Source organism: Acartia tonsa, chromosome 1, assembly GCF_053477335.1.
Source record: "Acartia tonsa isolate MP-2025a chromosome 1, ASM5347733v1, whole genome shotgun sequence".
NCBI lineage: Eukaryota > Metazoa > Arthropoda > Copepoda > Calanoida > Acartiidae > Acartia > Acartia tonsa.
Genome location: NC_137260.1, coordinates 61593300 through 61665058, shown reverse-complemented (window position 1 = coordinate 61665058; position 71759 = coordinate 61593300). Strand labels below are relative to the sequence as shown.

The 71759-nt window shown below is 32.6% G+C and overlaps 2 protein-coding genes and 1 long non-coding RNA gene across 4 annotated transcripts; all 3 read right to left on the bottom strand.

The window, feature by feature from the left end:
• Positions 1 to 17266: 17266 nt before the first annotated feature.
• Positions 17267 to 20537, bottom strand: LOC145325881 (uncharacterized). Its single transcript, XR_013881650.1, has 2 exons — positions 20457 to 20537; positions 17267 to 18555 (listed from the first exon to the last, which is right to left on the bottom strand). It is a non-coding gene; the product is annotated as an uncharacterized LOC145325881 (long non-coding RNA).
• A 10421-nt stretch (positions 20538 to 30958) lies between these two features.
• On the bottom strand, positions 30959 to 31962 carry LOC145315155 (uncharacterized). Its single transcript, XM_080155229.1, has 2 exons — positions 31460 to 31962; positions 30959 to 31137 (listed from the first exon to the last, which is right to left on the bottom strand). The coding sequence occupies exons 1-2, from the start codon at positions 31904 to 31906 to the stop codon at positions 31096 to 31098; spliced, it is 489 nt and encodes a 162-aa protein (XP_080011355.1). The 5' UTR covers positions 31907 to 31962; the 3' UTR covers positions 30959 to 31095.
• Positions 31963 to 32224: 262 nt separating this feature from the next.
• On the bottom strand, positions 32225 to 58307 carry LOC145314982 (uncharacterized). 2 transcript variants are annotated; one of them, XM_080155082.1, is made up of 9 exons: positions 57894 to 58307; positions 55747 to 55912; positions 47403 to 47462; positions 47068 to 47110; positions 46626 to 46703; positions 37722 to 37817; positions 37046 to 37308; positions 33909 to 34348; positions 32225 to 32412 (listed from the first exon to the last, which is right to left on the bottom strand). In XM_080155082.1, exons 1-9 carry the CDS (start codon positions 57949 to 57951, stop codon positions 32294 to 32296), a joined length of 1323 nt encoding a protein of 440 aa, XP_080011208.1. In that variant the 5' UTR covers positions 57952 to 58307; the 3' UTR covers positions 32225 to 32293. The 2 variants fall into 2 exon arrangements, with proteins under 2 accessions (XP_080011208.1, XP_080011255.1); XM_080155129.1 differs by lacking the exon at positions 57894 to 58307 and adding an exon at positions 57530 to 57590.
• Positions 58308 to 71759: the final 13452 nt, after the last annotated feature.

Below are 71759 nucleotides of genomic sequence, written 5' to 3'. Positions count from 1 at the left end.
GTGTCTACATATAGCCCAGAATTTTTATAACCTAACAAATTACTTTTAGATAAGTTAGAAAAAAAAAGGTGCACTAAAATCAGTCAGATTAGTTTTCAAAAAAAAAAAAAAAAAAAAGAGAATAAGTATTGCTTAATTTAAAGTTGATAGGCTCCTTTGAAGTTTGATTGACAACCTCCACATTCTAGGTTGGCCACCTAGTGTAGGATCTCACACTTCCTCAGAGTAAACTTGCACTTGAATATTGTAATACTACTAATTATAATTAGATTACATCCGGTCAGATAATTTTGAAAACAATCTTTACATATATAAATATAGGAATATCTAAATTGTATATCCCACTACAGTTATAAGAATTGAAGTCATAAGTGAAGCCCCAATTTTGCGCAAATTACGTTATAGGATTGGAAGGAAACCCCTAATACAACTATAAGTAAGAGGTGGCGAGATCTTTGACATTCAGGCAAAATTGTTGCAATATTATTAGAATATAGACGATCCTTTGGGAGTGAACCTTAGTAAGTTATATTCATAATAGCCTTACAGGAATAAGTAGATCGTAAGCTATAAACACATATCCTTGGAGTGAAGTAAGAGTTCAACAAGGATTATAAATTGCTGTTTCTTTTCTCGACAACCATAATTTGCTGGGAAAGTCGACTCCTGAGCAAACTAAAAGTTAATTTGTGATAGTATATAAGCATACCCAAATTAACTCCGCTGCAAACATTACTTAACTTAATAACCAATTTGAATAGCTATCTAGCTCAAATTGACTCCATAAATAAAACTGTATAAAAGTTAAGTAGGAGTGTTTCTACAGTTGAGCCAAATTAAGGATAAGGGTGCATTAGCGCACATCTTTAGAATATCAATCAAAAGCTCACACGTACATATATACGACGTAGAAACAACTATAGGTGAAGCATATATCATACCCATCTATAGCTAAACACAATTTAAAACAAAGAATTGTTAACTTAAACAAATTCTTGATTGTTTTAAACTATAACCATTATTTGTACTCCTCCCGAACTTCCGCTATTTTTATCATAAAAATAGTACAACATTCCACTGGCATCTAAAAGAACTTATAATTAGTTCTAAGACTTTACAACTATTATCATGTCATCTGCCCGCAAGCAAGGCCAGCAGGATGATGAAGCTGGTAAGGAAACCACTCCTTGTCGGGGACGCTCGACAACACCTGGTATGAACACCCCTTCAGCTAATACAGACATTAGAGACTCCGATGCTTATGAGGAAATACAAATATCCAATTTAGAAGAGTCAGAACAAATTGACAAAAGGAATATGAGCCCTGAGGTGAATGCGATATCTCTGACCTCACTAGCAACACAAGCTAACTTATCAGACTCATGGAAAACTGTTTCCCACAGGCGGACAAAAGTAGCAGAACCAGCAGAAGAACTTCTACTCTCACAGAAACTGAACACAATACAACTTGGTAGACCCAACAAGAGTGGTTCACTCGAAGTTGGAAGGCATCTCTGCACAAACTGTACAACGAGTATAGAACACAAGAGAATCCACACCACCAACACTCCGAAATCTAAAGAGAGAAGAGCTAACTACAGAGACAGACAAATTGCCAAAGTAGAGGCCATCTCAAATTATCATAGAAGAAAATCCACCGTTAAAGAAATGGCTACAAAGTCACCCAATCCCAAACCTCATCACAGGGATAACAGGGACAGGCATTCTCAGAGGAATACCAAACGGGATTATCAGGCTTCTTATAGGTTATCACCTGGACGCTACTGTGTAGCATGTGGACAATATTCTCATGATATATCTGATGGATGTAGATTACTATGTGATGATACAGGGCGATTATACCCAACTGTAATGACATCAGCTTTCTGTACAAACTGTTATAAGACATATGGTAAAGAGTTATACCATTCTCGACACTTATGTCCTGGAAGGCCAGCCATGATGGAATTATACCATAGTGGTAAGGTGAGACCTAGTGGTGTCTTCAGGCAAACATATGAAGACTGGGCTAAAGCCAATGCTGAGGAATCATCTAGAGATTGTAACCTCAGTGGAATCACAGCTGACACAGCAGACATAGATCTCAATGAACCTAAAGATCAAGTAGGAGATAATACTACACCAGCAAAAGAGGAAGAAAGAAAATTGTACCTCCATTGCTCTGGTTGTATGCCAGAAGAAATAGATTGTAAATATGACTATGATGTACGCATGACAGCTTTACTTGATTCAGCAACAGATAAAAACATCATATCAGCCCGGTACTATAGCAAGTTGTTCGGTATAGTAATGAACGATGATGAAAATCAGCTGGAAGAAAGTCATGATCTACCAGTTACACATGTAGATCACAAGATCCCCGAACCCAGAGAAGTAACCCTCATGATTCGCCCCACATCATTCTCAAGCCGTCACTACCCAATTCCCTTCTCAATTGTATCTGAAAACCATGAGGATGTCGCACCTATGATAATTGGACTAAATGGTATTAGAAGCCTACAGCTAACATGGACGCCTGTCACAGACAAATACCGGTTAGCACCGTGTTTGTATTCCATTCTTCACCCTGAAGGACCGCTGAGCAGTATCTTCTGTTCTGAACTTGAGCTCCAGCTCTGTACAGGAGTAGTTAAAAAGATCAAAGCTAAAGAAACCCAAGTGATAGTAATGAATATCAACCACTTTTTCAACCTAGCGCCTGGAACACAAGTAATCCTCAGCGACGATCATATTTCAAACGAAAATGCAGGAATCAAAATCTTACCTGGACAAACACAACTCATTATCAATGATGATGGACAACTCAGTGGCAGAGCTTTAATAATCAACAACTCCGATCACACTATCACTAACACAGTTATCACTGGTTACATAGAGTCCAGCGACCAATCTATTGTCAGAGAGGTAGTCGTTGATTTTGACTTCTCAGGATCATTCATATATGGACTACCTATGCTACCAGAAGTAGACGAATCTGATGACGAATTGGATCAACTTGCCATAGCACGAAACACGCCAGCTATTAATTAGATCACTCTAGTTACTAGTAGCCAACCCAATGACACTCTTATACCAATCTGAAACACAAAATCAATTATTACATTGATTAACTTATTAAGCTGATATATACACTTTAATTCATACAGCTGTCAAACAGGGCACTCACATATCATGAGTGATCTTAATCTGATTATCATCTTAATGCTAAATAAAACTCCAGTCTCATCTACTCCTGAATACAGTAAATTCATTTCATTGAACATATAGATGATGATGTAGAAATTAGGTTAAGGTGTATGGCCAAGATTGAAAATTTCACACAATACTTTTTAAAAAAAAAAAAAAGAGAGAGAGAAACTTGAATAATAATATAGCTGATATTTTATGGCATAATTCTAAAATTTTCATACATTCACGTGTAGACAAAAGAAAAAAATCCTGAACAATCAACAGTGCCAAAATACCACTGGGACTTTGTCTAAAAGACTATTATTACTTGTGAAGCAAACTTTACACTAAAACTCACCCTAAGACAGACAAGACAAAATTGTATAACAAAAACATATATTAAGGACATGACCTAGACAGTACACTCCACCCCAGGAGCCCAGTATACTTAGGGAGTATCATTAAATTGATTGAACTATTTTAAAAACGAAGTCAGAATTACTGAACGTATATTTTGAATATTCTGAAGAAAGTTGTGGAGAATACGCACATAAAAGAAAATTTAGTTTGAGAAAATTTCACTTACCTTGAAAAGCTGTAACTTTTCCTTGGTTCTAGATTTACATGTCTATTGCAGTATAAATTGAAAACAAGCATAGCAGTTTTCAAAAGATATATGGATTTACAGTTTTACAAAAAAAAACTTTTTACGCGCATATTTACAACAATAGGCATAAATGAACCAATAGCACATTCGAGCTCACTTATACCTTCGGGTTGGATGAACTTTTGTCTCAATCCCAGCACAACGGTGAAACTTAGAGGACACTATGAAAGTTTGGCAATTGGACCAATTTTGGTAGAATTAACTAGCACATTGACATGTAAAATAACCCTATCAAATAAAGTTAGTACCACTTCTAGCTTTTATGTAATAGTCTTATTATATACTGCATTATTAGAACTCACAAACCACTTTTACCACCTGATCTAATCTTTATATAAGCATACAATACTATATCACCCCTGGTGATAAGATACCAAACTTATCATTGCATTTGCAAGCAAGGAAAAACCGTATTGAATCGCTTGAACTTTGATTATCTTGAAACCCTATGAATCATAATTCCCCAGTAACCTTGCAGTTAACATTAAGTCTAAGAAATACATCTCAGATACTTAACCCATCAGCCTTTAATAATGCCTGAAACATGTACCCAAAACCATACTGTGGCAAAAGTGCATCTAATTTGTATATAATAGTGATAAAGACAAAATTGATTAAGGTCTGTACGAACAAAACTATACTTTTTTATGAAAGCACAATAACAGTATATATTGTGATATGCCACAATTTCACCCATCAATGATTTTATTTAAAGATCTAGTAATTAAGCAAAAACCATTGCCTACCCTTAAAGGAAATTTCAGTCAAAACAAAATTAAGTTTTTCTTGCATATTGTACTCAGACTTCTTTAAAACTTTAAAACTTAAAGCGAAAAATCCTTCAGAACTATAATAAACCAATGCATTTTGTCAACAAATGAATAACAGGTATTTTACAATTCTAACCAAAGTAGATTTGAGCTGTTATAACAACAACACAACTAATAATAATGCCATAAAATATTTAAGTTATAAACCATATGAACCAATTATAGCTCATACTATAAGAAGGGAACACTTTTGCTCTTCTTTCCATACGCAATATTATATGCTGTACGCAATTTTTGATAAAACAGGGATATTTAAAAGTTTAAATAATAAAACTCCCCTATATCTATCTTAAACGAAGCCAAAACATGTTTTAATTGCTAAATTAAAGATAAAATTACAACTAAAAATCACATAAAAAAAAAAAAAAATATATATATAAAGGTAAACTTACAGAAAATTCATGGAATTAACTAAATACCTTCCACGTGAGACCAATCATAATATCACACATACCCTCTCACATATTAACAAATTGCAAGTGTTCAAAATAAACATGGTTGAAAGGAGATCTGATATAAATACAGACAAGTTAAATACCCTTTCAAAATTAAAGAGTTTCAAACCAATTGGCTAATATTTTAACACTTTCATAGAGAATACAAAAGAGTAATTATAAAGTCTTACAATAAAGTCATGGACTAAAAGATAACTAACTAAGCAAGACGCTTCCGCTTACAAGTTTAGCCAAAGCAAAATCTGCAACAAAAAAAAATAAAAATATGTGCACAAGTCATTCCTTTATGCACAAATAAGTTACATAATGACTATCATCATAACAAAACGCAAACATAATTAATGCAAAGCCTATAATTCTGCACACGTACAGAATTCATATATATATAACATTAAACATAAATTATAATATCAAATTTCAAGAGATATAAATCAAAACCAATAACAATCACTTGCATTTCCGTTTACCCTGTAAACTCGAGAACAATATAATAGCATGTTATTCTAATCTGATAACAGAGATATCATAATTTATGTAGAATTTTCCCACTCAAGGTTATATATCCAGTGGTAAAATTTACGTCTTCTCTCTTGACAGGGGGAGACCAACCATATACAATACATGTCGACTAAATAAGTCGATCCCTTCAAAAATATTTATACACAAAAATATATAATAAAAGGAAAATTGTATATGTATAAGTTTTGAATCTGTATAATCTAAACAGAGTCAAACGAGTAATACAAACTGTACAATTATACGCATGTCACTGCGTAACCCAATATATACAAAATTGAGTTAAAAGTTAAAATATCTAATACTTTTGTGTAAATCACGCAAGCATAAAAACATTATTAGACAACCTATATATAAATGCCTTGAATTGAGATGAACTTGATTAGTTATTAAGCTTATAACCAATCTACATACAAAAAAAATTATGTCAAAAACTTTAATTATAGTTAGAAACCGGAAACGCCCACTCAGGATCTAGCAGTAGCGAAAGTGGGATAATAAATAGATTTTGGAAAAATAAGTCAGTTTATCATAGAACTCCAAGCAGTGAAGACCTTAACTATTAGTGTAAGTGTACCAGTCAGAAAAATAGCTTTTGATTGTGGATATAAGCATCTAGTAAATAAACTTAACTGTTTAACAATGTATTCTAAGATAATATTAATAATACTAAGTATGTACTACTATAGTACAACAGCAGACACAATGACAGACTTGATACCCACTCACTATCAAAGTGGAGAATATATAGGCTACACAGCTGTAGCAATTCGATCCATTCAAGTTGATATATCTGTAGACAATACAGCGCCTGAAATAGCAATCTATGATGGCCTGAAGAATCAAGTAGACATTAGCTACGATGGACGCACATTCACTTCAGCACAAACTAAACTTATAGGCAAGTTATATACCAAAAAGATTAAGGACTTGCTTAATGACGTAATAAAACTTATTCGCGACATCAAGGAAGCTATTGAAACAATAACTCCTTTAATAAGTTCTAACCGCATTGAAGTGACTAATAACGTAAATAAGCTTTCTTATAAGCTAGATCATGATAAGTTTGACTTTACACAGTTATTGCTTGCGGAGATAGTACCACAAATTGTAAGTGGTATAATCCTTCATGCCAAAGCAGCTAACTTTGTGCAAACAGCAGAATACTCTTATGTTGATAGCTTGAGCAATTTAGCCATCACGAACTTAGAAGATCTTAAAGCAGACTTGAACTTCAGACTTACTCTAATTCAAGATCTTGCAAAGACAGACATCACAGACTCTATTAAAACTTTTGTAAGGCAAGAACTTAACTTGGACTATACTCATAATCTTGGATTAGAAGTCCAAAGTCGTTTAAGTGGTGGCACCACATCATTCACCACTATCCTATCCATGGAATTAAGTTCTGAGCCAATAAAAATCTACAGATACGCACCAATTCCTTTTGATGAGTGCTATATCGATTCCATTTATTACTTGGATAAAACCAAAAGAGTTTACAGACAATCTTATTATAACGCTTATCTACCAGTTGAAGCTGACCAGTGCCTTAAAGGACTACTTAGCGTTAATGAAACCTTGATAACCAAGCACTGCCCTTTGGCAAAACAGACTTATCCCTACACTCATGTGCAAGATGGAATTGTCTTTACCAGCTTGAGCGAAAATACTAATCGCAGTTTAGAGAATGCATCAATAACTATTACATCCACTCCTTTTATCATAACAGGAGGATCATATAATCTCACATTAGGAGATACAATAGCACAGTTCGCATTAGGATATGACCGACAGACCACGGCACGAACTTTACCATTTGCGTCAGAAGCACTGTGCCCACCAAAACCTAAAGAACCATTGACCATTAGAACTATCTTCGCTCATATAGAAGAAATAGCTATATACGTATCAATAACAATTATCATGGTTATAATATTAGACAGGATCACTACATTCCTAGTCAGACTCTTGAAAAGAATATTAAGAGCATTTCAGAGGAGTTTGCGTATACGCGGTAGAACGCTTGTCCCTCAACGACCAGACGCACATCATCATAACTTAACGGTAATCTACGGCCGGAGAGGTCACCCCGCCGCGCATACCGCTAGTTATCGACCTAGAAACTCAAACAGAATAGTTAGATAAATATACAAGTTAACATGACTCCTATGACTTAACTTCTAAGGCATTCAGATGGAAAGACTAATGGACATTCCCAATGATATAAAAGACCTTGCCAAACGGAAAATATAATACTCTCGTAGTTACCTATACAATATTGTACTTGTATTCTTGTATGTTTCTTATAAAAATCTCCACGTTATTATTATATGAGTTATCTAAAAGGATAATGATAGAAACGGTAAGAAAATAAACCACATATATAGTAACTATGATACCAAAAGAACATAGTAGGTAATATTGTTACTCATTTTTATTGTTATAAAATAAGCAAGTTTTAAAACTAAGCTAAACGCTTCCTAAAGGTAACAATTTAATTTAATTATTATCACTATTAACGTGACAAACAAACAAGTAACGCTTATAGAGTAAGCTACGTAATTTTATATAATACTAAACCAGTAATTAACAAGTTATGTATGTTACTTAAAAATCTCTATATTTATTTTAACAAAAGTAGATAATCTTTAGAAAAGTATAAAAATTTGACAAATATTTCTCTTTGGTGAAAATTATAAAGTTAAGACAATTTCGAAAACAGAATATAAACTTTCATTTAACAAAAATCGCTGGAAAACAAAATTGCGATAATAAGAAAGATTTCTGACAAGTTTTAACAAATTTAGTTAATATTTTTTTTGGACTTAAGCTGTATATTGGCACATAAGAAAAATTCCGAGATCATAAAAAAATAATTGAGCAATAAATGCAAAACTTATATATATATATAGGCACACCGCCTATCAACGACTCTACTTGAATTAGGAAAATTCTATTTTAGTGGAAATAAAAATTTTTAGATTTAACTTTAATGACAGACCTAAGAAAATTTTACCCCAAAACTTAAGTTCTACGGTTATTGTAGTAAGAATTAAAGGGATGTAAAGTTCTATAGTTTTGAAGAGGAATGATATATTCTAAACCTTAATAAGTTAAATAATCTTCCTTAATGAAATTACCCGATTCATGAAACTACTTTAATTGCTCAAATATTAAAAATTTACAAACAGTCTTTATATATCTCTCTTACAAGTACTTGAATACGCATATTTGGGTAGCTTTGGCTAAATGTCAGTCCTTCAGTCTACTTAGATATTGGTTACAAAAATATATGCTATTTACAGGTCTTCTATATATATCACAGCACAATTAAAATTCACGATTAATGCACAGGGATGGATATAAATGAAAAGATCAGAGAAAAGGTACTGAGGCGCAAGTTCGATTAAATATCTATATACATAACCCTTAAAGCTAACAAGAATGAATAAATTGTGATATAAGGCTGAAATTAAAATTGTAAATAAAATATTGAGAAAAGAAATTTAGTTCGACTATGACGAAAGTAATTGAGATTACACGAAGTTTTAAATTAGGGGAAAGAAAATACAACCTTATACCAATATTCCCTTACATACTAGGTTCCTTACAAGCTAACATGTAATGGTATAACAAAATAACAATGGTGTAAATTATTTGGTCTTATACAGTATGAAAGTCATAACGTCTAATATTTTACTGAATAGTAATCACTATTTTGACTAGTTACATAGATTAAGAATTTTGTCACAGGTGTCTGAGCAGTCTTTGTCTAATAAAATTTACAATGTCTATGACCAAGCTAACATTCGCCACTTCAGCGCGTACGCTTAGGGCCAGCAGAACCCCGTCGCCGAGGGACACCTTCAGCATCGGACTCCTCTCTGCTGTTATCCGACGAACGCACAATTGAGGTCAGACTAGCAGTCTCTGAGGCAGTCTCTGGTGGAAGAGATGGGGTGGGAGTCTCGACTGTAAGACGCAGCCGCTCTAAACCTCCAACCACTCTCTCTGGCAATGGGAACCGAATCTCACTACCCATGGAACCGAATTGGCTGGATGGTATATCGATCTCGAACACGTTCACCAGAGGAAGGGTATTTTCCGCTTCCTAAAATAGGGAAGTAAATATTAGTGAAAATAGAAAATCTTAACAAATAATCAGGGAGAAATATAATAATGTCTACCCATATATACAATTGAGCAGCTTTAAAACTTTTAGAAAATTTTTATTAATCCTGCTAAAGTCATGATGCTAACCAAGGGAACGGAAAATAGCACTATGATTAAAATGACTTATTGTAAATACGCATAGCTAAAGTCACCAACTTCTTTACCTCACGACACGTAGTTTTGGCGACTAATAATATTAAACGAATGTAGCAAACTTACCGCTGAAAGGTCCGCTGCAGATGGGGAATCAATTCGACTCAAGCATAGGGATGAACTATAGCTGGATCCTTCTGCAGACCCTCCAGAATTGGGTGGGCTAAATCTTAGCATGTTTGTATAGTGTTCCTCCAGACTAACTGAGTTGGTCGCCTAAAATATAATAAATCTTATTAGTTTAATCGCAATATTAACAATGAGTCTAGGAAAATCAGGAAATGAGAATGCCTAAAATCCTGTAAAGCTATATGATTAGGTAGCAATTCAACCCACTTTATACTAGAATTAAAATCTTAGATCGTTTCAAAAATACATGCAACCATACATTTTAAGATTAATATTCTACAAATAAAAGAATCTTAGTTGCAAATACCTCTAGATACGTGTACAAATATACAGCCTCTTTCTGAAAATTAATAGAAAACTAAAGCATGGATACTTACATGTAAACGCTCTGTTTGATCCACAATCAACGGACGGAAGCCAGGACTTCCCGTCGAGGTTTCCAAGCCCACAGGCACACTTCTTCCAGTAATCCGATCCTCAGGGGCAGACAAACAGTGTACGGCAAACAGGCCAATTCTGGACCTCACTTCTGCTGGAGTCGATGGACTAGCAGAGGGAGCCTAAAACAAAAGGAAAACATTAAAGTCTTGATCTAACATTTAAACCCCAATGAGAAACGTACGGCACGAGCTAACTCTTAACTTTCCCAGAGGGAAATAATATTAGGTTGCTACTTAAGATTTTAGTAAATGTTAACTGGTATCTCAACTTAATTGCGGTAACCGAGCAGATTTCTCTGGCGACATAAAACGATGACAAACGGTGAGCGATATATATGGAAGAGCCGAAAGTCAACGTTGAGGAAGTGAGAATAGGACAGAACAACCATACACCAACATGATGCTTAATTATACAAACCGGGTGGCTAGAAAAAAAAATTATACAAAACAAAAAAAAAAGAAATATACAACAGAAGAAAACTCACCTGTGTATCCGACAGAATATCATCAATCTCAGAGGACGCGGCTTCATACATGGTGCCCGACGGCTCCGCAGTTGGCGACATAGCCCCAGCTCTAGTCCTGTTAGTCCTGTTACTGCAGTGGAGAAGCTCAATGGTCCTGACGCCTATGTTTCGGAGGCGCGTACATACATCTCTTATCCAGCGAGCCAGCGACCTGTCTGAGGTGTTGTCAACACGTGTGAGAGTCCCAAGCCCTACAGCGCCGAAGAAGACCACTATAAGAGCACATGAAAACAAGGCTAAACCCAACAACATGTTAATTAAGCCATCCATGTTGAAGGTGTCCAGACTCGTCTTCTGGTCTCTCCCCAACTCGGCAGACCCAGAATCACCTCCGGCAACATCGTCACCAATGTCACCGCAGGAGTTCTGCATCACCGAATTGAGGAGAGACCAGATGATTTGTATCGTTCTACTAAGCATCAGTGAGAGATGCTCGTTGCCGAACATCTCCCCTTGATCCCTTTCGGACTCTACAGTACTTGTGCCCCCATAGTCATCGACATCAGCAAGGCTTGGCATCCCAGACTGGTCGCTGTACACTGAACTCGAGTCGTCTAAGGAATTTTCAAGAAACGAGGAATTGGCGAGAGTGGCCGCAGCCGCCCTCATTGATTCCTCGAATCTTTCCTTAATATTCTGATGCGCGTCCAGGCTGTCAGGCACATACATTATGAGCGAATGTAAATTTAAAATAAGAGGACTAGTGATTCTGAAAGGCAATATAGTAAAGTTAATTTTATGAAAAAGACTGTACACACGAATTCTTTTGTATTTTAAGCAACTATGGTTGAACCTCCTAACCATTAAAACTTTGATTTATCATCTAAAAGTAAAATTCTTTAAATTAAAGAATATGTAATTAATTTTACATGATTCAATGCTTGAAAATAGCTATCGTTAAGCTATTCAAACATTAAAAACTTTATTTTATTAGATTCAATTAAGTTAAAGAATATGTAATTAATCTTACATGATTTAACGCTTAAAAATAGCTATCGTTAAGCTATTTAAACATTAAAACTTTGTTTTATTAGACTCAATTAAGTTAAAGAATATGTAATTAGTTTTACATGATTCAACGCTTAAAAATAGCTATCGCTGAGCTATCAAAAACATATTCATTATGATGTATCAAGCAGTTAAAACTTATGTACTAGCTAAAGCTGAATATCTTCAATGATGTTTTAAAAACACTTTAGATAAAGCTAGCTAAATATAATTTTTGTAAGCGACCATTTTTTTTATATAATATGGTTGAGTTATTCGTAACGTAAATAATCTATCAATTAACGTCATTATAATTGAATTACGTAAAAGAAAATCTTATTTTTAAACCTATAGTAAAATTGTTTTAGAAGATTTGAATCAAGACTCAAATAAGTTTTGATTATACAAAGGGAACGCTATAATCAAAAGTTAAAACGAGTGGAATGATGGAATATATCTGTGTCATTATAAGTTTTGTTTACGATGAACGAATTTAACTTTTGCAGACGGAAAACGTAAACAAAACAAGGTACGTCAATTTACTTGCTGACTCAGATACGTCCTATCAAAACTACAAATATTATATAGAACAAAATTGTCATATATTGAAGATGTACCCATACTGCTTCAAACCCACCTTCGTTTAAAATACAGTGATAAAGGTCTTATCGACGAAGAAAAATAAGATTCTTAGGTCTTAAATAATAACTAACGAATGCAATAATGGGCACATCAACAATCTATAACATAAAAACATTCATATAAAACAAACAGGTTACTATATTTTATCACTTTTATATAAATTCTCTTGGAATTTAGCGGTAAAATTGAACACTCGAACGCAAGCTCCGCTCGCAAGGACAATTATTATATAAATGAGCATAATTACTGGGCCGCCAGCTTTTTATAACCTCGCTCAAAGCCAACCCCTATCACTTTTGACCGCCCAAACATAAACAAAGGGTTGACAACTTATTGTTACGTAAAATTTAATTACGGACGTCGAACGATATATTTTATAGATATTAAGTTTAAAAGGTACACTTGATAGCGACGTAATGTAAGATATTAGTCTTTAAAATGATTAAAATTATTCATGTTAAAAATAACATAAATACAGCTAATACCAACAATGGTATAAACCATATGTACATATACAAAATATACAAACAAAGGGTTACCAACTTTTGTTAGTAAAATCTTATATTTTTACATATATACGAGTAATGTAACCAAAGAAAATAATACGATATGTAAATACTAATTGTACTTATACATTTTTATATATAATATTGTTTATATTCAGGAAACAGTTATATTTAACAGAAATAGAGATAACTAACCAATCCATTATAGGTCTATCTGTAACGAAAGAATTTCTAGAATATCCCAGGGATAAAAGGATTAATAAAAGATTATTAAAACTTCTTTTGTTTAGATTACCATAGCCAGGATACCCCAAGGAACCGGTTGGAGCACGCGCACTAACTCTTTTTAGGATCTACCATGGACCAGCCTGGAGATAACCTAGATGATCATGGAGTATTGGAGCCCTACCACCACCCTACCTTGGACGGATTGCGGTTGTGTTCCTGTCAACACCTTGACACAATAGACGAGAACAACAACATCATCACCACACCTGAGTACGATGGATTCTCAGAGAACCTGTCCATCACCATCAGGAATTTCTTGTTAAATACAGCCCTGACTACCAGAGAAGATAGTAGAGTGGAGACCGATAGTAACACCAGCTCCAGCAGCACACTGTCCCTCTCTACCGATGACCTCAACCAACTCTACTATGACCTGGAAAATCACTCAATCACCTTGGACGAGAATGGAAACGAGGTAGCACAAGTGGACGCCCTTGGCTACATATCTACCTCACCCCCAACCTCAACCTACACTTCGAACGAGAGCACTTCACCACCTAGTTCATCATCAGAAGAAGCTGAACTATCCAGAACTACCAACGCAAAAACATTTATTGATGTGACAAAGTTAGATAAAACTAAACCCCTCAAGAAAAGAATGTATTCTATTTGGGAGGTTTATCATCTTGTATACCCAGCTATGAAGATACGCAAATCATACTTTCTTAATGGAAAGCGTATTTAACTTAGCTTGGAATACATTTATAGTTTATTATATATGCCTATATACTGGGACTACTAAATTTTTTCTTTTTCTCTTTTTTCTTTTTTAACAACTTACCCCCATTGGAGATGCGATCCTCAATTTTCAAATTCTTTGAACGTACATATGAGACTTTTACAGAAATGCTTCGCATCCACAACTATCTATCTATGCTTGATATAAAATCAACACTATATAGATCATATTATGAACCTTTGATTGACACGTGCCCTGCAATTAACTAGTAGCACTCAGGGGCAAGACACAATTACTTTAGCTAGGCCCAAGGCATTATTTGTATCAATTTATGCATTCATAGGCCTGTTTCTACCTATATGACACCATATATGGGTAACGAAAGCCTATTCATGGTAATCTATATGTGATTTGCTAATAGTATATGTTTATTAAAGATATTATGTTTATAGTTAATGTAATCATATAAACAACCAGTACATATATGTATGCCTACAACTATGCCTGATTTACGTCACATATTAACACACAGATATTTAATTGCACAGACAAACACTAAAATCCTGGTCCAGAGCTAATGTTATAGCATGTACCTCTTGAATTTATTCAGTTATTTACTAACTCTCCTACCATCAACTTCTCTTTCTGGCTTTGAAAAGGTAATGACTTAGTTGTTTGGCATGCATTGTAGTTTAAATTTAGGCCCCTTAGTACTTAGCATGAATTGAGCTCAGGCCTTATGTTAGAACTCTAACACTTAGCACAATTCACTGCTTGGGACTTAGGGCACGTTTCTGTCCTACTCTACTTATAATTTTAACACTTATCCTGTAAATATTTTCATACTTAACTTATGCACTTGTGATATAAATACACTTTATAAAAACATTTTCCTTCCTTAATACTTAATATACTTATATGATTCTGATCGAATATCAAAACCAACCATTTATTCTTAGGTTAAAGCAACATAATACTTCGCGTGGGTCTTTTGTTGAGCTTCCACCAGCTCAACCAAATTCGTATTATACTTGTGGGAATAGAAGGTCAAGCATTCTAAATAAGCGAACCGACGATGAGAATGTCTATGTGTATTGCATTAAAATTAGGTTTTAGCAGTACTCATAGAAGAGCGGTCTCCATACCTAAATATGGACAAACGCCCCATTCGCACACACATTAGAAGTTAACAGAGGCAAAATTTAAGTTATTTCCGAGTTAAAGCAAAAGAAATTACACCATTTCTTCAAATACAAGCCTATTTATTGAAGTTTACTTTTATCTACTCTAAATGTCCCGATTTTTTTCAAAAGATCCCACTGTGTATATATCCATAAAGTTTTTAGCAAACGAATGAGAGAACGTGTTTATAAAACTTTGTTACCTTTATAATTTACAATTAAATAGTAAAATAAAACATGAAAGTAAGTACATTTTAGATCCTATTATAGGAAAGCTACGCGTGTAACATTATGCCCTTTTGATCACCATTAAAAGTCAAGATAATAGGAAACATCGTATCATGCAAAAGGACGTACTGACAGAAGGACGGACAAAAAAAATCATATAAAAAGAAGATTTCCATTTATACATCTATAATACAAAGTAGAACGATGTCTGTTTGTCTGTCTGTTTGTTTGTCTGTCTGTTTGTTTGTAGCGAAGGATCTCGCTAACCGCTGAATTGATCGGGTTCTCCTTTACAGGGTAGCTTCTTTTAGGTCCCGGGAAGGTTTATAACTATTTTCTTGGGGGGTGGGACACCCCTCACCCCCCCCCCCAAAAAAAAATAATAAATACCCCCCCCCCCTTTTTAATTTTCTTTTTAAAATCTAAAACACAAAAAATTAGGTTGATCAAACCTCTTAGGGCAAAGCCCCTAGAGGCTAGGGGCGAAGCCGCTAGTATATATATATACAGAATCAAAACAAAACATATAGTACAAAAAAAGTTTTTATAAAGTTTATTGAAAGTAACAAAATATATTATAAGCATTAATTATTTAAACATAAACAAGGATGACAACATGTAGAACAGATTATCTGTTAAAGAAAAGAAAGAAAATATACAAAACACTAAAAATCGCGAAACCTTAAAAATAAGGTTTATGTCTTTAAAATTGTAAAAAGAAAACCTGCCTAAAAACAGAGAGAATACCATAGATCTTTTTATATCGAATAATGGTGTATGAGAAGTTTCAGTTGTGTAACTTTTGTAAAAGTAAAAAGGAAAAGCGACTAAAAAGCTGCTTAAAAGCAGTCCGACCCAGGGAGGAAGGGAGGGGACAATGGGCAATTAATTCAATTTTATAGTGTGACACTTTAAGGTTGAAAAACCAGATAATTCCAGATAAAACGAGTATTTCTGATAGTGCAACTTTTATTGGAAATTTATTAATTTTTTAATTAATTTTAATTCAAAATGCACCATCCCCCAAATTCTACTTTACTAATAGCCTCTGATTATCAAGATAAAGAACTTGGTAGCAATTCATTTACTAAAGAATATTGGTTTTAGAATTTAGCGTAGAAAAATAGCATAAAACTATCTTAAGATTTTAATGATAAAAACAGTCTAAAAGGATTTCAGGACCTTTATGCATCTTCCCTAAAATGTAGAACTTAATCGGATCGGTAACCAAATTCTTAAGCTATAAATAAACAAAACTTACTACTTTTTATTGGATATTAGCGCATCTTACTATATGTGTATGAGCATGTTATAAATGGACGTACGGATTTTCTAGTAACAATTGAGTTTTTATGGTTTCTAAATCGTAATCTATAATACAAAGTAGAACGATGTCTGTCCGTCTGTCTGTCCGTCTGAAGCTTAAGATCTCAGTAACCACTGAGCCGATTGGGCTCTACTCTTCAGGGAATATACTTACTGGTCCTGTGATGGTTTTAAGCTATTTTCTTGGGAAGTGGGACACCCCCAACCCCCCCAAAAAATGAAAAATACCCCCCCCAAAAAAAAAAAAAATTTTAAATCTAAAATATGAAAAATTAGGTTGATTAAACCTCTTGGGGCAAAGCCCCTAGAGGATAGGGGCGAAGCCGCTAGTAAATAATAAACAAGAATCAGTTAAAACAATTGTATTAAAAATTATTAAAATAACAACAAAATCTACTTAAATAATACATATATGTATATATCATATCACAATAGAATTGTTAGGTAACTATAAAACAATTGAATCAAAAATGATTTATGGGTATAGTCCCATTCGTGGCAACACCCCTTAAGGGGCGATTCGTCGTATTTTCAAAATTGCTTGGGGCTGGAAATAGGAGAAAAGCTACTGTGAAAATACAAAGAAACTCCCCTTAAGGGGTGTTGTCACGAAAAGGGCTACCCTGATATAATTACAACAAAATAATAAATAAAAATAAAATCAATTAGATTAACTTTTTAAAATCTAAAAAAATTGTCAGTTTAAGACGTACCTACACAGTTACACACACTAGGTATAAACAAAATAACTTGATTAAAAATGTTTATGAATAAAAAAGGTTGCAGAATAGAATGTCTCAAGGATATTTTTAGTTTTGTATTTAGATTTATGGTTCTAATTCTTAATTATATTTGGTCTAGTTACAAAAAATTTACTTTTTATTGATAAAGTATTAATAAAACATATTTTGGAAAGTATCAGATAAAACAAATTGATAAAAGTAAAATAAACATCTAAATGACCCCCTTTTAAATAAAATTAAACAAGGATGACAACATCCATAAAAGCGAAGCTCTGAAATGGAAGGACAAACGAATATTAACACTTGTAGATTGTCAGAACTGAATTAGCAGAATATTAATGCTTCAGTACAAACAATATTGTAAGTAAATTTGTTGCAAAACTGCATAAATAGATAATACTGTTTAAGGACATACTTAAATTTTTAGGACTTGTTTATAGAGATGCTTTGCTTATAACATTGTATAATAGGAATCAGTTTTCAAAAAATCTGAAGAATCGGATAATTTGTTATAAAAAAGTTAAAAATTGACATGTTTCAAATGGATGTACGGACATTCTGGTATTGATTGTAGGGTTGCTACGCTTTCTAAATTGTACCTAACTATTACAGGAATCATCATGCAAAGTTTGGAATCGATAGGACAATTCTAACCTGTTTAAATTAACGAAAAGAGCTAACTCTCTGTGACTGAGGTACGGACGGACCGACCGTAATCATAGAAAAGCTTCGCTTAAAAAGAAAAAAAAATTATGTAAATGTCAAACTACGGACCACCCCTACACGCTGCAGATACCCTCCGTGATGTAACTTAAATTCTTTCTTGCATGTTCGCACCATATCAATAACATCTTCTTTCAGGAAAGCTAATTTTCTCTTTGTTAGTCATGCATCTGAAATAAATATTTTTTTTAGTATTTATAGGCTTAACTGAAAGGCAAAAATATTAATTCGGAACTAATATAAATACCAATGAAATTATTACCTACTGCTACCTAGTTAAACAAGGATCGCAGGGGCGTCCAAGCTTTTTTTTGGGGGGGGGGTAAAATGGCGCGCGAAGCGCGCCGAAATTTTTTTTTAAATCGTTGGGGGTGCCTACGACACCCCCAAGGTAGGGGTAATTTTTTTTTGGGGGGGGTATTGTTCACAAAATTTTGGGGGTGCCTACGGCACCCCCAAAATCGTTTGGGGGTGCCAAATGGCCCATTACCCCCCCCCTTGGACGCCTATGCAAGGATGACAACATCCATAAAAGCGAAGCACTGAAACGGTAGGACAAACGGACATTAACACTTGTATAGTGTCTGAACTGAATAATCAGAATATAGACGTATAAGATACAAGGCAAAATTGTAAGTAAATTTGTTGATAAACTGCTTGATACACCATAATGTTTATGGACATACTTACACTTTTAGGACTTGATTATAGAGTTGCTTCGCTTATAATATTGTTCTTTGTTGTACCAGGAATCAATATACCAAAAATCAGATCAAACGGATAATTAGATCACATAAAAATTTGTGGTTAAAAAAGTAGAAAAATCAACATGTTTAAAATGGACGTACGGACATTCTGGTAATGATTATAGAGTTGCTACGCTTTCTAAATCGTACCTTACTACTACAGGAATCATCATGCAAAGTTTGAAATCGATAGGACAATTCTAACATGCCTAAATTAACGAATAAAAGCTATCTATCTCGGACGGACAGACGTACGGACCGACCCTAATTATAGAAAGCTTCGCTTTTAAAAACCATAACTGGACATTACTTTTGGATATAGTCCCTTTCGTAACATCGCACCATATGGGGTGATTCTTCGTATTTTTCACAGTAGCTTTTTTCCTATTTATAGCCCCTGCGGGAGGCTCTAACCCAACGGGCCATTACCTAACCCTGTGGGGCAATCATCTAACCCAATATAACCTAACCTAACCTAGCCTAACCTAAAATAACCTATAAAAAGCCATTTTAAAATACGAAGAATAGCCCCATATGGGGCGATGTTACGTAAGGGACTATTCACTATTCCCTTACTTTTCTCAAAATTAGGTACCTAATAAGAATGAAATGATAACCGAAAAACAATCTTCTAACTGTTAATAATTAGTGGCAAAGGTACAGTATGATTAACAAGGATGACAACATCCATAAAAGCGAAGCACTGAAACGGTAGGACAAACGGACATTAACACTTGTATAGTGTCTGAACTGAATAATTAGAATATAAAAGTATCAAAAGAGTCGAAGCAAAGTTTAAGTAAATTTGTTGGAAAATTGCTTGATATAGGATAATGTTTATGGACATACTTACATTTTGAGGACTTGATTATAGAATTGATTCGCTTATACTATTGTTCGTTTGTTCTTTGTTGACCCAGGAATCAATATACCAAAAATCAGATCAAATGGATAATTAGATCACATAAAAATTTGTTGTTAAAAAAGTAGAAAAATCAACATTCTGGTGATGATTATAGAGTTGCTACGGTTTTTAAATCGTACCTAACTACTATAGGAATCATAATGCAAAATTTGAAATCGATAGGACAATTCTAACATGCCTAAATTAACGAATAAAAGCGACGAACGGACGGACGGACGAACGGACGGACGGACGGACGTACGGACCGACCCTAATTATAGAAAAGCTTTGCTTTTAAAAATGTCAATCTGTATGTCTTTCCCTTCCTAACATTCCATTAATTACAACATATTTGCTTAATATTTAAATTTCTATGCTTTTGTAGTTGTCAACTTTGTTTTGATAAAAAATGTATATATACCGTAACCATTTTGTTGTTTTCCTGGAAACCTAGGCAGTATCACATTTTCTGCTTGTTTGCATTTTATACAAGATTTCATCTGAAAAATATTAAAGATTCGTATAGAGTTGCTTCGTTTTCCAAGTCATACCTAATTGTTATAGAAATCATCATTGATAGGACAATTCTAATCTGTTTAATTTAACAAAATGAGCTAACCGTAATGGACAGACGTACGGACAGACCGACCCTTAAATTATAAAAAGCTTCGCTTTTAAAATTTTTATAAAATCATCACTAGACTAAATTTTATCTTGTAATGTAATGCCCTCTAAAATGGAGAACTATATCAACATACAAAAAACGTATTACTATATATAAAAGGATACAAATATTATATTATATCTTGTCAATAAAACATTTGAAAAAGGAAACCAAAAATCGCCACGTGTCACTAAATTTTTATTCAGAAATGTTTGTGTATAATTATATTGAGACGCTTGTTTGTGTATGTATTTCTTTCTAATATTGCCATACACTGAGCTATAATCAACAGCAGAAAATATATTCTATTAGCGTAGCTACTTTATAACTCATTTATTTTAAATTTGATTAATGAAAGATATCTAAAAGCAATTTATTTATTAATTTTAAAAAAATAAATACAATAATTTCTATTATCATAACTGCAAACAAATATTCCATAATTATTTTTTCATTATGATTTTAAAACAATTAAAGTAAAAATTTTCTGTCTGTTTGTTTATTGTTTACATTTTTATTATTGCGCTAGTTAGCATAAGAATGCCCCGTCATGTTGCATGATTTCTCGTGACGTCATTCATATTTTAGTCCCCAAAGTCAGTCAGAAACTGCTAAATTCATGCACATTCCCTTTAAGCCAGTCCCCAAAGTCTGAGACTCCTAAAATATGAATATTCGATCCATTGTCCCCTCCCTTCCTCCCTGAGTCCGACCACTATGGATGTTTTAATTATGCTCCATATTTATGAGAATGTTGACAAGAAATTTTAGCTTTCTATCTTTTATAGGAGCCTAGAAAATCACATTTCTTCCAAATTGTTTCAGACATATGGACAGACATTTCAAATTATAGAGTAGCTTCGCTACTAAAAATAACAGAGATTTTCACTTATCATGTAAACAAAACTTTGTAAAAGAATAAAAAACAAAAATTAGTTCAAAATAAATTAAAAATACCAATCAGACCATCCAATTATAATAAACCAAATAGCAATTTTAATCATTTTCACTTTGAACAATCCAATCATGATTAAACTACAATAGTTTACAAACGAATAATTCATAAATTTAGTTTTGTAATAAATGAGTTGAAAGGTAAAAATGTCAAAAACAGAGCACTTAAAGTTTTGAGGGATTAAAGAATAAAATAGTTTATTATGCGCAAATTTTACATATTAAAAGTAAAAAGAGAATGAAAACATCCATAAGTAGTAAAGCTCTGTAATTAATTACATGAAATTGCCGACAGACAGCCGGACCAAGTAAATAATATACCAGATGCTCATTGGTATTTAGAATATAAAAAAAATCAGCTGTTATCTGATCAGAAGACTTGATTTTTACGTTTTCCCATACTGCTTTTTACAGATTGATAGACGAACGTTCTAATTATAGAGTAGCTTCGCTACTAAAAAGTGCTATACACTTATATATAAACTAAAAGTTGTAAAAGTATTAACTGTCATACTGTCAGACACAGTTTGATATTAAGTTTAAAATCGTGATGGATGAAAGCAGTATTCCATTATGCGCAAATAAGATTGAAAATTTAAAAAAGCATAGTATTTTTTAACTAAAATATGAATGAATAATTTCAGGGATATTAAAGGATAAGATAATGGACAATAAATTGATGAACACTGTTAACTAAATGATAAACAAAATTATTCCTTCTGTAGGCATATCGGTGTTATAGCATTACCTATTTAGCATTAGGAAAGTGGTTTTTTTTTACAAAATTGCATACTATAGTTGTATTACAAATATACAGAATAGAATATGAAAATGATATTACACTTCTATTTATACAACAGGAATGACAACATCCATGAATAGTGAAGCAACAAAATTGTGGATGCGTTAACGGTTAATTTAAGTTTCACAGCAGATATTTATTGTCCGAAAAATTAATATATAGTGAAAAATCACAACAAATTTTTGTCTTTTGTGGCATGAACGGCAGTCCAACGGACCAAGTAAGTTATATACTGGATGCTTATCTTTATAAAGAATCTTCACACATGATTTCAACCGTCTATCTTTAAAAAGAAAATAACGTTTCCCTCTAGCCGTTTTCATAGACATATGGACAAGCTGATGGACATACATTCAAAATTATAGAGTAGCTTCGCTACCAAAATGAGAAAGCCACTTTATTACCATTAAGTATTTCCCCAATAGTATTTTAAACCCTTTAAATGTTTAGATCTGTAATTCATGTAATTATGCTATACTAGAATGGATTTGTTATGACTTGGATGTTGCATCAGATTTTCATGTACTAGTCTAATAAAGTAATACTCGCAACTGGATGAAAGAACAAAACGCCCATCCACTCTTTTCCATCCCCACCATTCCTACTGGCTGAACGAACTGACCATATTAGCAAGCTAAATTGACGACAATTATTCACCTGTCATAATATCCACATACATACATACATACATACATACATACATACATACATACATACATACATCCATTGCTGCGGCTTAAACAAAACAGTATCTCCTAGCTGCGGCTTAATATATGTGGATTTGGTGGCTGGATGAATGGATTAGAAGGTATGTCACGGTTATATCGCGGCTGAAAACTAAAGCTGTCAGTTACTTCATCTGCACTGGAAAAACCTGCGACCATTTTTAAAATTTGTGGGTGAATTCATCTTCGAGACATGTGTTTTAAGTACATTTTGCATAAACATTAACAAGCTATGCTCCAAGACGAAAAAGTTAAAAGTATAAACTATTGTTGGGACAGATATCCGGCCATTTTAAATATCCGGCCGGATACCGGATATTGAAACTATCCGGCCGGATATCCGGCAATATAATCTTTTATATTTTACAACAAAATCTCTGTTTTTTTAATCTTAAATAGCTGTAATTTTCTTATTATTGAAGCTAGAAGAACAATTTTTTCTGAATATGTTTATCTTTATGTAAATTTTATATTAGAAATCTAAAAACATAAATTTTGGGGGTGGCAGCAGTACTTGGCAGCTGACAGCCGCAAACCGACGGTTGGCAGGTAAACGGCAACGGATTTTATGAAATTGTAATATGTCATGATAAAATCTTCAAGTAAAAATTTGCGGTCACAGGAACCGTTTAAAGATTTCTGGAGACCTGGAGGTTCAGGACTTGCAGAATTATACATGGAACCTGAAATCGACTTGAACATCTACATATATTACATATGAGGATGTACGACTATAGGATATTTTAGTATTAGATAACATGAAATGCTTTGTTTAAGTAAAAAAATATTTTTACTTTTTACCTGAATGACCTTACCAGATTTGCTTGCATCCTGTGCCCGTCAGGAAGGAGGTATTAAATAAATTTCAACTCTCAGTTATGTGTCATACCCATATTATGAAAGTCACTCAGTTATAGCCCTCTACCTTTTATGCACAGAAAATGGGATAGAAAAAAACAGAGGGGGGGGGGCAGGCATTCAATGCCACCTCCCCGCCCATCCTCCAACCGTTAGGGGTGGATAATGATATTACAGATTGAGGGTAGTAATAGTTAATTAGATTTATTTGCTAAGAAGAAAGATTATTTAATAGTTACTTAATTTTTAAGTTTTAACCTTAATTTTATCCTATTATATAAAGTTGTAAGCTTTTTTTTGTCTATAGCGAAGGATCTAGCTAACTGCTGAACCGATATGGTTCTCCTTTAAGGTGAAGCTTCTTATAGGTTCCAGGGTGGTTTTAGGCTGTTTAATTTTTATAAAAAAAAAGTCGTTGTAAGGCTTTAAGTTATTTTTCTGCACTTTTATGTCCCTTCTAATATCCCTAGATACTAGGGACGCAGCCTCTAGTATAATATAAAACACCAGTTTATGAAGAAATTTTTTTACGGGTATAGTCCCTTTCGTGGCAACGCCCCTTAAGGAGCGATTATTCGTATTTTCACAGTAGCTTTCTTCCTATTTCTAGCCCCTCGCGGGGCCAATTGCCTAACCCTGCAGGGCAATTACCTAACAAAATATAACCTAACCTAACCTAATAAAAGCAATTTTAAAAATACAACGTATCACCCCTTAAGGTGCCACGCATTGCCACGAAAGGGACTATATCCTTTTTTTATACTTTAATATGTAGTAATTTAGCCGGTTATCAGGCCGGATATCCGGTAATTTGGCCGGATAACCGGATATTTGCCGGATATCCGGCCGGATATCCGGTAATTTGGCCGGATACCGGATATCCGACTGATTTCAAATGCCGGTATCCGGTATCCGGCCAAAAAAATATCCGGCCCAACCCTAGTATAAACCTCATTTTTAAACCCATTTGGATGATTTAAAATCTTATGGGCAGGTTTAGAGTGATTTTTAAGATTGTAAAAGGTTGTTTTTTTAATGGCTTACAGGCTGCCGAGCCCTGTTATTTTCATTTACAAATCCAGCTTCTAAAGATTAAATCGGTTTCACGCCAAACGTAAGAGTCCCGAACGTAGGAGTGGAAAAACATCGGAGTGGACAAACCCAGGAGTCCCAAACGTCGGAGTGGGACAAACGCAGGTGTGGGACAAACGTCGGAGTGGACAAACGCAGGATTTTTGGACAAACGTCGGAGTGGACAAACACAGGAGTCAAAAAAAAAATTTAATTTTGAATTTTTTTTCAATTTTGAATTTTTTTTTCAATTTTGAATTTTTTTTCAGTTTTTAATTTTTTTTCAGGTTAGGTTAGGTTATAGGCCAGGGGGCCGAGCGCTGCGGCTAGGCAGGCTAGGGGGCCGAGCGCTGCGGCCATAGTCATAATTTTGTAGACAGGGGTATAACAAAATTTCAAAATTGTCATATTATTAAAATAGCGGACACTCCTAGGGTTTTACTTAAGCAATGTCCACTCCGACGTTTGTCCACTCCGACGTTTGTCCACTCCGACGTTTGTCCCACTCCTACGTTTGTCCACTTCGACGTTTGGGACTCCTGCGCTTGGGAATAGTATTGGCAATATAAAAAAGCTACAAGGGAAAAAATATAAAACATTTTGACATACAATCTTTTAAGAAAAATTACGAAGGAAAATAATAGGACTAATGCTATAGCAGATTTACCCTTAGCTTTCTTGATTTAAGATCACACTGTATAAAGTAGGATGAATACAGTTTAATTAATTCAATATTATGCTAAATCTAAAATATTTTCACTTCCTTCAGACATTGAAATATGTGGAAATGAGACAGGATAAAACATAGATGATAACATCCATAAGTTGCAAAGCATAAAAGAAAACAATGGATGGTAATAAAGCTAAGTGATTTAAAAAGCAGATGTTTAGTTGTTTTAAATCAAGAATGAATTCATAGAAATCACGAAACTTTACACAATTAAAAATGTTCTAATATTAATATTTTTGAAGCATTACCAACACTCGAAGACGATTAAAGTCCCTCCACAGATTATGACGTCCATACGATAGATTAACCAATGAGAGGCCGCATAAATTTTACCATTGGTCAATTACAGTGTATACTGGCCTCTCATTTTAAACACTATACTTTTTGGTTTGCCTAAATACAATATTTTATATGAATAGTTAGCAGATTTAGCAGTGAAGAAATTATTGGAATAGCTTTCTAAAATTTGTATTCCCTAAATATCTATTCCATTTAATTAGAAGTATCAATTTATATACGTAGCCGTTGTTTGAAAGTTGTTTTAACTTTGCCATTCACATTTGAAAGGTTGCCTTTCAAGAAAGCAAAATATAATAGTACAACTTTGAATTGTTTTATTTTTAATTTTGCCACAAAAATTAACAATCGCTCGTGTTTAAAAAAGGAGAATGGATGTAATATATATGGGGACATAATGGCAGTGGGAAAAATTGTCTTTAATCTAGCTTGCTAACATGGAACTTGGTTTTTGGTCAGTGGGGAGGGGACAAAGGAGGTGGAACGAGATAATCGCTATTTTAGTCCGGTACAAGTTTCATTATATTGGAGAACATGAAAATCTGGATTTTAAAGTTGTCAGTGGCGTGCGAACCGAAGGGGGCATTTGGGGCAATCGCCCCCCCCCCCCCTAGCGACCAAAACGCCCCCCCTGCCCCCCTTCCCCTAGCCACCGCCCCCCCCCTGCCCCCCCCTAAATGTTTAAAAATGCCCCATTTTGCCCCCCCCTGGTCAACAAAGATGCCCCATTTTGCCCCCCCCTGGTCAACAAAAATGCCCCTTTTTGCCCCCTACCCTACAAAAAGCAAAACTATCCCAGTTTCCAAAAAAAGATCAAGAAATACTTCGCGCCAAACAGACAGTTACTATTCATTTAACCTTACCAAATTTTTTAATTAGTGTAGAAATTAGGTAATAATCTTTTTTCACTGAACATAACAAACCAAGTAATAGGAAGTATTTTATTTTGTATAATATAAACTTTTTACCAAAGAAATTTTGAACATCCCAAATGATGATACACAAAATTACCCCTTATATAGATTACAATTAGTGGATGAAATGTATGGAAACTTGACTTAATTAACCAACCAATCAAAATTCCATTAAAGTCCCCAAAGTTGTTAAGCCAACGAATAAGAAAATTTTATATGAAATATTGGGGACTAGTGTAATAAATAGCCCAAAAACCTCTCCCTCCCTGCATATTTAAAGAAAAAAATTTGTGCTTCGCGCTCTCCAAATGGTTTCTCCTTTTTATCACATTGTATATTTTGTTTTTATTTCTATAAAAACATGTGTAAACAACAAATATTTAATCAAAAAGTTATTATAAAGGGTGAGCAAAAAAAATGCATACCTTTTTAAAATTGAAATTGCGCGGCTTGTGTTAATAGTAGAAAAATGTTATGCATATTGTTAGAACCGCTATAAAGTCTATTTTTAGGAAATATAAAAACGATTCCTGTGCTACGCATAGTTTAGGAGCTACGTGTTAAAATGTCCCAACTGACTTAAAACTTGACTTACGAGTAAATTTTGGGACATTTTACCATCTGGCTCCTAAACTATGCGTAGCACAGGAACCGTTCTTATATTTCCAAAAAATACAGTTCATAGCGGTTCTAACAGTATGCGTAATATTTTTCTACTATTAACACAAGCTGCGCAATTTGAAATTTAAAAATGTAGGCATCTCTTTTTGTAAAATATCTTCTCTAATTTTTTAACACATAGCTCCCTAACTATACGTAGCAGAGAAATCATTCTTATATTTCCAAAAAATAGAGTTCAAAGCGGTTCTAACGATATGCATAACATTTTTCTACCATTAACACAAGCCGCGCAATTTGAAATTTAAAAATGTAGGCATCTCTTTTTGTAAAATATCTTCTCTAATTTTTTAACACATAGCTCCCTAACTATACGTAGCAGAGAAATCATTCTTATATTTCCAAAAAATAGAGTTCAAAGCGGTTCTAACGATATGCATAACATTTTTCTACCATTAACACAAGCCGCGCAATTTCAATTTTAAAAAGGTACACATTTTTTTTTGCTCACCCTTTATATAAAAAAGAAACTGCGTTGATATTTATCTAAGCCTTTTTCTCAACACTGTATGTCTGTCTAAATGAATAACTATATATGATGTCTTATTATTTCAGGATAAGTTTATCATTTTTTTTGTGTACATACCCTTACAAAAAGACTTGCTTTTTTATGGCAATTTTCATTAAAAACCCTTAAAACTAACTACACTCTATATTCCTAACTTGATAAAACACACCACTCTTTGTCTTTAATTGATTTTAGTTTAAAGTTAACACACACCGCCCTTATAAATCCTTGGAAACACCACTTAATCAAAAATTAACAGAGTTTTAAAGTGCCATTTAAAGAGGGTAGGATATGTTGATATAACTTTTTAGCTTCTCTATAATTCACTATGGCTGTCAGTACGTAATGCTAAGGGGGAAATTTGATTTTTTCAACTGCAATTAAAGATAGAAGGCTAAAACTTAATGTTAACATTCCCATCATTATGGAGTATAATTAACTATTAAAAATTCATGGAGGTTGGACTGCTTTTCAGGACGTTTTTGGCTATTTTTGTATCTTTTAAATTTCTGGTATAGTCCCTTTTGTGACATTGCCTCTTAAGGTGCATTTCGTCATATTTTCACAGTAGCTTTTCACCTATTTATAGCTCCTGCGGGGCCAATTGCCTAACCCTATGGGGAAATCACCTGACCTAACTTAACCTAGAATAACCTATTAAAAGCTACTATGAAAATACAACAAAATGCCCCTTAAGAGGCGTTGCCACAAAAGAGACTATACCCCAAAAATTTCCATATTTCTAAGAGATTTTTAAATCTGTAGATGAAAGGACAAGTAATATTTTTTTATTTTTTACATAGTTCTTTATATGTTTGGTTTTTATGGTACGATAAATTTTTTTGTGGATTATAATATTAAAAATATTAAAATTTCTCGCTGTTTCAAGCATCCAGTATGTAATTTACTTTGACTGTCATCACACAACATACAGGAAAAAGGATTTGTGACTTTTTCTACCTAAAATATATATTTATTTCAACAGATGCTCTTTAAAGCTACTTGTCTGTATTCTTATTAATGATTTTTTTGTGCTTTGCTACTTAAAGATGTTGTCATCCTTGTTGTCTTACAATAAAGAAATATTTAAAATCAGTTTTACATATTAGGTTAATTTATGGTAAATTATTTCCAAAATGAGTGTTTTTATCCCCCCCCCCCCCCAAATTTTTTTAATGGGGTTATTCATCCTTCCTGCTGAGATTTTATAACATCTGTACTTTTTTTTTCGAAGATGCTTTCTAGCTCCCTTCCCTTCGGTCATTGCAGGGTGGGGAGAAGGGATGGGGGAGAAAAGATGGGGGGAAACAAATGGGGGGGGAAGAAATGGGGGATATAAATGGGAAATAGGGATGGGGTAAGGGATGGGGAATAAGGGATAAGGACTAGAAGGCCCATAATCAAAATATCCCACCCCTTAAAACGCCCTTATTTAAAATTAGTATATATAATCAAAATGCCCCCCCCCCCCCCTAGACAGAGTGCTTCGCACGCCACTGAAAGTTGTATTACCTAAAGTTACGTTTTTTAAGGAAAAAAATATTTTTAGTAAATTGCTACTGATGATTTTTTCCTTAGCTGTATTTCAAGAACATAAATCTAAATCTCGGAATTAATTAAACAAAAAGTTTACCTTAATGCTATACATTAGATAACTGGCAGTTTCACCCCTAACTTTTCTTCTATTTAAAGAGGTGATCAAAAAAAATTTTTGGCGAAATTCGTAAAAGGACCTAGGAAATCATCAGCAAAAAAAAATAGGGATATTATTTTTTTTTGAGGGGGGGAGGTTGGGGGTGTCCCACCCCCCAAGAAAATAGCCTAAAACCACCACAGGACCTGTAGGTATATTCCTTAAGGAGTAGAATCCGATCGGTTCAGTGGTTACCGAGATCTTAAGGGACGGACAGACAGACAGACAGACAGACAGACGGACGGACAGACAGACAGACGGACGGACGGACAGACATCATTCTACTTTGTATTATGGATATATCTTAAAGTTGTAATCTATAGATAAAACCAAGGATATTTATGTTAATAAGGAACAAAGCAATGACACAATAAAAGCATTTAACTAAAATCACTATAGTTTGGTAAGTATTGTATAAAATCAAACACTGATTACCCAAACGAGTTAAAGAGTTATAAAACTTTTTAAAGCGAAGCTTTTCTATAATTAGGGTCGGTCCGTCCGATTTAGAAAGCGTAGCAACTCTATAATCATTACCAGAATGTCTGTACGTCCATTTTAAACATGTTGATTTATCTACTTTTTTAGCAACAAATTTTTATGTGATCTAATTATCCGTTTGATCTGATTTTTGGTATAATGATTCCTGGGACAAGAAATTACAATATTATAAGCGAAGCAACTCTATAATCAAGTCCTAAAAATGTAAGTATGTCCATAAACATTATTCTGTATCAAACAGTTTTTCAACAAATTTACTTTTAATTTTTTTATTTTTTATTTTGCTTTTATTTATTTTTACTTTTATATTCTGATTATTCAGTCCAGACACTATACAAGTGTTAATGTCCGTTTGTCCTACAGTTTCAGTGCTTCGCTTTTATGGATGCTGTCATCCTTGTTGGTATATTTATTAGCCTTATGTCCCTTTCTTTCCTTCAATCTAGGACCCATTGACGGATATAGGAAAAACGAATGAACATGCTGTATTTATAGATTGGCTATGCTTTTAAAAATATATAATCATTATTATTTATTTAATTATTATTATAACTCAATATACATCTTATATACTTTTAATATAATTTTTTTTATAAAAATAACAGATTGCAATTGAAATATATTTGATATAAAATTTAAATTTGAATTTATTTTTATAATTAAGTTTATATATACTGATATGATTCATCTGTTATACTGAAACTTCTCTGAAAAAAGGAAAAAATTATTTCTATATTTTTGAAAATGTAAAATTGTATTAATAGAAAGTTTTTGGAGGCACTATTAACGGCTACGCACTTGAGGGAGGGTGTCGAAGTCGATTTACAAAAAAAATTAAAAAGGGTGGGGGGGGGGGTTTAGGGGGCATTTAGCTTGGGTTGGGGAAGGTTCGCTCCCCCAAATTGCTATTAACCTTCCGTGGACCTGTAAGAAGATCCATACCGGTTCAGTGATTCGGTACAAATAAACAAACACACATCCTGTTACTTTACATTAAAATTTTTAAAAATGTAACAAATTAAGCTGTACCTGAAATGAATTTTCATAAAGATTTCTTTCCTTGAATTGTCCCCGCTCCTTTCTGTGCGGGAAACAATGATCCACTATCTCCCCATTGATATCAAAGCCAGGATTGTCAAAACTATTGGATTCCTTCATCATCTCTTCAGCCTCAAGGATAGTTTCAATGTTGTTAAACGATGTTTGGCGGCCACCGGCCGCCAAATGGTTTCCCATCCCACCGCTGTTGTTGTCTTCCTCGCCACCGCTTGTATTGGCGGCGAATTCAATTTTATCATAGACATCTCCGGCGTCAAGCCGCAGCGAAATTGGTGAATAATCGTCTTCTTCAGAAATGAATTGTTTGGCGGCTATGTCAATCCGCGAACCGCCGTGGTCGCGGTCTTCATCAATATATTCATCCTCTATAGAGTATGCGTAGTTTAGGTTGTAGTGAGTATGGTTGGTGTGCGGCATGGAGGTGCAATTATTGAGTTGGCTGTTTTGTAGATGGCCACGTTGCAAATCATGCTCCCCGCCTATTCATATCAGGAGTTAAGGAATAATGATATAATGCAGAGGTGGATTCTTAAAAAATCTACAAAAATTAAATAAAATCTTATGTTCATAACCCTTCTATGATTTTGTTTATTTTTTTTGTAGATTTTTAATGTGATTTTGGTGGATTTATCACGAAAACAATTTTGCCCCACTAAGCGATTAGTGGGGCAAACTTTTTAAAGAATCCACCTCAGTTCTTTTACATTGGGGATTAAATATTCTTTAAATAGATAAATTTATTCAAGGTATATTATTATGAAAAATAGATATCATCAGACATCCTGTTATTTTTACATCATTGGATTAATTTATTCCTTTACACTTGCCTATGATTCCATTAATTTGTGTATGACATGAGGATGTATTTGTGTAAGGATCAAACTGCCAGCTCTCACGACCATTGGCTTGTGTCCGGTTGAAATCTAAATAGAATAAAATTAAACAATCTATAATTCCAAATATCTGTCTGCCCCTCCGTCTGCCCATCTTACTGCTATGTTAAGGGGGATATGTGATTGCTGTCCTTTCCTCCATTTCAAATACAGAGCTCCTAGATGCTATGGGAGCAGCCGCTAGTTTTATATAAACTAGTTAGGTTTTTTTGTCTGAAGTCTCCATATTTACTGAACCAATGGGATTTTTCACATAGCTTCACATAGGTCCCGTGATGGTTTTAAGTTTTTTTTTTTCAACCCCTTTTTGCCATATAAGATTAGTGCCCCTAGATGCACTTTGTGCGTTTGTCAATCCATAATTTTTTATGCTTTGTTCCTTAAGGATGTTGTAATCCTTGTTTTTATCAAAAAGACATAAAGACAGTTTATTGTCAAAAGAATGAAAGATGATAAAAGGTGTGTCGACAGATAATCAACTTTCTTTGAACATAAAAGACACTAAAGAGATAAATTTAATTTATTTTACAGAATAAAAAACTTATTTTTGTTCAGTAAAAGTATATTTGTGTAATTTTCGAATTCTTCTTAAATAAAATTGCGCTTCTTTTTAAAGATAAAGATTTTCGCAATTTAAAAAAAGAAAATGTATATTTTTGTGTATCACATATTTAGTGTTAACATCCTATTTTCCTTCAGAGCTGGATCTTTAAATGTGTAGCCGTTGGCGTGGCTGTAGCCGTGGCCGTAGTCATGGCTGTAGTTGTAGCCACACTTTAGCCACACTAATGGACTGTGGTCACTTTTAGCGTGGTTAACCACGCTACGACTACGACCACGCGTTGTCAATATGATTTAAAGATCGCATTTTTTTTGTGACCACGGCAACGCGTGGTTAATATGATTTAAAGATCGCTATTAGGTTGGTGGCTGTAACTCTGACCACGACTACGGCCACGGCTACGCTTTTAAAGATCCAGCTCAGGATTCTATTGATTATATCTATTCAAACTTATCAGGAGTATAGGAATGGAACAACAGAAAATTAATTTATTTGATTGGAATTGATAATTATACACACACATCTAAATAGTAATTTCTTTTATAAAATAAAATTCTATGTATATACTATGCAGACAATTATATGATAGTCTAGCAGCAATAGTGTATTTTTATAGAAAGAACAGTAAACTGTAATATATAATCAGACAAAATATCTATGTCTTTTTGAGTCTGCATTTGAAAGTCTAAACAAGAGGGTGATGTCTTGAACAAGATTCTCCTATTTGTAATATTCTGCTGTATAAAGTAGTAAGGTATTTTGAATGTAGCTTACAATTTTGATAATTTCCAAACCGATTGAGTTCCCCATTTTAGAAAAGCTTAACATAGGTGCCAGGAGGGTTTTAGACTATTAGTCCGTCTTTTCCCAATCCTAGATGCTTGGGGCGCAACTGCATGTATTATTGTATGAAAATATAAGTTTAATAAACATGCTTTCTCCCTACTATTCTATATCTTTTTACCTTGCTGTATTGGAAGATGAAAATTGGTTCTGTGCACCTTTTCTAATTCAGTCAGAACTTGTGCACTGCTGCTGCTGCAATTCCCACGTGGCGCTGTGACATGCACTGGCCCACAATTCCGCTGCACATTATTATGTTGTTTGTGACCGCTAGGTGCACCACTTTGTATTAGCTGTCTTCGGTCAGACACAGACAGGGGTCGGTTGTTCATGTGTCGAATTTGATAATCTGAATGTGATGAAATAATCTTAAAGTCGTCTTCTGTCTCGTCTCCCCTGGTGGTTTGTGATTGGTTGAACTGGCCTCGTCGTTTCGCGCGCTTTTTACTGTTCTCCCGGCTGCTGACTGAGTTGGCAAGCTCCAGCCAATCAAAGGTTGAGGTTGAGTTGGGACGCCTGTGATTGGCCAGACTGTGCTCTGATCTTGAAGTGCTTATTCTGCTGCCTGTTACAAGCATGTATTTTATCATTTTTTAAAAACATTTTGAAGAAGAAAAACGTACTTTTCAAAATTGTATTCAAAATTGTATTTTTGCATTCTCTTATTTTTGTGTCAGTATTTAAAAGTTCAAAATAATTTCTTGTTATTTTATTGAAAATATAGATTAACTTGTCTAAAGTTATGGAATCATTACAATGTAAAGAAGGGTGAAAAAAAGTTAAATGTAATTTTGCAAAATAAAAAATCAAACTTTACATTCTTCAAATTGAGTATATTTTGAAGCTTACATAAAACTTGTCAAGCTCTACATTTATTCAAGGACCTTAAAGGATAAGAAAATCAGGATAAATTGATGCACATAACAAATATTGATAAACAAAATTACCCTGATTATAGATTATAATTTTTGGTTTATAGGTTTTGACATTGCTAATCCAAAAAAATGACAATCAGGACTTAACAAAATTACCCAAGGTTTTTAAGCTTACAATTGAGAAAGCATGCTGACAAAAAACTATAAATTAGGTCACGGCCTGATTTCGATAGTAAAGTAAACAATTTAAATCTTTTAAGGAGAGATAAACATAATTGAAATAAAAGGCATTGGCCATATTTGTCCTATAAAAAGTTATATTTTTACTTTAGACTAGCTACCTGAATTTTATTCTAAACTTTATCTTCTCAACACTTATTTAGCTATTTAATTAGAGTTGATTACGAACTAATGCACCATCCCATAACTGGTTTATTAGGTCTAGGCTTGAAATAGGCCTGAAATAATATTTTCCTACGTTTCCCATCCCTTATCCCTGCTATCATTGACTTTTATTCTAAATATTACAGATTGACTAGAAAAGTTGAAAAGTTGATAAAACTTTGTTATACATAAAATAGTTTGACCCATACTGTGTGCCAAAAGCCTAGTTACATCAGGGAGGAGGGGACTGAGGAACTGTGTAAATGAAACTGGTACCCAAAGTTTTACACATTATCTTATTAGTTAGCCAAAAAACTTTGGGTACTTTTACAGAATTTTGATTGGTTATTTCAAAACTGGTAATGGCTAAACGTTTTGATCAATAATTCTAACCTACATAAGGGGCTATCTTATTTATAATTATTTGGGATATATGTATATCAATTTATCTTCCATTATCTTATCCCTCTGGTACTTTATCTATAAAATAACTCTATATTTAAATTTAAATGTAATGTAGCTGTTAAAAATGAATTTTAATTTTAGATCATAAAGTATTTAAAAACAAGTTAATTGGAAAAGATATAGCATTAAAAAGATTACTTAGATGTTTTTTTTTAATATTTAAAAGAGTTTGCTATGTTGGACATGTAGAAAGCGTCCTAAAATGGAAGCAGAAAATAACTTAAATCTTTTTGGCTTTTGTCATCATTATTCATATTATATGTATATAACTTTCCTCGTTTTGTATTTATTCATCTGAGATTGTATAGTTGTATCTAAAATGTAAAAACAGGGAAACGAGTATAAGACTTTGGGCGTTTGATTATATCTAAAATGTTTATAACTAAACATACAATCCTTTAAAGCTCTTCTAATTAACAAAAATAAAGTTTGTATAAAAAATATTCATTTGTATTATCCTTTGAATGACTGTAAATTACTTATGACACAAAAACTTTGGTAACTTTTATTGGATTTGATTGATTGGTGCCCAAACTGTCTACTCAATAACTTCAATTTGATTTATCTTCGGGATGTATATCGTCCATTGTCTTATCCCTTTATATCCCTGATATTAGATAGCCAATCAGTCTGTGGCTTGTCTATATTTTAGTCTGGTCATCAAATATTACAGAATACAGGGAAAGGTTACAGGAATATAAATTTGGTAGCTTATGAATATTGGATGATAGGTAGGTAACAAAAATATAGAATATAAGCAAAGATTTTCTTATAATTGATTACTTTCTGTTTTTTTTTATATTTTTGTTAACAATTAGGCTAATTTTAAGAATTACATTTATAATTAACCTATTTAATAACATTTATTTTATAGCAAAAGTAATAAGTTGATAAAACAATAGCACCGACTGTCATATAGTAAGTTGTGCAAACAGCTAGAAAACAGCAAAATTATGTAATTATAATGTCAACATATTCAAGTATAATATGTCATTATATTATCAATATGTAGATATCATTTCAGCCATGATCACTTATTAAGGCCATATACATAGTCAATAGCTGATAAAATGCCAACAATTGCCCTAAAATCTACCCCTCTTTTTCAAAAGTAAAAAATGCTATTAAAGACTTTTATTGGAACTATTAAATCGTCTATTATTTAACTATCCCTTTTCCCCTGTTAACAATCTGACCAATGTCTAAATGGTCTGTAATTGAATGGGCATACAAATAAAATGTACATCATCATGCATTTATTTGTATGTCTGCAATTAAGATAGGGAAAATACAATGGAAATTGAATTAATATACAGCCCCAATGATGACAAAATTAACTTTTCTGTAGATTAAAATTATTGGTTAAAAAGTTTGGATACAGTTAGATTTGAAACAACCAATCATAATACAATAAAATAAACGGTTTTCGAGACAATGAATTAGAAACCAAGGTTATTAACACTGGGTCCAGCAATTTAGAGTCCAATTGGTATAATTTATAAGTTGCAAAAATTTAAATTGAATTTCAAAATACATTCCTGTTGAATTTTGTCTCCAGATGGCCGCACTTTTAACAGTCGCCGACTTACTCTTCCCCGAAAGCTTTCTAACTGCAGAAATTGAAGAGGCTGACCGCGTTATCCGCGAATAAAACAACGGTTTGGAGGCGGACTTTTTCATGGTGGGATTTGAAGGATGGGCGGCGGTATCTGACGGCTGGTTGTAGCTCTCTATTTCTACACGGACCTCATTGGGGCGGGAGACAGAACAACGAACACTTGAAGATTTGCGCAGGTTCTAGGTAAATTAAATTAATACAATATAGTCAACAAATAAATATAGAAAGTATAGATACCCAATCTATTGATTCAATAGATTGATCAATTGATCAATATTGTTTCAATAGAAATTATGGTTTGAAAAGACAGATTTGCATAATATCTCTATAAAATTTATATATAAAAAAAGTATTTTCCATGGATAAATCTTTGCTTAGGCCGGGAGATCATATTGTCCAATAATTATGTCTTGAGTATCATTTGATTAAGTCATATGTTTCTTAGCTAGAAATGCCTTTATATTTTGTCTCATTGACCATCCAGGATGATAAATCTATTAATCAAAAGACAAGAAGAAATATAATTGAATAGATACATTTAACATCTAAGTTTTGTTAAAATGTAAGAAGACAAAATCGTATTGCATAAAACCTGAGTGGAGGAATTTGCTGAATTGCTGTTGCGGTTGACAAACATTGTTTCATCATCCATATCACTGTCCTCCTCTTCTCCATCACTGCAGTGGGACTAAAATGATAAATTAAGGTCATTCTAAGGTAAAAAAGGTTTAGCATGGTATTCCTTAAAACAAATGTTTGTTTCTAAAAATAATAGTTGACAAACATTGTTTTATCATCCATTTCACTATCCCCTTCCTCTCCATCACTGCAGTGAGTCTAAATGGTAAAAAAGGTCAATTTAAGGTAAAGAAAGGTTTAGCATGGTATTCCCCAAAACACATGTTTGTATACTATAATAATGGTTGATAAACCAGAATCATCATCTATTTCACAATCCGCTTTCTCCTTTCCATTACTGCAGTGAGACTATTTAAAATAAAGACAATATAAGGTACAAAAGGTACGAAAGGTATAGCATATTGTTATTTAAAACATATGTTTGTATCTAAAAAATAATAGTTAACCCATTAGTAACCACCCCAAGAAATACTTGAAAACAAAAACTTTTTTTAACATTCTCTACTCACTATGGATGATTTGCATGCAAATAAAAAAAAATTTTGTTGTTATGACCATTATGTTAGAAATTATGACTACGATCATAAATTAACGTTTGGATATTCCTGACCCCTTATCAGATGACATGAAGTGGCTCACAAACTGTAAGAAAACTTTGTTTGTTTGTTTTTCTAATCAAAAGAAAACATATAGGTTATACAATTTTTAAGTTACCAAATAAAAAATGGTTTCAAAATTATTTCTTCTCCTAATGGTTTTAAACTTTAAGCTTACAGACAATAATAAGATACATAAATTTTTTTTGAAATATCAGTGATAAAGGAACAATTACATCTTTCTATCATTATTTCTAATGTTTCATTACATTGTACTTTTAATTTTTTCTCGAAAAATGAATAATTAAACTTGCGCGAAAGTATTAACGTGCATCTGACCAATTAGATTGACCAATCAAAGATGAGCTACACTATGCCCCGCCCATAATTTTACCCCTCATCTTCTCCTTACCTTTATAAAGTCATAAAGTTTTAAATATATCAATTAATGATACATATCCGGTCCTTTTGTTGTTTCAGCTTATAAAATATGACTGACCCCTCCCAGTTTTCTTCTAGAGTGTAAAGTTCATGATAATTAATCTCTATAACCCTTTTTTATTTCCCCACCCCTCCCCCGATTTCATATGTTGTTTGTTTGGGCAATAAAACATGTTGACTAGTGCTTCCTGCCTATATAGGGATAAAGGGAAATGTATTTTGAATAATAACTATTTAGCTTTAACTTGATTTTCAGGGGGCCAAGCTCCGACAAAATAAATGTTATTATTTTAAAAGTTACTTATGTATAAATCAAAATTTTATACTTGTCCTATCTGTCAAAAATTTTTTTTGTTAAATTTTACACTTTGAAAAATCTATTTTAAAAGAGGTAATTTCAACATTCAATTGAAGATATAACTTTTGCACCATAATTTATTTCTGTTATACTTGCTTTGAAAAATAGTAGAATTTCAAGTGGTTAGATCACTTACTTATCCCTCTTTTCCAATCAGCATGAAATTTTACTCTCTCGCCTTTTTACAAAAGCAAAGCTTTAATACAATCAGGGTTTTTACGCTTGATTGTCAATCCATATGTATGTCCGTTTCAAAAAGCTCTTATAATTAACTTAGGCATGTTAGAATTGTCTTATTGATTTAAACTTGGCATGATGATCGATTTACTTCAGTACATTTAGAAAGTCCTATAAAAGCAAGTTATTAATCTATATTTTTTGTGTGTATTCATATGTATGTCTTGTCTTGTAAAGCTTCGCTTCTTTGGATGTATCCTTTTTACATTATTTTTAGAGCAACACTTTTCTATTCCCCATATCATGTGTTAATAATTGCAATTAAAGTTTGATTCTTAAATTGAATCAAATATTTTAATGATGGAGTATTTCTGAGTAGAAAAAAGTACTAGTAAAACTTTACTTTCTGGTGGCTTTAGTGGATAAACACTTTTAAGTAGGTATTAGGAATAGTTTATGGAATTACGTAATTATTAAAAAGAGAAAGATAAATCAAAATTACTTACTACTTTCAATGAAAATAATTTGTGTTAATAACAAATACTTTTCATATCTTCAATACCATTAAAAGGCATGGTTAATCCTAGACATAGAAATAAAAGATAAATTGTATCTTTTTTTCATCTTGAGAAATTATTTCCAAAATATTATTTACAATTTAAGTTATACATTTTTAAGGCCTGGTCAAACTCATCTTCAAACCTGACTTTAGGGCATAATTTATGAGGGTTTGTATTTATCTCATTTGTAATATTACTACATATACTATGGGGGAAATTTAACCCATGTGTTATAATAAATGCGTAACAATAAAGAATGCTTTTTTCTTCCGTGAAATTTAAAAATGTTCCAACTTTTTTTGTTTTATATTTAAAATTCAGACTATTAGTTGTAATGCCATTGGTTAAAATTTTAAGAAACACCATGTCTTTTGATTTATTTATGGCTATAAAAGTTATTAGCCTCTCAATTTTCAATTTTTTGATTAAGCCCTACAATAAAACATTTAAATTTTAATTAGTTTTTTATTATTTTAATATTTTTAAAGTCTTAAATGAAAGGGATAGCAATAATCTTTCAACATCTTATTTCATTTTTGTGATATATTACCCCTGTCAGTTTTTAGAACCATCTAAACAGAGGCTACTTTAACGTAGTTTTATTGACGTGTGGGTACAAATGGGTTAATAAACTAGAATCATCTCTTCCTCTCCATCACTGCAGTGAGACTAAATGGTAAAATAAGGTCATTCTAAGGTAAAGAAAGGTTTACCATGGTATTCCTTAAAACAAATGTTTGTTTTTAAAAATGATAGTTGGCATACATTGTTTCATAATTCATTTTACTGTCCTTCTATTCTCCATCTCTGCAGTGAGACTAAATAGTAAATTATGGTCATTTTAAGGTACAGGAAAGTTTAGCATGGTATGCCTCATATCATATGTGTGCATACTATAATAATAGTTGATAAACCAGAATCATCATCTATTTCACAATCCGCTTCCTCTTTTTCATCACAGCAGTAAAACTATTTAAAACAAAGACAATATAAGGTACGAAAGGTATAGCCTATTGTTATTTAAAACATATGTTTGTACCTACAAAATAATGGATGATAAACATTGTTTTATCATCTATTTCACTATCCTCTTTCTATCGATCACTAGAGTGAGATTAAAATGGTAATATAAGTGTGTAAGGTTTAGAAAGATTTAAAATGGTTTATCAAGTGGAACATTTTGTTTTTTTAAATATTCAAACTTTCATGATGTATAATGTCTTAAACATATAATCCACATTGTTCTAATGTTAACCATTCCCAAAGTGATACTAAAATAAACTTGTTAAGTAAAAAAAAACGTTTTCTAACATAATTTTATATTTACTTGAAATTACTAGATGTAAAAATCTTTTTATGAAACTTTTTTGTTCTAATCTTTATTTCAAAACCTGATCAAATATAAAGATATTAGATAAGCTCATTTCTCCTTTGTGTTCTACATTTTATAACTTTTTACTCAGAATTTAGTAAAAATCATGCTGTAATATATTATACTTTCTGTTACACACTAATAAAGTTATATTATGGTCTACAAAGTCAGGACAATATCATAGAACATAGAAGTTAGAATTCAATTAGTAAAGGAAATTTTTATCTATCTGTCCTATTAGGTCTCTTGTTTGAAAAGAAAGCTTCATATTTTACTTAGATATTTTCTTAAAGATAAAGAATTAGCTAAGGGAATAAAATCGTAACATTAACCCCACCCAGGGAGTAAGGGAGGCGACAATGGGCAATTAATTCAATATAAGAGTTATCAAAGAAAGGGCATGAAATCCAGTTTAATCCAATAAATTTGTAGGAAATTATAAAGGGATTGTTAATTGAATAATAGATTTCCATAGCATCTTGTAAAGTGAAATCACAACTTGTTTTTAATGAAATATATTGAGGTTTTTTGGTGTGATTTTTATATTAAAAGATTATTGGACCCGGCCAGCTGCTAGCAAGAATATGACTGCTCCTTTTTATTCTGTTTATTTCCCTTGCCCCCACCTCCCTTCTCCCTTCTCCCCGTCTGCTACATTCCAAACTAACACAACGAGTTTTTATTTCCCTTCCCCCCACTTCCCTTATCCCTTCTCCCCGTCTGCAATATTCAAAACATACATAACGAGTAGCGGCATTCTATGCGCAAGTCCTTAAACTCAGTCAGAAACTGCTAAATTCTTGCACATTCCCTTTAAGCCAGTCCCCAAAGTCTGAGACTCCTAAAAATTGAATATTCGATCCATTGTCCCCTCCCTTACTCCCTGAACCCCACCCCAGAAAAAATATGCTTTTAGATTTAAATTTTGTATTTACTTTGTATTATTATTTAATTTATTGGTCTATTATGAAGGACAGAAATTTGTATAATCTGGCCAAATAAAAATAGCCAAACTAGATTCTAATCTAATTTATTCAATCCATGTCTGAGCCAACCCACAATATATAACAATGTTATAAACTAACTTTTGATGTAAACTGTTTTACTTTAGTCATAAAGGTCCAATGTATGTAAGGTGTTGGAGGCTAAGAAAAGGGAAGTTAAGCATTATTTATGTGTCATACACCACAGTAAAGTTAAACTTTTTAGACGCAAGGCTACTCTATGTTTAATTTACTTGTCCATCCATCAGTCAGTCCTTAATGCTACGGACGAAATGTTATTTTCTCTACTGCTATTGTCAATAACCAGCTGAAGTTTTCCGTAAAGATTTGTAGGTCAATTTTTTGTCCCTCAGTCTGTCTGTCCTGCTTCAAAAGACATAAACCTTATTTCAAAAGGTTTCGTGATTTTCTTCTATTGTTCTCTTCTTTACTATTATAATTGAACATCTAACGCATTAACTCATTGTGTTTGTTAATCCATTAAATTATGATTGTATTATGCTTCACTACTTATGTATGTTGTCATCCTTGTTTATAAACCTATTCTACTCATAAATTAACTTTATATAACTTGCTTACATCACAAAGTTACATATCAAAAATAATTTAGTTAGGATGCATAATATCCAAGAATAGTTTTTGTGTGAGGTTAGTTTTGTAAGCTATACAAAATGCATTAGTTTCTACACTTAATTTTTATTGTCTGAGAGATCAAAGATATTGTTCATTTTAAGATTATAATTGATTAGCATTTAATGGATATAGAATATATGTGGATATTATGACAAGGGGAAATTTTTCGTCAATTTAGGTGGCTAACATGAATATCACTTATTGGTCAATTCGGTCATCCGGCCACTAGGAGGGGGGTGGATAAAAGGGATTGTTATTTTAGCCAATTGCAAGTTTCACTTTATTAGAGTGCAAGATAATCTGGTGTAAGATCCAAATAATAATAAATCCATTTCATTAAGAATATCGTAAAGAAAATATTCTCTTTAGAAAGGCAAGATGTCTATCTGTGAGTCTGTCTGTTCGTTCTGACAATAGATCTCACTAACCACTTTAAAAATTTGGTTCTTCTTGACAGTTAAGCTTGGTAAGGAATTTATCTTTAAACTCTTTTTATTTCTAATCCTAAATTTAAAAGAATGTCAACAGTTTATTATTAAAATTTTACTATTTTAAGCCCTAAAATCCTAATTTATTAATTCTTCATGGTAATGTGATTAGAAGTAACAGAGAAAATTATCAAGCAGCTTTTACATTGATAACACACAATTGAGTTGAGTGTGCAGCATGATTTGAAAAGTGAAGTTGGAGCAGCTGTTATTGCATTTCCAATTTCCATATGAATGGACAGGTTCAAGGTAAATATTCAATACAAAATTACATCCACACTGGATTAGAGATAAAGAATTCATAATAATAAATTCAAGAACAATATTTTAAGTATGGCTTTGAAACTCATGAATATCCGCTGGATTAGAACTGGTTCTCAGCCTATCCAAAAAATCAAGTAAAGCATATGAATGGACAGGTTCAAGGTAAATATTTCAATACAAAATTACATCCACACTGGATTAGAGATAAAGAATTTATAATAAATTTAGGAATAATATTTCATTATGGCTTTGAAACTCATGAATATCCGCTGGATTAGACCCGTTCTCAGCCATTCCAAAAATCAAGTAAGGCATATGAATTGACAGGTTTAAGGTAAATATTCAATATAAAATTACATCCACATAGAATTAGAGATAAAGAATTCATAATAAATTTAAGAATAATATTTTCAGTATGGCTTTGAAACTGATGAATATCCACTGGATTAGAACCAGTTCTTAGCCATTCCAAAAATCAAGTAAGGCATATGAATTGACAGGTTCAAGGTAAATATTCAATACAAAATTACATCCACACTGAATTAGAGATAAAGAATTTATTTAAAAATATAGAATAATGAATATGATTAATTTCTATGTTATTATTGGGATATCAAAATCTAATAGCATATACTCATAGATCTCATTTTGTTGGATCACCAAACCAAATCTTGCTTTATTATATTCTTGATTTTATGTTTATACAACCTACAGACATTTAACCCTTTGATTGCACCATCCTTTTCTGGAAGGCCTAACTGTGCATAGTAATGATTTGCACCTGTTTTGTGCGAAGGCATTTCCTAACTATTGATTGCATGCACATTAAATAGCAGCATCGAGTGAATGTGCTGATTGTTGTGTCACAGTCAAAGCTTATTAGTCTTTGTTTCATACATATACAGTTCATCAATTCTTAAGGCTAACTTTTTCTAAATTCTGCACTTCTTGAATGTACTTTCAATAAATTTTTACTTCTAATACATTAACACCTGTCCTTGAAATGCACAAGGCTACTTTTTATTTCACATTTATTCCCAAGTACAGAGAAAAAAAGAAAATGTAATGCACTTAAGGATATTAATAATTGTGATTTGTCTCCCATTGAAAGGATCCATTACCAGCCATCCTGGTGGCCATTTAGTGTCCAGATATACCTTGTTATTGCCAGCTAAATTGTGACACACAGGTATAATAACACACAATACACAGTCCATTTAATCCATTTGCTATATTTGTTGTTCATTTATCATTTCTGGTTGCAAAGGTTTCTGAGTTCAATTTCATAATTATTTATTTTATTACAACAGGCATAAGACATGATGAAAAATTCTATATACAATTTATAATTGATTACTTTGAGTAGATATTTAGTTTGGTTTAAATTTTGAAATAAATGTTTTATATTTTAAAAAGGTTTCATATTCTATAATAGAAAGTAGGTGGGTTTTATTATTTTAAGCTTAAGATCTCGGAAATAGATCGTCTTAAATGATTGTGCTTTTCTTAGAACCTTGATAAATGCTATCGGTTGGTTTTAGGCTGTTTTCTGAAACTTTCCCCATGTCCCTTTATATTTTGAATTGGTGTAATTTCTGAAAAGAGTATTTTTGTCAAATATACAACTTTATTTTCCAGCATATTTGTATATTTTTTTATCAATATTGTCCTTGTTTTGCCTAATACTTTTCCAGTCTACACATTGTGTATCTATATATTGTAAAGAGGTGTAGTTCATCCTGGAATTGAAAAGCTAGGTGTCACAAAAAGATTAATTTATTTCATTGGCTACCACACATCTCACAATAGAACAGAAAATGTTTACTTCCAGAGAAAATAAATTTAACCCTAGTTTTGTGAGAAGAAAAAAACATACAAGCACATTACATAATTCCTTACAGCATAAAGAGGGAGGTCATTTTCTAGTAAATCCCGTAAAGGTGTGTGTTATAAGGCCTAAAAATAGTAGTAGAACGATAAGGTGCTCTATATATTTGTATTCCCTATTGAATAGAACAATAGGGAAGAAATTTTTTTTTTTTTTTTGATAACCGTACCTGAAATATCTTTAAAAAATACGAAATTTCTATCAAACGCTTTGTTTGGCTCAAACTGACAAAAATAAAAAAAAATATAATTATAATAATAATGTTTTCTATAGGTACAAGGTAAAGGTTAAGAACAATCTATACCATTAAACAAAGGAAGAAGTCATTCTTTACAGGTTGATTTATTATAATTATATTTTTTTTTATTTGTGTCAGTTTGAGCCAAACAAAGCGTTTGATAGAAATTTCTTATTTTTTAAAGATATTTCAGGTACGGTTATCAAAAAAAAAAAAAAAAAATTTCTTCCCTATTGTTCTATTCAATAGGGAATACAAATATATAGAGCACCTTATCGTTCTACTACTATTTTTAGGCCTTATAACACACACCTTTACGGGATTTACTAGAAAATGACCTCCCTCTTTATTCTTATAAAAGTACTTTAAAATCAAACTTTATTATGTAGTATGATTTTCTAGTACATTATTTCTATTATATATACTTTCTGTATATTGTTTGGTTGTCTGACTGTCAAATGTTTTGAAAGATTGATTTAGTAAAGCTTCCTTTGGGTATTATCAGTCTTGAGTGTTGTACTTTGTAAGATTTTTGTTTGAGCAATATTGAAAAACACTATTGATTTAAAACCTTCTTAAAGAATTCCTTTATAGATTAGAAGATATATTTCAAACAGAAATTTTTCCCCCTTTTTTAGTTTTAATTAACGATTGGCACGATAATATAGGCATACAATACTTTAAGTTAGATACAAACATGCTACCTATTTTTAAAAAAAAGGCTAATATGATTATGAAGGTAACTTTCTTCAAAGTTCCTTGTTTTAGGCTATATTGAGTACTGGGAAGCAAGGTTAGAGCAACGCAGGCGTATGTAGAAAAAATATCCTTAAATTACCTGATAAAATCTGATTTGTCCATTCTTATCAATGCACTGTTTGAGTGTGTTGTCTGGTTTCTGTTTCTCAGAGGCGCCCTGCGTCAAGGAGCATGTCAATTAAGCAATTCTTATTTCTTAATTTCTTAGCATTGAAAAAAAATATAATAAGACACTTTTATAATATGTTTAAGATTATACAAGATTGACAATTGAAATTTGACATTGACAAGCAAATAAAGAAGTAAAAAATCTGCACAATTTTAATGTAATAATCGCCGGATTTATCAACTGTTTTAATTAAGTCAAAACTACACAAATTCACAAAAGCTTAATTAGAAGTAAGTTTTTTTGTCTTTTAAGAATGAGTTTTCAATTTTAGTAAAAGTTTTAGGCTATTTTTTTATTTTTTTAAATACTAAATTGACCAGCCTTCCTTTTTAGACTTGCCGCTCATAATTACCATCTTTACCGATTTTCTATTTTTCACCACGTCAATAATCATCCTAAAATTAATAAAATTAAAATTTTAAAAGATTTAATTTATTTAATATTTTTGTGACTTGTAAATCTTCAACTTTTATCAATTCATATGTTTTTCAGTCTGACTATCTGTCTGCTTGTCTGTCTATCTGCCTTTTTAACTGTCTGTGTGTCTGTCTGTATGTATGTTTATCTCTATTTATATATGCCTGTCTTTCAGTGTGGCCGTCTGTTTGTCTGTCTATCTGCCTGATTGTATGTATGTCTATTTTTCTTTCTAACTGTAAGTCTGTCATCTAAATCATCTGTTTTTACCTCCAAATATTACTTCTATCGCTATAATCAGAAGATCCTCCAAGAACTTTGCTCCACGCTCTAAAATAAATAAGAAAATTTAACATTTTTGTTATGACTTAACATTAGCATTTAATTGTACAAGGATGAAAAATAGCATTAAACCGAGATCAAGATAATACTGCTGAAAATTTACTTTTAAAATTGTATTTAATCTTTGTAAATAGTTATATACATAACAGAATAAACTATTTTTTGATGATTTTACTTGTTTTCCAAGCTCACACTCCAAATAATGTTTTCTTAATTTCCTTTATTTCCTTTTTTACTCAAACTTTGTAACACACAAAAATTGCATTTTAAAACAGTCCAACTCAAACAAAAGTTAAAATTTCACAGTTTTCTTATTAACAAGGATAGATATGTCTGTAAGAAGAACAGCAATATAAAAAAAATTGCCTTTAAAAAAAAAGATGTTTTGTCACTCATTCCTATTTTGGACCATCGAACACCTTCCTCCCTTATTTCCAATGTAATAATAAAACTGTTTCTAGTCACACTGCAGGGAATAAAACCATGCGGTACCCTAACCTTGCGGGGTATTGAACCTGACCTAACCTAACATAAAATAGGCTTCAAAGATTCAATTTTTTAAAGATTATTTGTAGTCTTAATATTCGGGAAACCGCCAAATTTATAGTAAAAGTATCTAATAAAATTGTATGTATGTAAGAAAATTTGAAAATGACTATTCTCTTTGATGCTGTAATTCCAAAAATATATTTTCTTTTATCTATTCCACCAAAATTTAGGCGACAATCAAGGAGGGTGGGGATATTGGACTGTAAATTACACTGATACCCAAAGTTTAATAACTACGTTGGGTGCTTTTATTTAATTTTGATTGGTTGGCTCTAAACTTTCAGTGTCTTAACTTTTCAACCAATAATTTTAATCTATAGAAAGGGTTATATTGTTCATCATCATTTGGGATGTATATCAATTTATAATCCATTGTCTTATCCCTTAAGATCCCAGTGCGATTCACACGTCTTATGTTAACTTGATATTTTGATGTATGGTTTTATACATAAACAAGAATAATTAATTTCCTAAGTAGCGCATTAGAGAAGCAGAAAAATGTAAGAATACAAAACATTAAACCAGTTATTTGAATCAAAACAGGAAAATAATTAAGTAAAACAAATATATGGTAGAATAAAATAAACTATATAAAAATACATACAATCACGAAACCTTGTGGATATACGTACATATTAACATATTCTAAGTATAGAGTAGCCGACTTACGAGCAAGAACATATATAATCCATAGAATTAAATCTTTAATTATTTGTTTACTTACAGGATTGAGAGAAAATACTTTGGCGGAAGGTTAAAAACCAATCTTTTTTTGCATGACTTTTGTCTAGAAGTCTTTGTATTTGCTAATTAGTTTAAATTATTTAATTCTTCCAAGAATTTCCTAAAATTATTTAATTCTTCTTAGAATTTGATAGAAGGCTCCCATTTACGTAATGTCCTTGTTAAAATTGATCACTTATGCAAGGGTATGCTCTCAACAATGGATATAGGATATACCTGGAGATATTGACAGGAGAAAACTTGTATTCAATTTAGCTTGCTAAAGTGGACCTTATTTATTGGTCAGTAGGTTCATTAGAAGAGGAGGGATGGGGTAAAGGTGGTGTAGGTTGGATATTATTATTTTAGCCAGCTTGAAGGTCCACTTTATTATAGAGTACATGATAATCTGGTGTAAGATCCAAGTACTATTAAATCCAATGCTCGAACAAACTTATTTGAAAAGAGCATATTCAATGAATTTGAGCACTTTTATAAATCTTTTAATTGGCACTATTTGAAAATAATTGGTTACCAGCGGAAACGCATACTTATTCAAATATAAATTTTTGTATTATATTCAGGGATCTAAAGGGATAAGACAAAGGACGATAAATTAAAAATCATCCCCAGTAATGATACACAAAATTATCCCTCATGTTAATTATCCTCCTGAAATAACCAATAATCAGCTAAAAACTCCAGGTACTTAATCTTCAGAAGGGCAATTTAGTACTTCATCATTGGAGATGTACGTACATTAATTTATCGTTTATTGTCTTTCCCCTTGAGATCACTGAAAAAGAACCAAAATGTTTTTACGCACAAATAAAACGAGAAAAAAATTGTAGATAAAAGCCAATAAAAAGGGGAGATAATGTAAAAAAGAGAAAATAGAGAGCCATAAAAAGATTGATAGGAACCTACCATCAGGGATAGGAATAAGGTTTTCTCGTATTCATTCGAATTCGGTGGATAGGAACCGGTTCTCATCCAAACGAAAAAACTATGTCTAGCATCATATTATATCCAGCTTTCTTCGAATATAAAAATGTACAATCATAAGATTAAAACCAGTTTTTTTAGCCCGTGCCTTCGGCACCTAGGGGATAAAAAATCTGGTTTTAATCTTATAATTGTACATTCTATATCCACAAAAAGCCGTTTATAATACGATGCGAGAAATAACTATTATATAACAAGGATAACAGCGTCCATAAAAAAAAGGGAAACTCAATAAATACTACAGACAAACAAACATTAATCCATTCCCCCAAAATGTAGGCGACAATCAAGGAGGGTGGGGATATTGGACTGTAAATTACACTGGTACCCAAAGATTAATAGCTACGATTGGTGCTTTAATTTAATTATGATTGGTTGGCTACAAGTTTGCAATGTCTAAACTTTTAACCAATAATTTTAATCTATAGAAAGGGAAATATTGTTGATCAACATTTGGGATGTATATAAATAGGAATAATTTTTATTAAAACACGGATGACAGCATCCACATAAAAAAGTGAAACCCAATAAATCTTACAGATAAACAAACATTAAGAAACATAAGAGTGCTTTCTTTGTTTTACCTAAATGTCTAAGGAATTATCAGGCAAGATTTAAAATCGAAAGGACAAATATAACACGCCTAAATTAACCATGAGTACTGTCCGTATAAAAGAAATAGGATGTGTGTCTGTTTGCAGCTTAAAATATCGCTAAACACAGAACCGATATGGTTCTCCTTTACATTGAAGATCCTAGATTTTTAACTATTTTGGAGAACGTTATCCCAACCCGTCAAGAAAAAGTTATATTAAGAAAATTGTTTCAAAGATTTTTATTCCTTTTCTAAGTGAGAAAGAAATGCAGTTGTAAAAGTTCTTATCGAATAATGCAGAAAAAAACTACGTTTACATCCATTAGCGGCGTAACTTTTTAAATATATAAATTTCAAAAAGTCTAAAATTAATATCCTTAAAAGAAGCTTTATATTCTTAATACGTCATATCTGCCCCAACTAGAAGTGTTTAAACTTTTCGCCCAATAATTTTATTGTAGGAGTAATTTTGTAAATCAACATACGGTATGAATTTCAATTTATCTCTGGGAATATAAGAGTTATAGAGATGCTACTCAGCATCTAAAATGCACAAACAAAAATGATTTTCCTCGCAGTAAGATTATAATTCTCAACTTTTACTTTTCAATAATGTTTTAATTGGTTATTCATAAAATAAGTAAAACAATAGAGGGGGCATGAGCTATATGTATATTTATGAGGTGTGGACATTGTCCCGATTTTGTATTGGGTTTTTGAAAACAGCAAAAGTGTCGAAAACACAGCCAAGACCTTCAAAAGAACAGAAAGCAATTTGGTAGCAGACGAAAAGGGTCTCCGCGACTTGGGCCAGTTATTTGTCTGGATTATGCATCTAATATAAAATTTATTTTCAGTTTTGCTGGATTAGGAATAGAGTGAAGAAAATTATCATTTATTACAAAAATGAGGGTTGGATTTCTTAGTGCTCGATTTAGAATTTGTGGGAAAGCACTGTAGATATATTGTTAATCTTTCATGGTTTGGTTATGTTTAGATTTTTCTTAATCCTGCTGTTTCAGATAGATGGATGTTTTTTAGTGTAGATTCCCTTTATCATAATTACCCAGAATATAATTGAACTGAACTGCTTTATACCTAAGTAGAGATCTCAGGTGCACTTCGACACCTGCCCTACTTTTCATATATTTTTTTGTGGGGCGGTTGAATATTTTTTCTACAGGGTTGGTAAACACCCCCAAAGATGCTAAAAGCCTTCCCAGTAAGGAGATGTACAAACAGACGGACACAAACCCTGTTACTTTCATATAAGGATTTTCTGTTTGTCCATTCATAATTTCTGGCGCTTCGCGTCTAATGAAAGTTACCATCTTTGTTTTTATGTTGTTTACAAAGAAATAGGATTCCTTGACATGATTTTTTCTGATAAAATTGCATTCAATAATAAAAATAACCCACAAAAAAAATCAAAGAAATATTATTTATGTATAAAAAATGTGTTTTTGCTCGTTCATAAATCACGTATTTTACTATTTTAATTTTTATTTTTTTGCATAATTTCTATTTATTTTTCTAATAATCAAGGGATCTGAATGGATAAGATAATTGCCGATAATTTGATGTACATTTCCGATAATAATACACAAAATTACCCCTTCTGCAGTAATTACAATTATTTGGACACTCAACTAACCAAATAAACCAAAAAAATTTCAATATAAGTTAAGCCAACTCGAATAACAAAACGTTATAATAAAACTTTATGGACTAGTGTAATAAACAGCGCAATGTCCCCACCTTCCCTGTAATAATATATTTTCCAAATATTTTTCTCTTTACACGCGGTGCATTTAGTTACTAAGCCAGAGCAGCAAGCCTTGCATTTGTTTATAACCCCTTCACGTCAAAAATATTGACTTTTTACAAGGATGATATGATCTAAAAGTTAAAAATAATCGAAACTTCTAGGTAAATAAGCAGACTCTTTTAAAAATCGATCCCTTATCGTTAATTTAGGCATGTTAAAATTGTCCTATCAATTTTAAACTTGGCATGATGATGTCCATTTTATTCGTTTGTCTAATATATCTATAGTTTAGACAACTACCTGGATCCCCATGATGGGGACCTTTTTCGTCTGCTAGCAAATTGCTTTTTGCTCTTTTGTAGCAACTTGGCTGTGTTAATATTCCCTACGTTATTGGTTGATTTTTTAAGGACCCAATTGAAAGTCGGTACAGGGTCCTCGGGAAGGGGACAGCCAGTTATTTGACCCCTCCCCCCTCTTTTGTTTTAATCTAATGTTTGTCTGACGGCCTAAATTATAGATATTCCCTATTATGGTTGTTTTCATCCTTGTTGTATTATCAATTTTCCATTAAAAAATAAATAGACAATAGGTAGACCTGATTGGAACACATTTACTATCTTGCACGATATTTCAGGGAGGGAGGAGACATTGGGTTAAAAATGTAACTGTTAACTTAAACTTATAAACTTTGGGTACCAATACTTTATCTTTAAAAGATTGGATGATTAAGTTGAATGCCAACATGTCCCTTGACATTACTGGCGATATTTACTTTAATAGTCACTATTTATATACATATAAAAAGACAACTTTTTGAATCAAACATAGCGTAGAAACTGATCAATGCCCGCTGGATTAGAACCGGTCCTGAGAATTCATGAATGGCGTCGTATTGTAGAAAATTTTCTATGGATATTAAAATAAATATTATAAAATTAATACATGTTTTATTACCACGGGCTTTCAAACAAAGCTGGGATTAATCTTATAATTTTTAGTTTTAATATCCGCGGAAAGCTGTCTAAAATAAGATTCGATCAATACCTATTCCGGTATCAATTTGAAAAACTTTTTATTTACACTTTTCAACAGACAGACGTACAATATGCAATAATTAAAGAGAAGATGCCATATAAAAATGAATGAAAACTAAAATGAATAAATTGCGTGACCCTACTTTGTAAAGATTTACTCTCTTTCTAATAAATTTTCCAGTATGGCTTTGAAACCGATTAACATCTGCTATATTAGAACCGTTTCCCAGCCCTACTGAAAAATCAGCATTGCATCGTATTATAGACAATTTTCCACGAATATTTAAATAGAACTCATAAAGTATTACCATTTTTGTTAGCCTGGCCATTCATTTTATTATCTGCGGAAAGCTGTCTATAATACGATGCGATACATAACTATCATCATTTTATTTTCAACATACTTTCTCCACTTTTAGTGGTGTAGCTACTCTATAACTGTGGTATATCTTTGCCTTATGTCCAAACTTTAAAAAAAACAAGATTTAAGAATTCACCTCTGTACAGTTTTTATATTATCTAAAATACTATCAAAATGTAAAAATTTAAATTCATTCTCGGTGTTTCTATTTAATAGAAGAAAAATAGCCTAAAACCTTCATAGAATAATTTGCAAAAATGGCTGATTATAGATTTATAGAGAAAATATTATAAGTAGATTGCTATATTTCTGTTGTACAATAGCCAAAAAGTAAGGCAAAAAAAAATGAATATAATAGAATTAAAAGGCATTTACCTCATATAGTAATCTGCTTAAGTGCTTACGTATTTGTGTGTATGTAGGTATTTTTATATTTTGTCTGTCTGTGAATAATCGTCAATATCCGCTATGTTTATTTTAAACCTACATCTTTGGGGAGGTGAAGAGATCGAATCTCGTCCCAAAGCTTCAGTTGAGTTTCTACACGTTTTAACCACTAATTGTTATTTACACAAGTGATAATTTTGTGTATCATTATTGGGGTTTACAATAAGTTATTGGATAATTGTCCAACCTTTTAGATCTTTGACTAACAAGACTGTTAGGGGGGGTGGGGGGTTGGAATGAAATTGAAAAGAAATTGTAATAAAAAGAATTGTGGTTTACATATAGATATGAACGTCATGCAATCAATTTTTAGCTTCTTATTTTCTGACACAATATTATAAATGGACAAAAGAAATAATAACAAAGCCTCTTTGAAATATGTAAATATTACTTAAACATAGAAATCACAAAAGGCTAGGAAAAAATTTTACCGCGTGGCTTCGAATTGGATTAACCTCCGCTTGATAATAACCAGTTTTAAGTCATACTGAAAAATCATGTATAGATATGAGGTAGATAGCTGAGTATGCCCAAATTCCAAATACAAATAGATAGGTATACTTCTTTGTACCTACCTAACTAATATTCATGTATATTGTTCTATGTATCTACCAATCTAATTTTCTATCTAATATGGTATGAAAATAATTAGTAAATATCTGTAAGTAAGGTAGATAGAGTAAGCCCAGATTCCAAATACAAGTAGAATTATTGATAGGTATCTTTCTTGTACTTATCTGAGTAATATTCTTGTTAAAGGATCTATGTATCTACCTATATATTTTTCTACCTAATATTCTAAGAAAATAATTGGTTAATACCTGTATGTAAGGTATATAGAGTAAGCCCAGATTCCAAATACAAACAGAATGATGGATAGGTATACTTCTTTGTACCTACCTAACTAATATTCTTGTATATTGTTCTATGTATCTACCTATCTAATTTTCTACCTAATTTTCTGTGAAAATAATTAGAATACCTGTAAGTAAGGTAGATAGAGTAAGCCCAGATTCCAAATACAAACAGAATGATGGATAGGTATACTTCTTTGTACCTACCTAACTAATATTCTTGTATATTGTTCTATGTATCTACCTATCTAATTTTCTACCTAATTTTCTGTGAAAATAATTAGAATACCTGTAAGTAAGGTAGATAGAATAAGCCCAGATTCCAAATACAAACAGAATGATGGATAGGTATACTTCTTTGTACCTACCTAACTAATATTCTTGTATATTGTTCTATGTATCTACCTATCTAATTTTCTACCTAATTTTCTGTGAAAATAATTAGAATACTTGTAAGTAAGGTAGATAGAATAAGCCCAGATTCCAAATACAAACAGAATGATGGATAGGTATACTTCTTTGTACCTACCTAACTAATATTCTTGTATATTGTTCTATGTATCTACCTATCTAATTTTCTACCTAATTTTCTGTGAAAATAATTAGAATACCTGTAAGTAAGGTAGATAGAATAAGCCCAGATTCCAAATACAAACAGAATGATGGATAGGTATACTTCTTTGTACCTACCTAACTAATATTCTTGTATATTGTTCTATGTATCTACCTATCTAATTTTCTACCTAATTTTCTGTGAAAATAATTAGAATACCTGTAAGTAAGGTAGATAGAATAAGCCCAGATTCCAAATACAAACAGAATGATGGATAGGTATACTTCTTTGTACCTACCTAACTAATATTCTTGTATAGTGTTCTATGTATCTACCTATCTAATTTTCTACCTAATTTTCTATGAAAATAACTAGTATACCTGTAAGTAAGGTAGATAGAGTAAGCCCAAATTCCAAAAACAAACAGAATGATGGATAGATCCGAAGCAGGAACTGGGGGTTGTGGCACTCCAATTCTAACAGGATAGGCAAGGTCTGTATTGTTGATGTTGGTTATTTCCTCCACTTGTCCAGCTAGATTTTCTCCTAAATATGACAAATGTTGCTTTCTGCATACTATTGTAAGATTGTATGCTATTTGTATCCCTATAAAAAAAAGTTACAGGACGTCTGTCTGTTTGTTAGTCTTTAGCGAAGGATCTTGCTAATCGCTCTATTGATATGATTTCAGGTCCGGGGAAGGTTTTTTTTCATTAAAAACTAAATAAGAATATAATTGACGTAAATAACCTTTTATTATTTTTAGAATTTGCATATCAAAATTATATCAACATGTAAATTGCATTAAAGAGGGAGGGAGGGGACATTCGATTGTAAATTACAATGGTACCCAAAGTTGTTTATACATATTACCCCGTTTGTTGTCTCAAAAATAATTTTTCGGCAATTTTTTTTATCTCTGATGTTAACCTAATGCTGATATTTTTACACAGTTGTCCTGAACTTTCTAATATCTTAAAGGCCACACAGATATCAATTCATCCAAATACTTTATTAAATTTATGTTATTTTTGTTTGTCTAAAACTTTGGGTACTTAATTTGATAAAGTTTATGATGGATTTACTCTCTTACTCAAACTTTTAAATAATCAGGGATCCTAAGGGATAAGACAATAGACAAGGAATTAATATATAACAGCAATTTTGACAAAAAATCACAAAATTAATGGTCGAAAAGTTTAGACACTGCTAGTTGATGCCAACTATTAAAGATTTTCAAACGTATCTCAAGTTTTAAAGCCAACAAATGAGAAAACGTACTTTGGATACCAGAGTAACTTACAGTCCAATGTCTTCTTCCTCCCCGAAAATAACTCAATTTCTTTGCCAGGACTTTAGAAATAGACCGAAAATTTAACCGCTGAACCGTTTAGATTCTCCACCTTAGGGAAGCTATACATATCCTGATTTCTTAATAATTTTCTACTTTTTTTGTACATACGTAAAATAAGTAGTTGGTGAGCTCACATGCTAGAGGCAAAGCCTACACTCTTCAATTTAAAAAAATTATGACATATAATGTATTTTTGCTTTCAACTATAACTTAATTCCTGAATAACCATCAATTTAAATTTTGAAAATTTGCACTAAGCTGCCAAAATAATGTTTTTATTGGGTGGCTTGATTAATGCCTCGCAGTTTACTTAAACTTTAGAAAATTTATTTTGATAAGGATATAAATTCTTTAAACTTATTTTAGAATTATAAAATATAAAATTAGTAGTGATAATTAAAAATTTATTATTAATAGCACTGCAATTAATCAAATGTTATCTTTAAGTCAAACTAACAGTTAATCTATCTAGCTTTTCAGGAACACTGAAAGATGGGGGGGGGGATTAAGTAGTGTCCTCCGCCCTTTCAAATTTTGGTAATTACATCAGATTACTCCCCTTCCAAACCTTTGAAACCCTAACTTTATACTAGATTTGTACCCGCAGATTAAAGTATAAGAATAGAAATAGAGGGGGCAGGAGCTATATGTAACTCTACCCACCGGGGTGGGGACCCTGTTTCGACTTTCAATTAAGTCTTTGAATATCAGCCCAGTCGCTACAAAAGAACAAAAGCCAATTTTCTAGCAGATGAAAGAGGTCCCCACCACTTGGGTGATGTAGTTGTCTGTACTTATACAGTTATTACCTGCAGTATCACTGTAGAGAGCTGCAGAAACGACAGGGCTGGGAATGGAACTTGTCATACCAGCAGTATATCTATCTATCTAGCTATATACCTGCAGTATCACTGTAGAGAGCTGCAGAAACGACAGGGCTGAGAATAGAACTTGTCATACCAGCAGTATATCTATCTATCTATATACCTGCAGTGTCACTGTAGAGAGCTGCAGAAACGACAGGGCTGGGAATAGAACTTGTCATACCAGCAGTATATCTATCTATCTATCTATATACCTGCAGTGTCACTGTAGAGAGCTGCAGAAACGACAGGGCTGGGAATGGAACTTGTCATACCAGCAGTATATCTATCTATCTATCTATCTATATACCTGCAGTATCACTGTAGAGAGCTGCAGAAACGACAGGGCTGGGAATGGAACTTGTCATACCAGCAGTGACCACCAGCTAAAGCACTCTCTAGCTCTCAGCTGTCTTTCATAACTCCATTAATTCTAATTTCACTTATTTCAATTGTTGTTTTTTTTCACGTAAAGTTTTCACCCTTTGAAAATAAGTTCATTTGTAGATAAAAGTTTATCTAAAGGAACATTTTCATTTTTTCAAGTAAACTTTGTATAAAACTATCAACTTCTGTTCTAATTGGGCTACACTTTACAGTACAAGTGTTTGTGTATGTGTGTTTGTACTGGTATATACGTGTGTATCTGTGTGGTTTGAGAATTGAGTATGTATTGTAATTGAATAAGTTCAAGTTTGAAATTGTTGGACACTTATAGCATTGTAAGTCTGAAAATAAGGAAAACTTTATCGACTATTAAGTTTTTATGCAAATACTAAACGTTTAATTAAATAACTAGAATATTTATTTCCGTAATAATCACAGCAAATAAATTAACCTTCATGTTTTCTTTATAAGATTGGATTTTAATAAATAAAACTTTAAATAATTCAAAGATCCATTGCAGTTTAATTAGAAAAATTATGGATCTTCGAAAGGAAGCAGCTTATGTCTCCCAAAAAGTGGATAAATGTTGCAACGCTTGGCAGAACTGTCCAGAATGACGTCATATTTGAAGGGACAATAGTCGAAATAGTTAGGTCAAAAGTTGGAACATTTGCCCACTTTTTTGGAGACAACATAGGCACTTATGACACTATATTCTGCTTTAATAAAAGCATCTACTCCCCTAGAGGCTTTTAGGGGCACTTAATGGAATATGGGTAGGGGTTGGGGGGTAGTTCACTACAGACAAATATTTTTATAATAGCAGCTAGGGGTACTTGACCGAAGGAGGAGAGTCCACCCTCCATTTTTAAACTGTCAGCTGTTAGCGAAAACCTTCGCTACACAGACAGAGAGACATCCTGTTACTTACTTTTTAGAATTACAATTGAAGTAAATAAATACTTTGTAAATTACATTAAAAATACAATTTAAGTTTTTATTAAGCTATTTACTCACAGAATCTAATTTTGTTGAGTAAAACAATAACATTATTGCTGAGTACAAACTATTATAGTTTTAGTGACCTCTACCCTAGCATCTAGGGGCTCTTTATTCAATGTGTGATTAAGGGGGCACGTAAGTAAAAATAAGTAAAAATCAATAGGTTCAGTGGTTAACTTACAGAAACTTTATATAAACCGACAAGCTATGCCAAAAGCATCTAAGGCACTGTATTCGAAGGGGGAGAAAAATTGGTCATATAAAGTAAAGGAAGGGGTTATTAGAGTCTATATTATACTGGTACCCAAAGTTTTATAAATGCTTTCTTTCATCGGTAACTTATAAACTTTTGGGACCATAATCTTGACTGGTTTATAAAAAAAAATTTAACAATCATTTTGATCTTCATTATCAAGAATGTGTTTATATCATTTACGAGCAAGAATAAAATAGCCTAAAACTATCCCAAAACCTACGTGAAACTTTACACAAAAGTAAATTCAATTTAGTTGACAAATTGTAGTTCTGCAATATTACTTTGCTTGTTTAATTTCAAATATTTTAGATGAAAGGAGGTAGTTACACACATTATTACTTTAGTTTACACAGGGAGGGAGGGAGGGGGTATTGGAATATAAATTACACTGGTACCCAAAGTTTTATCCACAAGTTATCTTATTTGTGGGCTCAAAATATTTGGATTTTGATAAAATGGTTACAACTCTTAAACCGATAATTTAATCTACAGAAGTTATTGGGGATGTTTAATATCATTTTATCGTCAACTGGCTTATCCCTGCAAGTCCTTGGTAACACATTATTACTCTTGTTTACAGTTGTTTTCAGGGATGATAGGAATAGGTTAATTGATAAGAAATAGGAAGCCAGGGATCATAAGGGATAGACAATGGACAATAAATTGCTGCACATCCATAATGATGATGAACAAAATTATCTCCTCTTTAGATTGAATTTATTATTCGATAACTTTTGATATGGTTAGTTTGAAACAATCAATCAAGATTTGATAAAACAAATGAGAGAGTAAAAATTTGGATACTTGTACATATATTCTACAGTGTAATAACCCCTCCCTTCCTACATTTCCTCCCAGATTTTTTTATCTAACTGTACCTTTTTCCCTGATTTATTTGAATTACTAATAGCATTTACAAATAGATTCGAAACTGTAATTCAAAACATTTTATTTAACAGAATGAAATAATAACAAAAGTACATCTAATCAGCCTAACAGATGGTTTCAATAAATCTTTTTAATAGAGCTAGCAAAAATCGTTTCTTTTTTAACGTAGGACAGACGGACGTCACGAAAATTATCTCTCTCCACCCCAACCTGAAGTACCTCTAGAAGCCTCTTTGGGCGTAGTTGCTAGTAAATGATACTGTACCAAAATAATACCAGATCTAGATTAGTTTTTTTTACATTTCAAGAAAGTGCTGTATTTCAATTTATTATGTTTTTAATTATGATTATGAAACAATACTGTAGCTATATATAAAAAGAGTGTTAAAAAATAGAATTTCTTCCTTATGATATAAAAATCTTTTGTTATAAAATTCATTTATTCAGAAAAAAGCTTATCTATGAATCTTATAACAAAAGGCTAAAGTCAGAGTGGGCTTAGCAGTTTCTTAAGAGATTGTTATTATGGTCATTTTAACCCTTTCTTTAAATCTATGTATAAAAAAATAATTTAGAATCTAAATTAATTTTAGTATTCCAACAGCTTTACCTATCTATAATACAAAGTAGCTTGATGTCTGTCCGTCCGTCCTTTTAGATCTCCGTCACCACTGAACCGATTACACTCCCAACCCCCCCCCCCCCTACCCCCAACCCCAATTGTTTTACGAATTTTGCCCCTAGAGGCTTGGGGCGAAGCTGCTGGTTTAATCTAAAGTAACATTAACTTTTCACAAATTAACCGGGAGTCAGAGGGCAATGAACTGTTACCCAACGTTTATCTTATTTTTTACCTATTTTGGTATTTTTATTGAAATAGTTCCGAAACAGTAGTGTCCAAACTTTTCAACCAATAATTTTGATATTCAGAAGGGGTAATTTTGTTTATCATTATTGGATAAACTAGAAATTTTAAAAGTGGTGCAGCACAAGTTTAAAGATAAATTCGAATAAAAGACCAGTTGGTGTATTATAAAAGAATAGAAAAAATAAAGGAATAAGACACAATAGAGTTGCAGAATTGAACGAACTGGACTTATGCAAGTGTGTTTATTAGGATCTTATAAACGGCTGACTGTTTTTAAGGAAGCATAGTGTTGGCCCATGTTCCTTTGATTCAATGCCATATGAAAATTAGGAAAGATCTGTTTTGTAAAGATTTATAAAACTGGTGAATTATTTGATGTAAACTCCAAAGCTTTATACCTTTGACAATTTTAAATTACAACTTATTTGTATGTAAACTTTAAACGTTTTAAGCATAATTGAACGCTTTTATCGACCTAAAAACAAGGACCTTATTATGCATAGAAAATAATAAGCGTCGCAGCAATTATTAAAATAAAGTTATCGATATATTGTTATTGCTGCATATTTTTTTTACATTTTTCAGACAAAAATAAGCGGGTAGGGACAGTAAATCATAATGGTACCCAAAGTTTTATTACAAATTTATCCTATTCGTTTGCTTAAATCATCATCATCATTGCATAGTTCTCGGCAGAAAGTAGGCCATGCACAATGGTTCTCAAATTTTCTTTTGATTGGGCACGTTTTGAGTCATTGCTGAAAGATGGAATTTTCTTATCTTTCGGTTCACTTAGGAGTTCCCTCCTCCAGGTTGTTTTTGGTCTACCTGCTTAAATACTGTTGTCAAAAAACCAGCGTCCAAACTTTTCAACAAATAATTTTAATCTACAAAAGAGGTAATTATCATTATTGGGGGTTTACATTAATTGGTCGTCCATTGTCTTATCCCTGAAAATATGCGTAAAGTGTTGATTATGCTACACACCTAATTATTAAGCCACGAAGTATGTTCAAACTTTGCTACCAATAAATAAATGTCTTTTCTAGCATGACCGACATACTGACGGACCAAGTTATTATTGAGTATGCTACGCACATAATTATTAAGCCACGAAGTATGTCCAAACTTTAAGTATGACTAACATACTGACGGACCAGGTAATTGTTGAGTATTCAACACACATAATTATTAAGCCACAAAGTATGTGCAACCTTTGCTACCAATATATAAATGTATTTTTAGCATGACCAACATACTGACGGACCAGGTAATTAATGAGTAAGCTATACACATAATTATTAAGCCAGGAAGTATATGTGCAACCTGTATGTGTCTTTTGTAGCATGACCGACATACTGACGGACCAAGTAATTATTGAATATGCTGCACACATAATTATTAAGCCAGCAAGTATGTCCAAACTTTACTTATCAAGAAAAATTGTCTTTTGTAGTATGACCGACATACTAACGGACCAAGTAAGTTGAAGTATGCTACACACCTAATTATTAAGCCAGTAAGTATGCGCAAACTTCAATAAAATTTGTCTTTTGTGGCATGACCGACATACTTACAGACCAAGTAAGTTAAAGTATGCTACACACCTAATTATTAAGCCACGAAGTATGTCCAAACTTTAATTATCAATAAAATTTATCTTTTGTTGTATGACCAACATACTGACAGACCAAGTAAGTTAAAGTATGCTACACACATATTTATTAAGCCACGAAGTATGTGTTTTGTGACATGACTAACATACTGACGGACCAGGTAATTGTTGAGTATGCTACACACATAATTATTAAGCAACGAAGTATGTGCAAACTTTAATTATCAATAAAATTTATCTTTTGTTGTATGACCAACATACTGACAGACCAAGTAAGTTAAAGTATGCTACACACATATTTATTAAGCCACGAAGTATGTGTTTTGTGACATGACTAACATACTGACGGACCAGGTAATTGTTGAGTATGCTACACACATAATTATTAAGCAACGAAGTATGTGCAAACTTTAATTATCAATAAAATTTATCTTTTGTTGTATGACCAACATACTGACAGACCAAGTAAGTTAAAGTATGCTACACACATAATTATTAAGCCACGAAGTATGTCCAAACTTTACGTATTCGCTAAAACCAATATCTAGGAAAAAGGGAAAATTATATATCCTTATGATAAAGTAAAAGATGTTTGTATGTCTCTTTGTCTGTTTGTTTGTTTGTGTGTTTGTTTGTATGTTTATACCGAAGGATCTCGATAACCGCTGAACCGATTGGGTTCTCCTTTAGCTTCTCAAAGGTCCCAGGAAGGTTTATAACTATTTTGGGGGAGGTTACCATCACCCTCCCAAGAGAAATCACAAACAAATCAAAACAAAATTTACGTAAAGAGACTTAAACGTAACATAGCTAGGTATAGTAGATACTTGAACGCAACATAGATAGGTATCGTATTATTTTTTTTAAATACATTTAAAGTGCCACTAGAGTCCTCTAGGGGGCGTATCGTTATCCTTATACTAAAGTAACAGGATGTCTGTGTGTCTGTGTATCTGTGTGTCTGTACCGAAGGATCTCGCTAACCGCTGAACAGGGTAGATTGTCATATGTCCCGGGAAGGTTTTTAACTAGTTTGGGGGAGGGTACCACCACCCTCCCAAGAGAAATCACAATAAAATCGAAAAAAAAATTGAAATATTTCCGCCGCATAGTGTCGCTAGCGTAGTCACGCTGCGTAGACGCATGAATTTAACAATTGATAACATTAATTGACAAGTTATTTCTCAAATGAGATATTTAAAATAAAAAAAAAACATTTAAAGGCCACTAGAGGCCTCTAGGGGCGTAGCCGCTAGTCATTATATAAAGTTGTAAGGTATTTTTGTTAGTCTGTTAAGATCTCGATTATCGCTACATTTAGGTCCTGGAAGGGTTTGAGGCTATTATTATGCCCTTCCCTCCCCCTTAGAATACAAAGACCCTAGGTGCCCAAACGTGAGTGGTCCTAAAAGTAACATCAAAAAGGCTCGGCAACCAAACCATTTTCAGGGCAAAATTTATATAAAAAAAATTGAAACTAAAATGAAAGTTTACAAAAAATATCTCAGTAATAGTTATTTCTTTCATCGTATTATAAACGGCTTTCCACGGATTAGAATGTACAATTATAAGATTAAAACCAGTTTTTTTAGCCCTGAGATGCCGAAGGCACGGGCTAAAAAAACTGGTTTTAATTTTATGATTGTACATTTCTATATTCGTAGAAAACTGGATATAGACATAGTTTTTTCGTATGGATGAGAACCGGCTCCTATCCACCGGATTCGAATGAATACGAGAAATAAAATTACTATATTTTTTAAAAATATGTTTTTAACAAAAAATTAACAATATATCTATCTATTAATCCTTACTGAAACCATTAATAGATTAATTTTATTGGTTTTTCTTATAAATTAATCCAATAATTTTGGCTTGTTATAATAAAGTATAAAGGCTTTAGCATTCCAACGCTTTAATACTATTTCTAACTTCTTTATGGATTTTTTTTATTAGCGCAACTACTTTATAGCTAGGTTAAGCAGCTTCAGCGTTTGCTCTCAAAAAGCCTTGTTGAATACAAAACCCCAAATCTTACTTTGAGGAGGGGGGGAGGATTTCATTTGTTTGATTTTTTACTTAAGTTCAGGTTAGGTTAGGTTATACTAGGTACTGTGTTGCCCCGAAGGGTAAGAGCCCAACATAGTTGTTAGACATAAGAAAAAACTAACCCCCCCTCCCTTCCTAATTTTCGAATTTTAAGGATTTTATTGTTCCATATGCACCTTGAGGGAAAACAAAAAAAAATTATTTAAAAGACCAAATTTTAATATTTTGTAAAAGTTATGCAAAATTGCTCGTTAGTATTTTTCAGTAGGCCAGTACACATATGTATATCAACAATTTAATGTTTTATGTTTTATTTAACACAATTTTGATTTTCTATGATTTATACACATGATCTTATGAGCAACGCTGTTCAGTAAATAAATACGTCTCTAAAAATTATACAGAAGTGAGATTTTTTGTTTGTACGTTATGATCAAGTTAACCACTGAGATATAATTTTCAGGAGCGCCTTACAAAGATCCCAGGATGGTTTTATGCTATTTATTTATATAGCCGCTAATGTATCTATCATTTTAAAGTGCGTTTCTCAATTGTCAGATTATGTGAGCTTTTTTATATGTTGTCATCCTTGTTTTATATAATCATATTAACTCACAACTTCTCAATAATCAGGTCAGCTAGTCCGTAGTAATTATAACTCTATTCAAAACACATCTATATACTATCTGTACTATTAATTATTATTCATATGATGATATGGTTTGCTCTTTTCATTGATTATATTTAGCGGGGAGAGAGGGGACATTAGACTGAAAACAATACCGGAACCCAAGATTTTAGAAACGAGTTCACTATTCGATTGTTTAAAACTATTGGCAATTTTATAAAATCTTAATTGATTGAATAAGCTAGCAACCAATAATTAAAATCTTCAAAGGGGGTAGCTTTTTTATCACCGTTGTTCCTGATAATGATTTTAGCATTTTTTACATGCAAGGATCCTAACTCTTAAGGGAAAAGATAATTAATGTACATCCCTAATTTTAACAAACAAATTACCCCTGTTTGTGGTTATGAAAAGTACCCACTCCAATGCCCCCTCCCTTCCCGTTTTTATGTAGAATAATTTTAATAAAATATATAAAACGTTATTTAAATAAAAATATTTTTAAAACACTTCGCCATTCCTTACGCAAGCTTTGTTGTAATAATACTAAATATTGGACGGACCTTAACTTTTCTCGGCCCATACTCTCTTTCTCTCTTTTTGTGGAGTTTATTTTTCGGACTTATCTCTCTCTCCTTCCCCCCCCCTCTCTCTATCTCTCTCTCTCTCTCTCTCTCTCTCTCCTTCCCTCTCTCTCTCTCTCTCTTATGTATATATTGGTATTAAGAATGAACCATTTCTCGCCCATCCATCCGCTTTATATCTTTTTATCATTTCTTACAAGTGTAAGAGACTGGTATAAGCAAAACTAAACTGCCCCCAATAAACATAGAAGGCCTAGTTAAGTTAAACAATCTGTTAATTAGACCAGACAGACGGACAGACATCGTTCTACTTTGTATTATAAGAATAAAATCTAATAACTATGTTTTTTTTATTTTAGTGTAGATATTAATATTATGTCAGCGATGAACCCTTTTATTTAAACGTATAGCCGTCGTAAACCTAGGTTTGGCCAAAAAAAATTTGGTATTATCCTTTTCGTGGCAACGCATCTTAAGGGGCGACTCGTCGTATTTTCAAAATGGCTTTTGCTAGGTTTTTTTTAGATTATACTGGGTTGGGTTTTTGCCTCGCAGAATTAGGCTATTGGCTACGCAGGGTTAGAGCCCCCCGCAGGGACTAGAAAAAGGAGAAAGGCTACTAATAAAATACGAAGAGACGCCCCTTAAGAAACGTTGCCATGGAAGAGACTAAACCCAAAAAAATCCCTTTTTTTCGAATAATTGTTCCAACACAGGAATTATTCCAGAAAAATCCAAACTACCCAAATGTGTATGGCCTAAAAGTACATTTATTGGTTCAAAAATAGAGTCTAAAGATAAATATAAAAATGTTTTATATAAAAAAAAATATAAAAATCCGGGATCTTAAAGGATAAGGCATTCAACATATTGATGATAAACAAAGTTACCCCACATTCAGGTTAAAATTATTGGATGATAAGTTTGGACACTGTTAGTTTATACTAACTAATCGAGATAAAACTTTGGTTACCAGCATAATTTACAGTCAAATGTCCCAGGGAGTAAGGGAGGGGACAATGGATCGAATATTCAATTTTTAGTAGTCTCAGACTTTGGGTACTGGCTTAAAGGGAATGTGCAAGAATTTAGCAGTTTCTGACTGAGTTTGGGTACTTGCGCATAAAATGCCGCTACTCGTTGTTTTAGTTTTGAATCTAGCAGACAGAGAGTTAAGAATACACGGCCCCCCCTCCATACTCTATTTCACTCCCCTCTCCTGCCATCTCCCTTTTTTTAAACACACGATAGGAAAAGGGAAAAGTGAGGTGGGGGCATGGGGCAAGGGGCAAGGGAAATAAACTGGATAAAAAGGGGCAGGCTGGGTCCAATAATATTGTAAGATAAAATTCGCACTATAAAACCTCAATATATTTCATCAAAAACAAGATGTGATTTCGTTTTGCATAATTTTTTTCTTAGTTTATAATTCTCTAAATTTAATGAACAAACCCTTTATAATTTCCTCCAAATTTTAAGGATTAGTGTGGATTTCATAGCCTGTCTTTGAAAACTCTTAAATTGAATTAATTGCCCATTGTCCCCTCCCTTACTCCCTGCAAATGTCCCCTCCCTTCCTTAGCATAAATTGGGTGTGAATTAATGTAGTTTTGACTTCGCCGTCACGTTTGACGTAGATTTTATGTATGTGCTGCCAGTTTATTTTTAGATTTTTCAATCAGATATAAAAAAATGTATTCATAATACGTAATACTTATTTTTAGTACATCAATACAGTACCGAAATTAATTTATTTTTACCATCTGTCTGTCTGTAAGCAAAATTCTCTCAATTTATCTCTCTCTCTCTCTCTCTCTCTGATTTGTCTGAAACTTACGATAACTATGAGTTCTCGCTTTTTAGAGGAATCTTCAATTATTTCCCAAATTATTTTTTTAGATTTATGCCTTGAGATGTTTTACAATAGTTTTAAGTTTTAGTTTTTTTAGTCATTGAGCTAAAACAATGCTTGTATGTTATGCTTTTCATGAAAGCTTTAGAAAGGTAGTTTTATACCCCACAGCCTCTCAAAAGGCTTTCTGCGAGAGAAAAAAAAACACAACTTTAGCAGGGAAGTGATCGAATCTCCTACTACTGCTTTGGCAGGTGCACAACATTACTACCAGACAAAGGTCGTGTAATCAAAAGATGGGTTGTCTTTAGTACGTTTCGCCGCTGAATCATTTATATCTATAACACAAAGTAGAATGATGTCTGTCCGTCTCTTAAGATCTCGATAACCAAAAAAACAATTGGATTCTACTCTTCAGGGAATATACCTACTGGTCCTGTGGAGGTTTTGGGATGTTTTTTTGGGTGGTGGGACAACCCACCCCCCCAAAAAAAATAAAATAAAAAGATTCCCTATCAATTTTTTTTGATGATACAGATGATACCAACTATTTGGTAGTGGTACTGCACCACATGTACTACATTTTTTTAATTACCTCTTGGGACAAAGCCCCTAGAGGCTAGTCGCGAAGCCGCTAGTCATTTTAAAAAGAAACTGCTAAACTCAATCATATGTAGTATATTTATTTACAAGTTTTCTATATTTTTTTTCTAGAATAATAATAGAATAGATTTAAAGCTTAGTATATAGAAAAAAGAAATGAAAAACACTTTTTAGATGTGCAGCTACTCTACAAATCTTCTTTCTTTGTATTTTGTCATGCTTTCCTTATTCGTGAGGAATAGCAACTGGAAAATAATCATTGAAGGCCGAAACAAAACAAGATCCTTTCATTTTAATATTTCGAAAGTTGATTCCCAGGAGGACCTGACACAATGTAATAAATAATCATCTGTATTTTATTAAGAACAAGGGAGACTTTGTAAGTCAACCTTCTGCTTTAAATTCTAATTCAAAAAGAAAAAGGAAAAATTTTACCAATTTGGGGAGGTGTTTCTTTTAAGGGTTTATTTCTCTTGGAAGGTTACCCTCCTCCAAAGAATTTAATAATTCCTTGGACTTATAAGAAGCTTCATTGCAAGGATAACCTTATCGGTTTAGCATTAAGTATCTTGTATTCTTGCAATTTGTTTGAATATTTGCGATGTGCAATTCAAGGACACCAGCAAAGGGTGTCCCATAGTGTAGTGGTTAGCGCACTTCGCTTTGGTTGGGAGAAACCGAGTTCAAGTCCCTCCGAAGTCAGCTTGTAATGTAACATAGAATACACTCAGCTGTGCGCGAAGCTTACCATTCTATGATTGGCCAAAGGATTCTCACCTCCAATCTCCGTGTGCATCAAAATCCTAACTTTAGAGAATCAGGGCATACAGGACACCAGCTGCTGCGCCCCTAGCTTTATATTCTAAGGTAAAGAAAGAAGGAAAAATAGCCTAAAAACTTACCAGTACTGAAAAACCTTACTACTTTATATAAAGACATACTCATCCTTGTTCCTATTATAAAAAGTATTACAAAATGTTGCAAAATATTTGCTAATTCTTACGTACATATTCTCTATTTGCAAATTTTTCAATTAAATCTTTGAAAAGATCTTATAACTGCTCTTAGAAAACTTAAATAGGATTATTTTCTAAGTGATATAATTGATGCTTTTCCATAAATTTTCATTTGAGCACTGAACCCCTCCACCCCCTTTCTTTTTAAGAATTGATTTTAAATAAAAAAGTGGGGTATGCTTTCCCTATGACTAGCCCCTGCGGGGGTCCTAACCCTGCGTGTTTTTTTTTCATTTTTTTTTTAAACGGTTAACAACAAAAATTAAATTTAAATTGTTTTCGTTTTCAAATCATTTAAGTTCATGTATCTTAAGGTATAAGACAATGAACGATAATTAGAGATGATGAGATCCAAATTGGTTGAAAAGTTTAGACACTGCTAGTTTGAAGTATCCAATCAATATTTAAGTGTAGTACTTGTAGTATGACTACGGTTAGTTCCGAGAGATAGCTAGGAAAAGCTGTCATTGCAAAATACCTTGCAAAATGTAAGTTGGGAGTTCAGTTGGATATAGAACTTGGCATAGCTGGGTTCACCTTGTAACTGCAGGTTTGAGCCCTGGCCCCTGTGGTTATTGTCCAATACATTGAGTACCTAAAGTTTACTATATCATTTGATAGTTAATTATGTGCATGCATTAACTTGTGAATCAACAAAGTACTAGTACTTATAATTGTGACTTTATCTCTGGTAAGATTGCAATACTACTCCATAATAGTGAGAAGTCTGTACTACGTCCATAATATATATAAGTATTAATTTACCATCTAACGTGCCCTCCTTACCCGATGCAATTCAAAGTATGGAAAGCAATTTTGTTTTTATTCTTTGCTATTACTTATTTAATATATCTGTTATCATAATGCATTTCAAAATGTTAGATGATTTATGGGAACGGAATTACTATTCTTTTATTATATTCCCTTTCAAGCATTCTTCTACATGTGATTGGTATACATATGAATAGAGATTGATAAATCAAGAATTATGCATGTATGTAATCAAGAAAACAGTGATAGGTCAATGATAGTTAAAATGTTAAACAGCCGTTTTCTCTGTGATATTATGTCATTATTAACTTATTTTATATAGTCACAAAAACCCTTGAAATTGCGTATGTATAAAAAATCAACAAATAAATTTGAGGGCTATACAACCATTCTCTCCACCCCTATTAACTATAAAAGGCTACCAAATGCATAATCTTACAGGGAAAAAACAACAAATTACACTTTAATAAATCCAAAATAATTATGAAGAATTAGAAGTAGGGGAGGGAAGAATAGTTTATCATTGTCCTAACCCTATATTCCTGACTTGCTAGTGCTTGTTAGGTGTATTTCCTTGCAATTCATCAAACCCAGGACACAACCCAATCTTTCCCGATTTTGTATAATTTTTACGGAACACGATTCCAGTGACGTCATATTTTTCTTTTCCGAAAAAGAGAAGGGGGGAAGAAAATCTCTTCAAAAGAGATGGGAAAACCCCCTTTTCTCTCATCTCTTTTTTCTTTCCCCCTTCCCTTTTTCGGGAAAGAAAAATATGACGTCACTGGAATCGTGTTCCGTAAAAATTATACAAAATCGGGAAAGATTGGGTTGTGTCAAACCCAGGGATAAACAGATAAATAACCTGTACAGAAAACAATCAACGTAACAACAATCGATATATATGTAAACTAGCGGCTATGCCCCCTAGAAGCCTCTAGTGGCACTTTATTTGTTTTTTTTAAATAGTACGATACCTATCTATGTTGCTTTCAAGTTTCTACAATACCTCGCTATATTGCATAGGAGTCTCTATACGTAAACAAAAAATTGTTATTTGGCTCGGGAGAGGGGTGGTACCCTTCTCCAAAATAGTTATAAACCTTCCCGCGGCCTATGAGAAGCTACCCCGATCGGTTCAGCGGTTAGCGAGATACTTCGGTAAAGACAAACACACATCCTGTTACTTTATTATAAGGATAACAATTGGATTTTTCACAAAATATTCATGTACTAAAATAAAGTGATACTCGCAGCTGGCTCAAATAACTATACCCCCTATACACCCTCTTTACCCAATCTCCCCACCCCATTCTGGATTAACAAACTGACAAATAAATGAGGTCTATATGAGCCACTTAAATAGACGACAAATTTTCCTCTGTCAATGTATCTACGTGTTCTAAATTCATTGTAACAACACTTTTTACACAAAGAGTAAAACAAACAATTTTGTTAGGCAACCAAAATAAATCCCTATACTAAGTAACAGGATGTTTGTGTGTCTGTGTGTTTGTACTAAAGGATCTTGCTAACCGCTGAACCGATATGATTCTCCTTTACAGGGTAGCTTCTCATAGGTCCTGTGAAGGTTTATAACTATTTTGGGTGAGGGAATCACTACCCTCCCAAGAGAAATCGCCCCTAGATAAAAATA

Excerpts from the sequence above, each read along its gene's own strand:
- LOC145315155 (XM_080155229.1), bottom strand. The coding sequence starts at position 31,906 with ATGCCGCACACCAACCATACTCACTACAACCTAAACTACGCATACTCT. Across the intron at positions 31,138-31,459 it reads TTTATGAAAATTCATTTCAG|AGAAGTTTCAGTATAACAGA; the intron begins GTACAGCTTAAT and ends TCCTTTTTTCAG.
- LOC145314982 (XM_080155082.1), bottom strand. The coding sequence starts at position 57,951 with ATGACAAGTTCCATTCCCAGCCCTGTCGTTTCTGCAGCTCTCTACAGT. Across the intron at positions 55,913-57,893 it reads TCTCTACAGTGATACTGCAG|GAGAAAATCTAGCTGGACAA; the intron begins GTATATAGATAG and ends TGTCATATTTAG. Across the intron at positions 37,818-46,625 it reads GACAAATCAGATTTTATCAG|TCCCACTGCAGTGATGGAGA; the intron begins GTAATTTAAGGA and ends TTATCATTTTAG.